This window comes from Ictidomys tridecemlineatus, chromosome 1 (genome assembly GCF_052094955.1).
Source record: "Ictidomys tridecemlineatus isolate mIctTri1 chromosome 1, mIctTri1.hap1, whole genome shotgun sequence".
NCBI classification, from domain to species: Eukaryota; Metazoa; Chordata; class Mammalia; order Rodentia; family Sciuridae; genus Ictidomys; species Ictidomys tridecemlineatus.
This window is the reverse complement of record NC_135477.1, coordinates 31,143,569-31,194,276: the sequence shown is the minus strand read 5'-3', so window position 1 is coordinate 31,194,276 and position 50,708 is coordinate 31,143,569. Positions and strand designations below refer to the sequence as shown.

At 35.6% G+C, this 50,708-nt stretch overlaps 1 protein-coding gene across 1 annotated transcript; it reads right to left on the bottom strand.

The window, feature by feature from the left end:
* Positions 1-17,438: 17,438 nt before the first annotated feature.
* On the bottom strand, positions 17,439-50,367 carry LOC101976849 (cytochrome P450 2C18). The gene is made up of 9 exons (XM_005335299.4): positions 50,155-50,367; positions 43,984-44,146; positions 43,674-43,823; positions 39,667-39,827; positions 36,481-36,657; positions 28,303-28,444; positions 25,962-26,149; positions 20,360-20,501; positions 17,439-18,621 (listed from the first exon to the last, which is right to left on the bottom strand). Exons 1-9 carry the CDS (start codon positions 50,320-50,322, stop codon positions 18,440-18,442), a joined length of 1,473 nt encoding a protein of 490 aa, XP_005335356.2. The 5' UTR covers positions 50,323-50,367; the 3' UTR covers positions 17,439-18,439.
* Between the last annotated feature and the right edge of the window lie 341 nt (positions 50,368-50,708).

Genomic DNA, 50,708 nt, shown 5'->3' with positions numbered 1-50,708 from the left:
GGTGTGCTATGAATTATAACAGAGAGGCAAATGTAAAGCAAACACTACACTGTCTTGGTTCATAGACCATCAAATTTCCCCTCAAATCAATACCCATTATTTCACTACAAGGATAACTGGGTCATTCATTGATTCTACAAAAGGAAGAGAAACAAAAGGCCTTCTCCCCACTCCATCAGTATAGAGGTGAAACTTATTCAGCAGAACTGTGGAAGAGACAATCTCAGAGAATTTTAAACTATGGCTCTGCCAATCTCTCACCTCTTCTAGATGGGACTACATCTATTGCTCTTTAGTATGTCCTTGTCAGAGGTAATGGAATGAAAAATATTGGACCATAAGCAATAATATTAGTAACAGAAAAACAGGCATATGATTTAGAGGTAAATAGGACACAGCAAGTATACCAAACAGATTCCCAGCACAGAAGAAACAACATGCAAATTGGAATATGAGACTTTATTTGGTAGTATGGAATTGAACATTACTGGATTGATGTTCACTAACGGTAGTGCTGTACAAAGGTGCAACCTTTGTATTTGTTTTTAATTGGCAAGCATTGTTGTTTACAATCAATTTAGTAAGAAAATTGCTGTCAAGACCCCAGTTACATAATGTTTAATGGTCATGTGTACTGGTATTCTTAAAATTAACATGCAATTTCCTACATATATTACTTTTTATTTTTTTTAATTACTTTTAGTTAAAGTAAAATTATTCCCATTTTAAAAATGAGGAAGCTGGGTCTTAGAGAGGCAATGCCTTAGTCGAGGGCACACAGATGGAATGAGGTAAAACTGCGGCTGGAACTCATATGCAGTTAGTCTCAAATTTTTCCCTAAATCAAAACATACAGTCCAAGCAAGTGCAATATTTATTGAGTATATATTATTTAACAGTCTTCCATGATTATACTAACCAGTGACATGTGAAATAGTCACTGACTTAATAATTGCAACTTTCATTGGCTAAAGTAGTCAGTCATAAAACTTTTTATTTTTTAACTCAAGTTTTGATGAACTCATTATCCATGGAAAAGGGAAGCAGCAATTTATTGTGTGACTCACAGTGATGTGACATGTAATCCCACATGGCTATCAGGTTCTAAATACTGATAGAACCACACCTACTTATTTTGGACAAAGTTAATTTGATGAGTTTTTTCAGATCATTAGCTTTATTGTCTATGAGATAAACTTTTCTATTCTCTTTCTTCATTCCATAATTTTCCTGCCTGACCTTTTCAATTTTTGTAGAAAGAAAGAATCACACAACATATCAAAATTATGGGATATAGCAAAAACAATACTAAGAATGAAGATCATAGCAATGAATTTCTATGCTAAAAACAATCAATTTCAAATGTCTATCTAATTATTTACCTAAGGGACCATAAAATCAATAGGTAAATAGACTCAAAATTAATAGGAGAAAAGAAATATCAAAGATCAGAGCAGAAATAAATCCAAGATTTAAAAACTACAAAGATAAATGAAAGATTTTTAAGAAAAGAAATTTAAAAATCACTAGCTAGGCTATAAATAAAATAAAGAAAACACAAGTAAATAAAATTAGAGATAAAAATAGACATTGTAATTGATATCACAGAAATACAAAGATTATTAATATTATAAAAAATTATAAATCAATCAATGGAAAACTAATAGAAATGGTTACGTTTATGAACACATATAATATACAAAAAGGATCTGTGAGATATGAAAACCATAAACAGAACAACAATGGGTAGCAATATTAAATCAGTAATAAAATAATTTTTAAATAAATATGCTAAGTATAGAATGGCTTCACAGCTGAGTTCTGTCAAACTATCATAGAATAGCTGACAACATTTTTTGGACAAACAATTACAAATAATTGAATGGGAAGGTACTTTTCCAAACTCATTCTAAAAGACCAGCATCATAGCGGTTAAAATGCGGGTCAGAAAAGTTTGATTTTTTAACCTTTAGAATTTGCATAAACCCAGGACACAATGAACTCTTTTTCCAGGGCAAGCAGAAACTAACTTGTTTTCTGACTCACAGAGATCTGAAGTCCAAATTAATCAAGTCAGGCTCTAATCTCTGAGAGAACCACACTGGCTTATTTCAAATAAAAGAAAACCTAATAAAAGAAATCTTTGCATCATGAACTTTATTCCTTATGACATGAGTGTTTCTACTCTCCTTTTGTAGAGGCTCTTGCATGAACTTTTCTCTTTCATAGAAAGAAAGAATTACACAGCATATTGTCCCCACAAGAAGACAGAAACTGGGCAGCACACTCAGAGGGGGAAAATGTGGGGACAATTTCATGGAGTACTGCATACATGGCATACATTAAGGGCATTTGAGTGGCAAACCACTCCCCCTTGCAAAGCATGTGAGTGGCAAACCGCTTATCCTGTAGGCAAAGCCCTGGGTGTGAGGCTGCCTGTTACAGTCCCTGTTCTTACTCCAGGGCCCACTCCTCGATTGGTCACTGCAGGGATAGTTGGCCAGAAATTGTATTGGTGGCTGCCTGTAATAAGCTTAGCTCTTGCCTGAGTAGATATACATGGTAACTGTGCAATAAAATCAGACCTGCTTCCTGCTTGGTCTCTGGAGGTCTTGATTACCGACTCACAGCCACACCCTCTTCTACCCTATTTCATGGACCTCCTCGCTGGACAGGAAAGAGCCCATGCAGCTGGCACCCAAGCAGGGGTCTGAGGTAAGCCTATAATACAGGGTGTAGCCCCCCCCAGAGCAGTGAGAGAGGGGAAATGGGGAACCTATCAAGTTCCACTAAATACTCGGTCGATGCAAGTGCTGCGCACTCTCTTAGATACTAGAGATTTATTTAACTCTGAATAAGAGAGAAGCCCAGAGGTTCTGGGACATGGCAATTGATACCAGTCCATGGATAAGTGCTGCTGATGTTTTTGATCCTAGGATACGGGACAAGATAATGGCAAATGCGCAACAAGCTGAAGTGACACAGGGGTATACTTTACCATTACATTCTTTTTCCTATTGTGACAGCCATTCAGCAAAGTATAGGGGGCCCTTCTATGGACTCTTGTCATATAATGATGGCCCTGAGGGAAGATGAGGCTGTGAAAGACAGACAGGGGTAGGAGGGGGGGCGGAGGCAAGGGCAGCATCCTACCTCAAAGCAAGCAACTGCAGCAGGCACAGGAAAGTGGGGGGTGAGAATCTACCTACTTCAAAGCAAGCAACCACAATAGCTGCAAGAGGGAGACTGACAGAAAATGGTACCTCTAGCCTTTATGGTGCAGGAAGGGATCACCACAAATGGTGCAGGTGTGCATTCTACTGAGAGGCAAAGATTATATCTCTCATTGAGTCAATGGAAACTGCCTACTTATGAGGCAATGCAAAGCCAGTAAAGACTATGACAATTTGGAAATGACCAGGCTACCAGACAGGCCCAAGCCATGGTCTCCCAGAAACCCACTTCAGGAGGCCAGAGATCCTTTTGATGATCTATGTAAGATAAGAGATGAGAATTGGGGTAAGGGAATACAAGCCTTCCCAGTCAACACGGGCCCCACACCACAGTGCCCTGCCACTTGGTATCCACATGCATTGGGTACCCTGAAGGAGTGAAATAAGGCAGCAAAAGAGGATGGGCCCAGGGAGCCATTTGCAGAGCAAATACTCAAATCACTCAGTCTTGAACTTAATTGCCCTTAAGACTGGAAGGACCTAGCCAGAGCAGCTCTGGAGCTTGCAACATTTTTGAAGTGGAAGGCATTCTTCTATGATGAATGTGAACAGCAGGGGGATTCTAAAAAAGATTTTGTACTGAATCCTTGGTGACATTTGACCTTGCTATGTTACCAATATCCTATTACTAATCATAAATTAACATATTAGTCCAGTGGATCTCTGAAATTAGTTCTGCGTCTGTTTAAATTCTGTTTATAAATTTTAGCATGCATTAATTCTACATATTAGCATGGCTCAGGTGATATTTCATCACTTGTATATATCATATATTAATCAAATCCAACTTTCATTTATTACTATTTTTCCTTCCCATTGTAACTCAACCTTTAGTAGTCACTATTGTAAATTCAAATTGACTTTTTTAGATTCAATATACGATAGTACTTATTTTTCTGTGTTTGGCTTATTTCACTTAAAACAATGTCTTGTGGTCACATCCATTTTGCTGCAATCAAAGAATTTCTTTTCTCTTTAAGAATGAATAGTATTCTATTGTGTACATATACCATATTGTCTCTATCCACTCATTTGTTTATGTGCACCTAAATTGATTCCGTATCCTAGCTGTTGTGAATAATAAACATGAGAATGCAGGAATTTTTTTGGTATGCTGGTATAATTTCCTTTGGCTATATATAGAGAGAGACCTGATACCTGTTGTTATGGTTTGAATATGGGATGTTCTCCCTCTAAAAGTTCCTGTATTAATATCAGCATGTGAAATGATTAGATCATGAGAGTTTTAATTTAATTGGTCCATCAAGTTTAAATGAACTGGGTAGTAATTGTAGGCAGGTGTAGGCAGCTAGGGCATGGATGGAGGAGATGCTTCACTGGGTGTGTGCCTTGGAAGGGTATCTGTTCTCTGTGGCATCTCTCTATTTAATCCTCCCTCCCCCACCCTCTTCCTTTATTGCTACCATGAAAGGAGCATCTTCCCTTCATCACACACTTTTCCAAGCCTAGGCGGATCAATCAATAAATAAAATATATATGTTGTATATACACATGGAGTTTTATTCAGCCATAAAGAAAAGTGAAATTAAGTCACTTGCAGGAAAATGGATGGAACCTGAAAACACTGTGTTAGTAAATTAAGCCAAACTCAGAAGATCGATGATTACCTGTTTTCTCTCATATGTGGAAGCCAGAGAGGAAAAAGGCAAAGGAAATTAGGAGGAATATCATGAAAATCAAAGGTAGATCAGTAGAGAAAAGGGATTAGGGAGAAGGAGAAGATGGTGGAAAGAGGAAAATCTAGTGAATGATATTGGCAAAATTATACTGTTCTATTGTGTGCATGTACACATATGTAACAAATTTCACATTATGTACAGCTATAAAACACCAATAAAATATGAAAAAAAATCAGAAAATATTTTAAAGATCATTTGACCATTCTTTAATTGGATCACTTTGCTTTTTAGAATTTTATTTTTGAGCTTTTATATATTTTGGATGTTAAGCTTTTGTCACATGGATATATGGCAAATGTTTTATCCCAACCTATATGCTGACTCTTCACTCTGTTGATTGTATCCTTTACTGTGTAGATCATTATAATGTAATATATTTGTGATTTTTTTGCCTTTTTTTCTGTGCTTTGGGATCATATGCAAAAAAATGGCATTGCCTCTATCAGTTTCATGCAGAATTTTCCTTGTATTTTCTTCCAGCAGTTTTAAGCTTCCTGTCTTAGTTTTATATCTTTGACACAAAAAAATTGAATTAATTCTGTGCAGAAGAGAGAGAGAGTCAACTTTCGATCCTTTGCATGTGGATTTATAATTCTCAGAGCTGTACTAAAAAGGGTGACTTTCTCCCATGTATGTTTTTGGTTCCATTTTTCAGAACAATTTTCCAAAGATTCATTAGTTCATTTGGGGGACCAATATTTTTTCCGTTGGTCAATGTGTCTGTTTTTATGCCAGCACCATGCTAATGTGCTCACTATGCCTCTGTCATGTGTCTGGAAATTAGGCATCAGAATGCTTTCAGTTTTGTTCTTTTTGTTCAAGATGATATTGGCTATTTGGTATTTTTTATGCTTCCATATAAATTTTAGGATTATTCTTCTCCATAATATAAAAAATTGTGTTTTCATGGAGATATTATTTAATATGTAAATTTCTTTGAATTTTATAACCCTTCGAACAGTAGTAATTCTCCCAATGAATGAACATGATACAGGGATCTTTACATTTTCTCTCTCACACACACACTGTTCTCTGTGGCATCTGTGTGTGTTTGTGTGTGTGTGTGTATGTGTGTGTGTGTGTGTGTGTTCTTTATTTCTTTAATCAATGCTTTGTAAAGATGTAGAGATCTTTCACTTTCTTGGTTAAATTTTTTCCTAGATATTTAATTTTTTGTTGTAACTTTTATGAATGGGATTCATTTTCTGATTTCTTTCTTGGAAATCCTGTTATTACTATGTAAGTTTCTCCTGATTTTAGCATTGATGGGGTATTCTGCAAATTTCTTAATCAATTCTAGTAGTCTTTTGGAGGAGTCTTTAAATTTTTTGAGTTTGAGAATCATGTAATCTGCAAACTGGAGAAATGTGAAGTCTCTTTTTCCTATTTACAACTTTTATTTCTTTCTCTAATTTATTGCTCTGGCTAAGACTTCTATTTCTATATTTAATAAAAGCTGTGATAGTGTCTACCTTTGTCTTATTCAAGATTTATGGGAAATGTTTTAAGGTTTTCCCCCTTTATTTTATGGTGAGTGTGTTTTTGCCATGCATAGCTTTAATTATGTTAGGGTACAATCCTTCAATAGCTATTTTGTTCAGGGTTTTTATCATGAAGTGAAGTTGAATTTTATGAAATGTTTCTTTCTCCTTCACTGTGTTTATGTGATGTGTTATGTTAATTGATTTGCCTGCATCAAGCCATCTATACATCCCTTGGAAAAATCTAACTTCATCATGGTGAATGATCTTATGGATGTAGTATTGGATTTTATATGCTATACTTCGGGAAAAGTTTTGCTATATATCAGATATTGATCTATAGTTTTTTGTTGTGTTCTTCTATGGTTTTTGTATCAAAATTATGCTGGATTTGGAAGAATGAGTCTGAGTTTCCTCCCTTACAATTGTTTGGAATTGTTTGACAAAACATAATATTGTTAGTTCTTCTTTCTTTTAGTAGAATTTACCAGTGAAGCCATTGTATCCTGGACCTTTGTTTGTTGGGAAATATTTGATTACTTTTTCAATTTTCCTATCCACTAAGGTCTGTTTGTATTTTTTTCTTCATATATGTCAATCTTGGTAGTTTATATGTCCAGAAACATGTATTTCTTCTAAGTTTTCACCTATTTTAAGACATAGTCTCTCTAAAAATTTCTAACATTCTATTTTACTCTTCTAGTATCAGTTGTAATGTATTTTGTATTATCTCTAATTTTACTTATTTGTTTTCTTTCTTTTTTTTCTTAGTCTAGCTAAAGGTTTGTTAATTTTGACTATTTTTTCAAAAATCAATCTTTGTTTCATTGATTTTTCTTATTGTTTCATCTTCTTCCAATGAAAAAAATTAATTTTCTAATGCTTTACTATGTCTTTGAGATGCATCTTTAGGTTACTTAATTGATTCTTTAATTTTTTGATGGCAAGCATTTATTGTTACTCCTTCTTAGTGTTACCTTTTATTCCATAACTTTTGATAGGTTGTGTGATTATTTCTTCCTAGAAAAAGAAAAAAAGTTCAGGCAAGGACCTCAGTGGAGGGGAAGTAGAAAGACTCATATAGAATAAAATGAATGATGCAAAGAGATCAATCAGATTTTTTTTTAATTTAAAATAAGTCAATGTGGATCTATCAGAGATTAGAGCCTGACTTGGTTGATTTGAACTTCAGATGTCAGTGATTCAGGAAGCAAGTTAGTTTCTGCTTGTCCTGGAAAAAGAGTTCATTCTGTCCTTGTTTATGCAAATTCTAAAGGTTAAAAAAATCGAACTTTTCTGACCCCTATTTTAACTAGTATGATTTTGGCCTTGTAGAATGACTTTAATGATTACCATCACTTTAAATTGCTTGACCAAAAAAAAAAAAGTTTTTAGATCTTCTGTGAGAGTCTAATAGAATTCCGAAGTAAATTTTTATTTGACAAATGTGAAACAGAGATTTTGTGAGCATGGGAGACTTAGCTTGGACTTCTATTTATTGGGAAATGTTTTATTACTTGAAGTTCACTGCCAATTATTGATCTGTTTGTGTTTTTAATGTCTCATAGTTCAATTTGTGTAGTCAATATATGTTCAGAAATTTAACCATTTCCATTGAATTTTCCATTTATCATCTTATACTGTTTATAACACTCTCGAATGAGCTTTGTATTTCTGTGATATAAATTGTAATGTCTACATTTTTCATGTTTAACTTTATCTATTCATATCTTCTCCTTTTTATTATTCGTCTAGCTAAGGGTTTGTTGATTTTTACCTTCAACATTTTTCATTGAACTTTTTGTATTTTTGTATCTCTACTTCATTTATTTCTACTCTGGTCTTTGTTATTTGTTTCCTTCAATTAATTTTGAGTTTAGTTTCATCTTGCTTTATTAGGTCCCTGAGATTCATCATTAAGTTAGATATTTGAAACTGATTTCTTTATGGAGGCACTCATTGCTATAACCTTCCTTCTCAGTACTGCTTTTGCTATGTCCCATAATTTTGATATGGTATGTAATTATCTCTATAAAAAGAGAATGGGTAATGCAGGAGTTTCATGGAATTAAGGAGAGGAGAGAAACTGATCTCATAGAAAATGAAGCTAATGATCTAAAGAGAGTCATCAAGTTTATTTTATCAAAATTTTTTTTAAATGTGGTTTTCTCAGTTTTCAGGGCCCAAGAAGTTTAGTTTAGAGGTCATAGTTCTGGTAGTCATGCAGCAAATTAATGCTTCACCTTCACATGGATAAAAAGTTCATCAAGACCTGAGGTAAGGCTAATTCTAGAGATAAAAAACTCAAAACTCTTCTGACCCCCTTTTAAGCAATGAATGTTGCAATTATTGTCAATGACTGTTTCAAAAATCAATGATAAGTGTAATCAGGCAGTACTGCAAAATAGGGCACCTTCAGGAAACACTGAACTTGTTTAAACTATGTTTCTACTTTAAGGAAATTCTGTGATACTAGGGCATGTTTTCCAGTCTCACCTCTACCAGGTACAGTGTGTATGCTCTTGGACAAGGCATTTGACCTCTGAGGCCCATCTTCCTCATTTCTAAAATGAGAATTATTTCACTTTAGCTAAATGTAATTAAGAAAATAAAAAATGATATAATATGTGAGAAATTGCATGTTGATTTTGAGAATACCGGTACATGTGAGCATTAAACATTATGTAACTGTGGTCTTGACAGTAATTTTCTCACAAAAATAGATTGCAAATAACAATGCTTGCCAATTAATGATAAATAAAATGGTATCTTTACAGGGCACGTCTTTGTACAGCATTACCTTAGTGATCTAGTAGTGTACATCAATCCAATGACATACTAATTCATGAGTGAAAGATAAAGTCTCATATTCCAATTTGGACATATATTGTTTCTTCTGTGCTGGGAGTCTGGTGTAGTCCCTGCCTCCCATCTACCCCTAAAGTGCAAGCCTGTATTTCTGTCCATGATATCATTGTTTGTGGTTCAATATTTTTCATTCTATTACATCTGACAAGGATATATTAAACAGCAACAGAAGAAGTCCCATCTGGAAGAGGTGTGAGGTTTGTAGAGCCATTGTTTCTCAAGCCTCCTTCAATATTCTGAAGTTGTCTCTTACTCAGTTCTGCTGAATAAGTTTCACTTCTGTACTAATGAAGAGGGAGAAGATCTTCTGTGCCTCTTCCTTTTGAAGAATCTATGACCCAGTTATCCTTGCAGTGAAATAATGGGTACTGATTAGAGGAGAAGCTTGTTGGTCTAGGAACAGAGTCAGTGTGGTGTTTGCTTTACTCTTCTAAGGTGACTTTGGAGGCAGCTCTGATGTAAGCCATAGCACACCATTATGGGCATTGGAGCTCATTCAAATTCCAGTTCTGACTCCTGTGAATGATGGTCTCCCATGCTCACAGAATCTCTGTTTCACATTTGTCAAATAAAAAATATTAATCTCTGCCCTCTACTTTCCAGGATTTGGGGGTTGGGGTGCTAAGTAGCAAATTCTATGTACATTTACTTAGTTACATGAAGATGTATGTTTTTTATTTCAAAATGTTTAAGTTGTAAAGTTGTACTACCTAGTTTATGCTCAGCTACTTGTGATGTTAGTTCAGCATTTTAAAATATTTGAAAGTTTTGATATTCAAAAACAAAATATTTTATTGTTTGATGAAGTATCACAAGTTCAATATTTTTATATAAAACTCAAAATACACTGATTTCCCCCAACTCATAAATTTCCAACCAGTCTCAATCTGAGAATCCAGCATGTTGAACAATGTTTTGGACCAAAGGCTTCATTTTTTTTCTTAATTCTAACTACACTCTGGTACTGTTGTAGGGACAAAGGAGGCAAGGCACCGAAGATAGAAGGAAACAGTTTTATTTGGCTGCAGCCAGGTTCAGAGGGCACAGCTTTTGCTGCAATCAATTAATCCTCTGAACCCCAAGTTCAGGGCGTTTCAGAGTTTTATACCCAGCGTGTAAGGGGAGGGTCTCAGAAGTTCACAGTCTGCAGAAGTTCACATAAAAGCAGCTTTTTCTTTCATTGTTCTGTGCAACTTAACCCTTCAAGGACAACACCTGAGAAGGGGAGAGCTTCGTCTCCCCTTTCTTTTCTCCCTCTGCCAGCTGTTACCATGGAGCCCATTTGTAACTTATCTTTAAAATGTAGACATCTCTGTGAAGCCCCAGCTCTAGGCCAGAGGCCTTGTTTGCACATTTCTTCAAAGTACTTTACTGGATATGTTTGTGAAAAACTAGTAAGGGGATGTCCAGTACCTGGAGTGCTGGTATCTTCTCAGCCAGTGGCCAAGTAAACAGGGCAACACGAAAATAGAAAGTTTATCTACATTGGACTCTTTCGCAAAGACTCTTTTGCTGACAGTCCTAAAATCAGCCATGGTGAAGAGGGCTTTTCTGGGGAGAAAGGGGGTGCCACTTCAGTACCATTAGAGGTCATATGCTTGTTTATTTGTTTGTTTGTTTATTTGTTTTAGAATGTCTACTCCTTTAATCTATCCCAAAGTGGCTGAACTAGATTGTTATGGATAGTGGTTTGAAAAGGAGCAAAACACTAAACCATAGTTTAATTTTATCCTTACCAGGTGACCAATGTACACTTCAAGGTTGTTGGAATTTATCTAGTTGATTGGCTTCACATTTAATGTTGATAGGACACATTCTGAACTAGCAGGGAATGCCATAAAAGTTTTCATTGATTGCCAAGCTCATAGTTATCTCATTTAAAAAAAAAAAGAGGGTTCAGTGGATCCAGTTGTGGTCCTGGTAATCAGTCTCTCCTGTACATTTCTCCTCTTATTATGGGAAAAGAGATCTGGGAGAGGGAAACTCCACAATGCCTCTCCAAAAATTCTTGAACATGTTCAAAACATCAGCAAATCCTTAACTAATGTGAGTATGTCAATGCTCATGGCTTGCTAGGGGTTAATATAATTGATGGTGGCTTGTAAGGCTAAATATATTAATCATTAATTTTTAATTAAATTTACGAATGAGGCAAGTTATTAAGATTATTAAACAGAAAATAGGTGAATTTTGATGTTTCTATTGTATTTTATAGTTTTTCATTGTTAGAAGTTGTGTAACAAGGCATTCACCTGGGATAAAAGAAATATTTAAGTTTAATATTTGTCACAATTTTTTTTAAAAAATCAAAAGTCTGGAGTACCCCTGCCCTTTTTTGCTTCATGGTAATTTGCTTTTATTTTCTGTTTTCTGCACAATCTAATCTGTTTGTGATGCTTTGAGTGAATTTTTGTTTGTTTGTTTCAGTGTGTCTTTCATTTCTAGAAGTTCTGACTAGCTTCTTTTCAATATCACTAATTCTTAATTAAAATAGTCTTTCAACACCTCAGTTTTCTCTCTTAATTCATCCTTCGGTCCTCTTTAACTTTATTGGACATTTTAATCGAAAGTATTTTTTAATAATTTTTCTCTGGAATTTCACCCACTTTCATATCAGTGGGATTCTTTGTTGGGGGAGTGTGAATTTGGGAGAAAGATCCGTTTCCTCATTTTCAGAGGTCTTTATCTTGCACATCAATTGAGATGGATTCCCCTTTCTGTTTTTTACCTATGCTCTTTTTGTGTGTAGTTATCTCCTTTGTTTGGGGATCTCTCTGTTTTTTTTTTTTTTTTTTTTTTTTGATATATGAGTAGGTCCAAGAGTATGACCTGAGGTCCCCCCCTGGTTGATCCACCTTGGAGCCTGGTTGCTGGTTTTAGGTTTATGTCTCCTGAAGTCTATGTGTTGAAGTAATATTAAGGATGAGGTGGGGCTACAATATGTGTTTGGCGAGATTCACTGTTACTGAGCTGTTGTGAGTATTGCTTGGGAGCAAGATGTCTGTGAACCTAAAGTGATCCACTCACTTTCCAACCACACTTTGAGGAAGTGGTGAGCCAGGAATAGCACTATTGTTATCAACAGATGTACAGACTTAAGTCAAAATGTTCAAATCACTTATTAGACTGCAGGGGCCTCCATTGCCAGCTGTGTTAATAGTCATTACAACCTGAATGAGGTACAATTTGCATAAACTGCATTATTCTTTATTTAATGAAATTACAATTTCTTATATGCAGAGAAAATAATGTATAAAGGCAAGAGAAATTTTTTAATGTTTTAAAAATTGAAGACAGGAGAGGCAGAAGATAGATCACAAATGTGGACTCTAAAGAAAGAGGAATAAAAACTTAACTGTAAGTAGTTTACAAATTGAAAAGAGGAAGAGGGAACTGGAAAATTGAACAGTTATTGGGAGAAAAGAGTGATGAAGAGGCAATAAGAGGGACAAAATATATAGAAAAGCAAGAAGAGACAGATTTAAAGTGCAGAGGCAAAGTAAAAGTGCTGTTTGTCTGAGCTGCCAGATTTACTTGTATCCATAGATTTCATTAGGTCATTGGCATCATTAGTACATATTGTTCATTGTATAAAGTTATTGTTATATGGGCAGGTTTAGGCACAGTGACACATTGCTGTTGTCTAAAAGAGTTCCTTTATTCCCAGATCTGAATGTCTGAGATTAAACTCAAGGCTGATAAGATCCTAACACAGAGCCTCCTCACAAAGGACTTTGCCATAGCAGCTAGGCATTGAGCATGTATTAATGCTCATTTGAAAACACCTTCACAGAGATACCCAGAAATTATGCTATTGGTTATCACTTAATCCAGTCAAGTGGAAGTCTAAAGTTAATTACATCTCCTTTTTTTTTTTTTTGAGAAGGGTGTTCTTATAAACAAGAGAGAAAAACGAGACAAAGGAGAAGCTGAAAGCAGGCACATACTATAGTATGTTGGTCAAAGGGAAAATCTCAGAGAATATTAAAAGTTGGTTCTAAGAGGAGAGAGATGGGCTCTAGGTTTCCAGACCAAGTAGAGAGAGAAGGAGAGAATTTTTTGTGTTGCTTTTTGTGTTTCTTACTGATCTACCAGATGGAGTGCCTTAAAACTGAAGCTGTTGAGGTAGACTTCAACTCCCTTTTATTTTTAAAATTTTTTGTAAATTACTTTAATGTTTTAATTTACTAATGAATTAATTTTAATTAGGTATATATGACCTCAGAATGCATTTTAATTTATTGTATACAATTGCACCACAACTTTTCATTTCTGTGGTTGTACATGATGAACCATCATACCATATGTACAGTCTTACATGTACCTAGGATAATTATGTCCATCACATTCCACCATCCTTCCTGCCCCCATTCCCCCTCCAGACTCCTCCCTCCCCTTCGTCCCATCAAATTTCCTCCATTTTTCCCATTCCCCCCTCCCTGCCCCATTATGGATCAGCATCCATTTATCAGCAAGAGCATTTGGCCTTTGGTTTTTGAGTATAGCTTACTTTGCTTAGCACAATATTCTCCAACTCCATCCATTTACCTGCAAATGCCATGATTTTTTTTTCTTTTAATGCTGAGTAATATTCCATTGTGTATATATACCACAGTTTATTTATCCATTCATCTATTGAAGGGCATCTAGGTTGCTTCCACAGTTTTGCTACTCTGAATTGAGCTGCTAAAAATATTGGTGGAGCTGTGTTACTATAGTATGCTGATTTTAAGCCCTTTGGGTGTAGACCAAGGAACGGTATAAAAAGATCAAAAGATGGTTCCATTCTAAGTTTTTTTTTTTTTAAGAAATCTCCATACTGTTTTCCAGATTGGTTGCATCAATTTGCAGTCCACCTAGAAATGTATGAGTGTGCCTTTCCCCCCGATCCTTGCCAACATTTATTTTTGTCTGTATTCTTGATAACTTCCATTCTGACTGGCATGAGATGAAATCTTGGAGTAGTTTTGATTTGCATTTCTCTAATTACTAAAGATGTTGAACATTTTTTCATATATTTGTTGATTGAAAGTATATCTTCTTCTGAGAAGTGTGTGTTCAGCACCTTAGTTCATTTATTTATTAGGGTGTTTGGGTTTTTGGTGTTAAGTTTTTTTTTTAGTTCTTTATGTATCCTGGAGATTAGTGCTCTATCTGAGGTGCATGTGGCAAAATGCAGGCTCTCTCATCACTTCATTGATTGTTTCTTTTGCTGAGACAAAGCTTTTTAGTTTGGGTTCATCCCATTTATTAATTCTTGATATTTTTTTCTTGTGCTTTAGGAGTCTTGTTAATGAAGTCAGGGCCTAATCCAATGTGATAACGATTTGGGCCTACTTTTTCCTCTATTACACAAAGGGTCTCTGGTTTAATTCCTAGGTCTTTGATTCACTTTGAGTTGAGTTTTGCGAATGGTGAGAGATAGGGGTTCATTTTCATTGTGCTGCCTATGGATTTCAAGTTTTCCCAGCACCATTTGTTGACGAGGCTATCTTTTCTCCAATGTATTTTTTTTTTTTGGTAACTTTGTCTAGTATGAGATAACTGTGTTTATGTGGTTTTTCTCTCTGTCTTCTATTCTGTCCCATTGGTCTACATGTCATGTCTATTTTGGTGCCAATACTGTGCTGTTTTTGTTACTATAGCTTTGTAGTATAGTTTAAAGTCTAGAATAGTGAAGCCTCCTGCTTCAATTTTCTTACTAAGGATTGCTTTGGCTATTCTGAGTCTCTTATTTTTCCAGTTGAATTTCAATATTGCTTTTTCTATTTCTACAAGAAATGATGATAGGATTTTAATTGGAATCACATTGAATCTGTATAGTGCTTTGGGTAGTATGGCAATTTTGACAATATTAATTTTTCCTATTCAAGAACATGGGAGATATTTTCATCTTCTAAGGTCTTCTTCAATTCTTTTCTTTAGTGTTCTGTAGTTTTCATTGTAGAGATCTTTCACTTGTTTTGTTAAGTTTATTCCCAAGCATTTCTTTTTTTCTTCTTTCTTTCTTTCTTTCTTTTTTTTTTTTTTTGAGGCTATTGTGAATGAGGTAGTTTTTCTAATTTCTCTTTCAGAGGATTCATCACTGATGTACAGAAGTGCATTTGATTTATGAATATTGATTTTATATCCTGCTACTTTGATAAATTCATTAATTAATTCTAGAAGTTTTCTGGTGGAATTTTTTGGATCCTCTAAGAATATAATCATGTTGTCAGCAAATAATAAGAGTTTGAGTTCTTCTTTTCCTATTTGTACCCCTTTAATTTCTTTCTTCTGTCTAAATGCACTGGCTATAGTTTCAAGGACTATGTTGAATAGAAGTGGTGAAAGAGAGCATCCCTGTCTTGTTCCAGTTTTTAGAGGGAATGCTTCCATTTTTTCTACATTTAGAATGATGTTAGCCTTCGGTTTAGCATAGCTAGCTTTTACAATGTTGAGGTATGTTCTTATTATCCCTAGTTTTTCTAGTTTTTTAAACATGAAAAGGTGCTATACTTAGTCAAATGATTTCTCTGCATCAATTGATATAACCACATAATTTTTATCTTTAAGTATATTGATGTAATAATTCTATTTATTGATTTCTGTATGTTGAACCAACCTTGCATCCCTGGACTGAATTCCACTTGATCATGGTGCACTACTTTTTTAAAATATGCTTTTGTATGTGATTTGACGGAATTTTATTGAGAATTTTTGCATCTTTGTTCATCAGGGATATTGGTCTGTAATTTTCTTTCCTTTATGTGTCTCTGCCTGGTTTTGTTATCAGGATGATGCTAACTTCACAGAATGAGTTTTTCTCTCTTATTTACAAGAACATCCTTCTCAAAAAAAAAGTGCAAAGGAGATATAATCAACTTTAGACTTCCACTTGACTGGATTAAGTGATAACCAATAGCATAATTTCTGGGTTTCTCTGTGAAGGTGTTTTCAAATGAGCATTACTCTACCAATGCTCATGCCCACAGACTTTAACTGAGTCACATCACTGGTTTTCTTTGTTCTACAGAGTTCAGATCACCTAGCAAAATTTTTCAGTTGCCACAACCATGTGAGCCAATTCCTTTAATAAATTCCTTGTCTTCTATTTACCATATATCTATAATTAGTGTTGCTGAAATCTCAATCTTTGTTCCTGATGCCAATCTAATAACGAGGACATGATTTAGAGAAAAAGGAAAAAGAAGGTTTATTACATTGTGATCCAAAAAAGAAGCCCAGGGCACTCCTATCCCAGTGGTTGATTCTGCCCATCAACAGGACATGGGAGCATTTAAAGAGGTGACTCAAAGACTAAATTCCATGTGGTCTCTGTTGGTGTTGTAATTCACTTTTTAATTTGGGAGACAGTCATTTCTGAGATGTTCTGGGACCATCCCCAAAGTCTGAATTACTTTATTCCTTTGGTGGATGTGTACCCAGGAACAGATAACTCTTGTTTCCCCTGAGATTAGGGAAAGGGAGAGATTAAGGAGCAGGGAGAGAAGAAGAGAAAGAAACATGTCCATTTCAACAATAAGTTGCAGAGGCAGAGCAGCAAGGATTATACTCAAAGCACAAAGTGGACCATGGTTACACTATCACTTTGATTCTCATTCTATCTATCTATCTATCTCTCCTCCTAATATAGGAAATCAATTTCCTGATATTTTGTTATCAATTAGTTGAATGTTGGCTGAATTTAGGTTCCTAGGTTTAAATTCTCAGTTTCTCTGAGAATCCTTAAGGCAGCCTGGTGCAGTGGAGCACAGCCTATAATCCCAGTCCCTTGGGAGGCTAAGGCAGGAGGACCACGAGTTCAAAGCCAGCTTCAGCAACTTACTGATGCCCTAAGCAACTCAGCAAGACCCTGTCTCTAAATAAAATATTAAAAATGGCTGTGGATATGGCTCAGTGATTAAGCACCCCTAAGTTCAATACCAGGTACCCCCAAAAAAATTCTCAAGGCCTATTTCCAGTAATTTCTAGTGTTCTGTGCTGCTTTTGAGAAATTACTGTCCTTCCTGAATCTTGATCCTTGTTATGAAGTCTTTCTTTTTCTTTGAAATCTGAAAATTTGTTCTCTCCATTAAATATTAACATATATTAACTGTATGTCAATTACCTGCCAATAAAGTTATAAAACAAAAAGATACTGAACCCAATAATAATTAAAATAAACTGATTAGAAACCTTTATTCTAAAGCCAGATGACTCTGAGGTTCATCTCCTTGTGAGCCTGAACAAGATACTTAATAAAGCCTTCTCTCAATCATCTTGTTAGTAATAGGATATAAAAATAATTTCATATGCTGAATAATGACTTCATATCCCAAAACACCTATATCTTAATCCTTGAAACCTATTAACCCATGAATGTGTTAAGTTACGTGATAAAAGGGACATTATGGATATATTTATGTCAAGGATCATGACATGGATAGATTCTACTGTATTACTGCAGGTATGTTCAATGCAATCACCAAGGTTTTTTTTTGGGGGGGGGTTGTGTTTTGTTTTGTTGATACCAGTGATTTGTTGATACCAAGGGTGTTTAACCACTGAGCCACATCTCCAGCACTTGTTATATAGAATTTTAAGACAGGATCACTCTTAGATGTTAGGACCTACCTAAATTGCTGAGGCTGGCTATCATTGTAATCATTCCACCTCAGACTGCCCAGTCAATGGGATTACATGCATGGACCACTTTATCACGCTTTATTTAACTAACTTCTTTCCCCATCCACTCACATTGTCACCCCTTCCCAAATTCTTATAACAATTACTTATCACTAAGAGTGTGACTTTTTTTAAAATTACACATAAAAGTGAAACGTGTGGCTTGATCTTGCTATGCCTGACTCATTTCACTTCACATGATTACCCCCAGGCTTTCATTGGTTTAACAGTGATGCCATAGTAAAAACTCACAAGACTGTTCAAATATAGAGTGGCTAATGCAAGTGTTACCGTATGTGAATAGGAAGCATGCATTTGTGGAAACTTAGGAAACTCTCTCCAGTGGGGTTGGATGGTCACTGAAATTCAAAGAAATAGAGTGGTGAGAAGCAGGTCAGAGAAGACAAGCCTGTAGAGGAGGAGGAGGAAGAACCCCAAAGAGAAGATTTCCAGATGACAGCACAGCAGCAGCCAGACAGACTGCACTTCTTCAGACAGGAATGAAGCAGATTCGGTATGCAGGTGGCACAGAGACAAATCCATTGAAAACTGGGGTGGTATCAAGATCCTTTGGGTCAACCACAGATTTCAGGCGAAAGTTCTGTAAAATGGTGGTCAAGAATATAAACAGTTCCATGCGGGCCAGACCTTCTCCTGCACAAATCCGTTTTCCTGAAATAATCAAAAGAGAGGGTAAATATTCTGTGCAGTTTATTTCTGATTGACACATGAAGAATACAGATGGATAGACAAAGAGTAAATATAGGGTTGGGTTGTAGCTTAGTGGTAGAACACTTGCCTAGCATATGTGAGGCACTGGATTTGATCCTCAGTGTGACATCAAATTAAATAAATAAAATAAAGATATTGTGTTCATCTAAAACTAAGTATTTTTAAGAGAGTAAATATAAAGGATGGCTCATTAGACAAATGGATGGAAACATCTGATATCCACCTAATAATTAATTTACCAACACTCTTCATTCCATCAATATTTATTGACCATCAGCTCTACACTAAGAACTTCTTAACCATGTCCAAATTAAGACTGTTCTTTTGACATTTTATGTTTCCATCAATCTTTTCCCAGAAACACATGCTGATTAATTGTATTCCTTGTTCCCAGTCTGAAGTAACATGATCATTCCTCCATTTGTCACATCTATCTAGTCTCATCAGCCTTAAACATACAATGTAATTTCAAGCTTTATCTCATGCTGTTCTTTTGACTAGGATGCACTTCATACTTCTCTCAAATCCTAGACCATTTTTCTTTTACATTTTTCATTTTTCTTTTACACGCTTTGTGATTCCTGTAAGCTGCAGATTCCTGTCCTCTTTGGTTTTACTCAGCACTGAAGCACAGTTAGTTTGAATCATTATTCTCTATTTTTCTAGCCTCCTGAAACAGGAGTTCCATTAAGGTAGGGCTCAGTTCTTCTCATATTAGTATCTATAGTACCAGACCTAAAAGCAAGCCTGAAGAGTCAAAGAATAAATTCAGGCAATGATATGCCAGAGACTCAGCACACACTTCAGATATGAAAGGTCCTGTATTCCAAGGAGGATCTAGATGTAGGGAGATAAAGGTGGTCTGGTGTTCTTAAAGGATAATCTGCACTATTCCCAAGGTTTGCTGACCCTCATTTACCAGTCATGAGGCTCTGGTATCCTTGATCAAGAGCAAATATCCTAGTCTCTGGTTTTTGTCTCTTAAAATGCCTTTACCTCTCTTCAGTCCTTTTTCTTGGCCTCTTATGAAGCAGCTCTAATGTTCTTTCTTCTATTTGAACGGTAGTCAATTCATTTTATGCTTCACTGTGTGGTATGAGAGAAAAGGCAGGCGGCATTTTCTCCCTCTGCAATTATGAACAGTCAATCCTTTCTTCTCTCCCACAGGATTAGTCATATTGTATTACAACAATGTATCTCCTCATCTACTTGACTAACTGGGTGGTGGGATGTTTTGGGTGGCCCATTCTGTGCTGTAGATACTTACCATGCCTAGAGATCAGCAGAGGAATGAGACGGGCCACATGGAAGATACTCACTAAAATTGTGTAGTTAGATATCTTTCAGAGGGCAAATGAGGACAGTGGAGATGAGTTTAATCTTCTAAGAAAAGTTCTGGGAGTACAGTGTTGTATTTTGAGGCATGACTCAATCTACTTTCTCTGTAGCTTTCTGACTTTGGAAGAACGAGGTCAATTTTCCCAACACCCCAGTAATTAGACCCAGTTATGACTTTGTAGCCTGATCTTGGACAGTGCATGGGCACTGGAAGTGTTGCTCCTGACATGTGCAAAGAACATTTCTACCAGCCCCCAAATAAGCATTGTCAAGATTAAGTGATCCCAAGTTTTTCTCCCCTGAGTGGGAATAAAAACCAATGGAAATAAATTTCTATTACCTGTCGAGAAAGGCATGAAGTAGTCACTCTTCTTGAATTTGCCACTCTTATCCAGGAAATGGCCAGGGTCAAACTTCTCTGGGTTGGGGAATTCTTTGCTGTCATGCAGCACAGATGTCAGTGACGTCATTATGGTTGTACCCTGCAATGAACAGACACAGATAAACCAAGTTGTAAAGAAGTCATGGAGCTAGAGGAAATGTTGGACTTTACTTAGTCCAAATATTATGATAAGAAACCCTTGTCCAAAGAAGAGCAGTGATATTTCCAATTAGGCAACCAAGTAATAAATACATGAGTTTAATTCCAGTGGCTACCACCTTGCTGAAGTGCCTCCAAAGCATTTGAAGTAGTGAGAACTTGAGTACTTAAGTACCAAACCTTCTGTTCTCTTTATCATCAAACTTGGATGCTAGTGTCTGCCCCTACTCAATACTTATTTTATCACTTCAGTTTTCACACATCTTGTATAGGATTCTGCTTTAAAATGGGTCTTTGTCAGCTCTTGAAATGTCCAGGATATTGTTTATAAGACCTTTCTGGAAAAATAAAATGTACATCAAAAACTAACTGAATATTTATCATTATCACAAAATTTGATTCTCCATAGAAATGTGAAATGTTGAAGATCACAAATTAATGCTAAATTTTTTTAATATTCCATTTTTGTTTTAAATAAGAATGTGAAAAATGTCTATTTTTCACATTTTTGGTACATTACAATTATACATAATGGTAGGATTTTTTGTTTTACATTCATGCTTGCATATAATATAACATTATAATTTGGTCAGTATCATTCCCTAATCACCTTCTTCTTTCCTCACCTCCTAAGTCCCCCTGGTCCCTTATGTCTTCTCCACTGATCATTCTTTATGAATTTTTTCTAACTTCTACATGTAACAGTAAAAATATGTCCCTTGACTTTCTGAGTTTGACTAATTTGCCTAACATAACGCTCTCATCCTGCATTATGCATATAACTATGTCATATCCAGGAAAAGTCTATCTCTTTTCCTGGATATGACATAGTTTCATTTTTTATGGTTGAACAAAACTCCGTTGTATATATATGTATACCACATTTTCTTTATTAATTTATCTGTTGATTGATATTCAAGATGGTTCCATATATAGACTGTAACAAATTATGCTGCTATGATCATGGCCAGGGCAATGCATGCATCACATTAGTATGCTCACTTTAAGTCTTTAGGATAAATGCAGAGGAGTGGTATATTGGATCATGTAATGGTTCCTGAAGATACAAATATTTCTTGAAGATAGAAAGATATATTTTCAAAAAATTGTACTAGAGTGACTGGACACTTTTGAGAAACACATAGGCTTGGCATGATGGCATATACTTGTAGCCTCAACTGCAAAGGAGGCTAAGGCATCAGGATTGCTTTGAACCCAGGACTTTGGAGCCAGCTTGTGAAACATAGAGAAATCTTGACTCAAGAAAAGGAAAGGAAAGGAATGAATTGCATGACCATTATTTCATACCACAAATAATTAACTTGAAATGAATCACCAATTTAAATGTAGGAGTTAAAACTATTAAAATTCTAGAAAAATATAAAGACAAATTATGCAATCTTGTACTAGCAAATATTTTTACATAGGAAATAAAGCACAAATTATAAAATAAAATATTGAATTGAGTCTGTTGATTTAGTATAAACTTAAGAAATTATGCAATAATCTCGGTCTTAGGTATTTACTTAATAGAAAAGTAAATATAGTCCACCTCAACATTTTTATACAAATGTTCATATTACTTATATTTTAAAAGCCAAAATCAAGAAAAAAACAAAAATTTCCATCTCACTCGGAGTAGAGAATAAATTCATGGTATTCTTTTTAATGGAAGGAATACTATTCAGTAATAAAGGGGAATGAACTACTAATACATGTAAATGAAAATGAATCTAAAACAGGTCCTGCTGCATTAAAAAAAGAGAGAGATACATTAAAATTAAAAAGAGAGATATATTAAAAAGACACATTAAAGGGAGACCAGTAGAGTCTAGTGAGAAGATTAAGAGGAGGAATAATACAGAAGGACAAAAGAAGATACTGGGGAATGAAATTGATCAAATTATGTTATGTGCATTATGAATTGGCCACAATGAAATGTACTATTATTCTGTGTAATTATTATAGGCCAATAAAAAATTTTAAAAAGAAACTTGGACCTATATAAAGAAGAGTGTTAGAGAAAGAATGAATGAAGGTAAAATGGACAGAGATGAAAGACTTGATTCTGTCATATTCAATGCATTTTTTTGTTGTTTTCTTATTCTGTCATATTGTTCTGTCATATTCTAGTGTATTTCTAGGGTAGTACTCTTTCATACAAGTGACACTTCTTTCACCCTCTTCCCTATGTATGCAACTGTGATCCAGTTTCTGTATTTTGCTCACTAAGAAATAAGAACTCTTCAATTAAAAAAAGATGAATATTTTTGATGCAGTCATTATCATTGACTCTTCTACATCTCAGAGGAAGTCATCCTTCTCAGAATTGTTTCATCAACCATTTTATAATTGTGTGTGTGTGTGTGTGTGTGTGTGTGTGTGTGTGTTGAGGGGGGCAGTTTTACTGTGCCCACATTTCTGATTCAGTCCGTAAGTATGAATTGCAATTGCTCCATTGTCAGACTGATTAACATTTTAGAAAGGCATTATGATGTGTGCACTCTAGATATTTATGATACTTCCAATAGGGTAATGTAGGATAATATCATAGAATCAAATACATGGGTATTTTTAGAAAAATAAATGAATATTTCAAACAAATATAAGGAGAATATAATAAAAGAGAATATAAATGATTCGTCCAAATTTAATTTAATTTTGTCCACTTAGTGAGACAGCACTAAAATGCATTCTTTTGTTTTCAGGGCTTTTGGTGGTGAACAATTTCTTTTTAAATATGTACTTACTTGTGGTGCCTACATGTGTAATGACCAAATCAGGGTAAGTAGCATTTTCATCCCCTTATATTTTTCTTTGGTAACATTTGAACTGCTGCCTTCTGATATTTCAAAAAATACATAGTAAATGGCTATAAACAAATTAAATTAATTTAAATTTCTTATTTGCCCTAATCATATTATAAGCACTGAACAGGCATGAGTAGCTAATAACTACTGTATTGAGCAACAGAGACATAGAACATTTCTGTCATTCAGCAAGTTCTTTGGACAAGGCACAGACCAGTAATTAGTAAATCACAAACCATCCAAATCTAGTCTGTCATCTGTTCATGTATAGCCTTTTATCTAGTAACTTTTAAATTGAAAAATATATGTATTTTGTGACGTGCAAATTCTAAAAATCACTATCCATCCATATTGGAATACACATTTTTCATTCACTTACATATAATATATGAGGGCTTTTGTGTAACTATGGCAGAGACAAGAAGTGACAAGAGAGACCCTATTGCCGAAAAGACTAAAATATTTACTATCTAGACCATTACAGAAGAAGTTTGCAAAGTTATCTTAGACCATATGTCCACCTTGCTGAGTGGCTCAATCCTGTGATAGCAGAACTTATTTTTATAATTCACATGGGAGTCATTAAAATAAGCTATGCAGCATCGCAACTTCTGATTGTACCATGCAGAAAGGAGTAGCTTATTCCCTTTAGCACTGGGCCCTCTACATTCAACAGAGGCCAAGTATTCTTTGCTGAAAACAGAGTGAACTGGAAAAACCAGGTCAAGGCCCATTACTTCTCTCTAGAAGATCCTCCGTTCCTTTTTCTCCAGAAGACGAAAAAAGTATTTCTAACCTACTAAAATCATAATTCTTTTTTGACCATTTAACACAATTTTAGTTTTACAATATGTAAATTTCATTATAATATTAGTAATATTAAGTGAAATGGAGTAGTTTGGAGCCATACTGACCAAAAAGTCTAAATAAATATAGAAACTTTATATTAGACTCATTGGAAAAGCTGCTGAGGTAAAAAATTGGTCCAAGAATGCACAGCTGGAGGAACCTCAGAAGTTGGTTGAGAGCTTTGGTCAATTTTCAACTGTGTTAGTCAACAATTCTGAGTCAGGGTAAGAGGTGTTGTAGCATACTGACTATCTAGTGGAGTGGGGGTAGAAATCTTTCTCAAAGAAGAGGAACATCATCTGAAACTGCAGCTTTTCTTATATGACTGTACTTAGAAAAATATTGTTAGGCATTCCAAAGACACAACTAAGAAGCCACAAAAACAAGAGGGTGGGGGATAGAAAGGCAATAAAAATAGTCACAAAGTAGGAAATATGATCTCCCTTATCTATGACACCAAGCTTCTCTTTAACAGAAATACAACAAAGAAATTTCAAGAAGAAAAATTGGAGACTAATCTGTCAAAAATGTGAATTAAAATGCTCGGAAGTGATATTGGTGAAATTATATTGTTATATCATGTGCAGGCCTGAATATGTAACAACAAATCCCATCAATATGGACAAAAATAATGCAATAATAAAAATATGGGAAGAAACAAAAGTCTTTAACAAACTGAAACAGAAGATTAAGTCCTGCTATGTGTCTGTACATAAAATATGAATATTTAGTGGAGAAAGACCAAAAAATATGACCATCAACACATGATCAATGTTTGCAGAGAATCCATTTGATAAACTTGTACATTACTGTCAACCATAAATGATATAAGAAAACACCAAACACAAATAAAAAATGGGAAACTTCTGCCAAAATGTGCATAAAACATTACACTCAGTAATATGATGTTAAATCTTCACCTCCTGCTAGAGTCCAGAATAATTAAAAGTTTGTTCAACACACCACTTCTATTCAACCCTGTGCTAGAAATTTCAGCCAGTACAATTACGTAAGAAAAATTAAGCTCACTAGAATTGGAAATAGTAATAAAACTAATACTAACCAGATAGCAAGGAAATGTACATAAGACATTGAAAATGAATTTAAACACAAATTCTTATCAATGATTAACAAAGTTAATAAGGATTCTAGATATAAAGTCATCAAAATAAAACTATAACAATATGTTCTTATGTCAAGAACAGCAAAATGGAAAAGGCATTAAATTGTACAATTCATATTAGCTTTCAAAATGTTAATTACTTAATTAAAAATTCTTTCAAAAAGTGTGGAAACCACTCCATTGAAAATAAAACATTATTGAAAAAAAATAAACAAAATCCAAATGAGAACATACACAATGTGCAATAACTGAAATATTCTACATATCAAGATGTCAATTCTTTCCAAGCTGATCTATCGATTTCATATTATGCCGAAAAATATCCCAGGAGAGTTTTTTGGAAAATTAACAGACTGATTCTGAAATTTGTTTGGAAATGTAAACAGCTGAGAGTAGACAAAACAAACTGGAAGGAGCAGAAGAAATTGCGAGAGTTCACCCTGCTGGATGTCAGGAACAGTTAGGGAGCTTCATAACCTAGTCTTGGCCCAGCAGTGAGTCTAGGTGCTACATGGGTGAGTTTTGTACTTCTCTCATCTTGTTCTGGCAGAGGATTGGGACCATTCTGCTAAGTTGGGAACTTCAAGAGCACTGAAGTGCAATATGGGAGAAATAATACCTTGGGAATTAAATAGTTTCTGAATTTAATGTCACAGGTCACTGCATGGGGAAGATTGGTTGGCAGGAGGTCAATGTATCTCTGGATCTCATGCAGGACAGCCTCTGTATAAGGCATACTGCTCTTGTCCTGCATGCAGGGGCTGCGGTGTCTGCCAATCACATGGTCAATCTCTTCCTGGATTTTAGCTGATAAGATACAAATGAGAAATAATGAAAAAGAGAAAAATAGTATAATTCTTAAATATTTTAGGATTATATGAAGCATTAATGAGTATCCAGGAGGTACTAGAAACATGACTTATATGCAATAAATACTTCTGTATGTAAGAAATGATCACCATGATACTATCTATATCTACTTATCAATATCTATCAAGAAATACTGTTAAACATAGATAAATACATACATACATATACTATTAGTCATATGCATTTAAGACTCTCCTATAAGCTAGGTATTAAAATATATCTACAAACTTATATAAGCCTCATATATTAGCATACATATCAAATATAATTATAAATGATAAATGTTTCAAAATATCAAGTCATCACATAACTAATTAAAGAATTATCACTTCAGAAAGAAAAACAGAAAAAATATTAATTTTATACCAAAATAACATGACATTATAAAATTAAATTCTACTAATGGATCTATATGATTACATGTCTATGCGTGAACATGTGTTTTTTTGTGTATGAGTGCATGTATGGTTTCCAGTGAAACCCTTTCCAATGTCTCATTTCTTAGAGATAGCCATTTTGAATCATTCTAGAAATCTTCTGAGTATTCCTATTCCTAAATAATTATCTATTTTCATTTCTTAATTTATCCAATTTTAGAAAATTTCTAATGATTTCCTGGTAAGGAAGATTAGGATCCATTCCTACTCCCTGTAAAATACACACTACAAATAAATGTGCACACCCACATGCCTGAAATTCTTACCCTCTCCACTGCTATATATCTTAATCACAATTTTTGATCTTATCAATATACTGTGTTTACACCATTATGACCACATAAATAATGTTTAATGTTTCATTCATTGCATATGTTTAACTTATATTTGAACAACTTATGCCAATTCCTAATTTTCTGGTTATTATCTTATATATAAATGCTTACATTGATGTTTCAAACTTCTAGAAATAATTTTCTAAACGTTTAAACTTTAGATTCTCTCTTTTATTTTCTTTATCTTTGATTACCCCTGCTTTATACTTAATGTGGACAATTGGTTGTTTCCTAGGCCTAGTGTTCAGGACACTCCCTCACTCCCTTAAACTCCCATCTTTATACATAAATTCTCTTGATTCCTGAAGCCCCTGACTGGCTCTGCCTTGATTGCGATATTTGGATGGAGCATATGCTCAGTATCTTCCTGTGAAAATGAAAAAGGAGAATAAATTTGTACCAAAGATGGATTTAAAAACATGGGTTTTTGTTGTTGTTGTTGTTGTTGTTCTTTTGTGTTAGTATGGATTTTTCTTTTGGGTGGTGTTTTTTGGTTTGGTTTGGTTTGGTTTGTCCTGGGGATTGATCCAGAGGCCCTCTACATCTGAGCCATACCTAAAGCCTTTTGGTTTTATTTTGAGACAGACTGGCTCAGGCTAGTCTTGACTTCCACTCAGCTTCCTGCTTCAACCTCCCAATAGTTGGAATATAGTCTTGTGCCACCACACCCGGCTCTTACATTTTCTATTAACACGCAAAATAATCAATGCTCTTTGGAACCCTGATGCCCTTCTGATTCATTCTTCTTAACATAAGACCTGGTATATTTCTAAAAGTTAATGTGATTTTTTTAAACTTTATTTTGATGTTCTAAAATTGATTACAGGACCCCTTAGTTTCAGTTTTTCTAAAGAGTAAACCTCTGTTCCTATGAGAGGAAAACAGTTAACTGCTCAAAGGGGATGCACAGGGTACCTGCACATAGAGGGACTCCTATTTTCTGCCTCAGTTTTCTCTAATTTGTTTGATATATGGTGCTTCTAAATGCTGAACCTTATGGATATTTTTAGGTACACAGATTGGCTTTTCCACAGTATTACAACTTCTTCTTCTGACATACAGGCTACAGTTTGAAACTCTCTGCCAAGTTGTATTCCTTTCTTCTGCCCTCTATGCTTCAGAAAATTGTTGAAGGTTTGTTGCCTGTTTCCTCTATTCCTCTTCTCACACTTTAGAAGAAGTAATTTGCATTTGTACTCTGGTGACACAGCACATTCAATAAGGAAACTTCTTTAAGAGAAATAAGGTGGAGGGCACTAGCAGTGTCTTGCCAAGTTTCTATTGTAAAATTCACCCTGCTCACCATCTGCAGTCATACCTGTGACCTCTGGGTGCTTCAGAAGGAGCATGAGTCCATATCTCAGAGTAGTGCTTGTTGTCTCTGTTCCAGCTCCAAACAGATCATTAACAGTGCTTATTAAGGCTTCAGTGGTAAATTCAGTCTGTGGATTGCCCTTTTCCTATAAATAATTCAATGCATTTATTTCACAATTAATTTATTTATAATAATTTACAATCATACGGTTATAAAATTAGGCCAACAGAGAATCAAAAGACTACAATATTATTAAAAGCTACTGTGTGATGGTAAACTACAGATAAATTGACTAAATGTCTGTTTGCACCTTGTTGCCTAAAGATTCTATTCACCATCCTTTTTGCAACTAGGAAGGACATGCATCATATTTCTTATCAATAAAATACAAGGGAAAGTCTGTTGATGCCATTTCTCTTTCCTTCTTCCTACATAATATATATATATATATATACATAAAATGATAGACCCATAGTGTAGGCCAGACAGAAATCATTTTGAGATTGCAAGATTTAATCATGAAGATAAAAGCTAGTATATTAAGTACAATGTGTGATTTCATTTTCTATTGCTATAACAGATTGCCAGAAACTGTGTGATTTACAAAGAAAAGAGATTTATTCTGTCCTGGCACCTCTCAACACTGTTTCATTGGGAAACAACTTTCAACATAAGTTTTGGAGGGGACAAACCACATGCAACACATAACATATGATGCAGGAAAATGGAAGGCACCTGAGTCTCTGATGTTTCTTGGCTATGGTACTAAACCTAGTCTAGCCCACCACAAGTCTTCCTTATATGTTAGATGACTAAATACAATTTTTAAATTTCTGGTAATTGGTTTTCCTTTATTTGTACATAAAGATGATAACAATTGATACAAGTAGGTAAATTACGGCCACATCATGGTAGATAAAATTATATAAATCAAAAACATGCAATTTTCTTCTTCTGATAAAGAATTTACTTGGAATTAGGTTTTCCCACACACTCATTAGGAACTGGAAAATATGCAAAAGATAATATGGCAGCACAGTCTAAAATAAACAAAAGAGAATGAATTGGAAAGAGAATATATTTCATATGTGAGGCAACAGATAACTTAGGAAAAAATTATAAGAATAAGCTCACCAGGAAATTCACCCTGTTCTTAAGATACAAATTGAAAAATACACCACAAACACAAAGACAGAGAGTTTAGGTATTAACTGTTCATTGAGAATTAAGGGAAAGAGTAGAGATAATGCAGATTCTGAGGATAAGAGGCTGACTCCATAGAGCTCTCATACATTGGAAATTGAGAAATAGAAAGTACTCGATAAGAACAACTAATTTTGATTTTGGACTGAGGGTATTACTTGCCACAGAGTTGACATCAACAAAGGTTAACTTTAAATATTGACTAAAGATTTGAAAATATAAAGTAACTCTAACACATGAATTATATATATAAAATATGTATTTTTATAACAAGTTCATAGGTGAGAATTTATTTAATGGGGCTTATATAAGCTCCAGATGAACTATAGGATGTTCACTAATATGTAAGCAACATTTAGAGAGACAGCTATCTCAACAGGCATATTTCCTGGATAATGTAATATTGACTTTACCTAGTTTTCTAAGATTGTCCAATCAAAATTTCAAAGAAGACTCAAATAGGAATATATTGTGCAATAGGCAGTGAAACATTTGATGTCATTAAAATAGAAGTACTGCAATTAAGGAAAATGGAAGACCAAAGGAACCCACAATAGAGTAGCAGCTCCCCAAGTATGAATTAAAACATCAGTTCTACAGAGAAAAACTGAGGTCAGAAGACTGTGGGAAATTTTCATTAAGGCAGCAGACAGATGAATCCCAAAAATATCAGGTGCTACAGTAGAAAGAGAATTAATAAAACAACAGACAGCCATACCATTCAGTGAGTGGTGGCTCAGTAGGGAAGATGAAGCTCCTTTCCCATAGATACATGAATATCTGCTACTAAGTTTAAGAAAAGCAGACATAATTGTCCAACAAAGTCACATTTGAACAGAAAATAAACTCAGATGACATGATCCTATACTTAGAAGTACCCCTCCCCAAGGCCAGGCATGGTGCTGCTGAACACCTGTAATCCCAGCAGCTCTGCAGGCTGAGGCAGGAGGGTCACCAGTTCAAAGCCAGCCTCAGCAAAAGCAAGGCACTAAGCAACTCAGTGAGACCTTATCTCTATCTGAAATACAAAATGTGGCTTAGTGGTCAACTTCCGCTAAATTCAATCCCAGATATATAGAACTAATTTTTTTAAAAAATCATGAATATAGCAAGATACAAGATCAACATACAAAAATCAATTGCTTTCCTGTATTCCAATAATGAATCTTCTGAGAAAGCATTCAGGAAAACAATTCCATTCAAAATAGCCTCAAAATGGCAACATTACTAGGAATGAATCTAACCAAGAAAGTGCAGATATCTACACTGAAAATCATAGAATACCAAAGAAAGAAATAGAAGAGAATCAAAGAAGATGGGAAAATCAAAACCCATGTGTCTGATTAGGCACAATTAATAATATTATAATGGCGATAATACCAAAATCACCTATAGATTTAATGCAATCCTGATCAAAATACAAATGATACTCTTCGCAGAAATAGGAAAATCAGCCCTAAAAATTTATACAGAGAAACCAAAGACCCAGAATATCTAAAGCAAAACTGAGGAATAAGAACAATTCTGGAAGCATCTCAATACCTGATCTCAAATTATACTACAGAGTTTTAGTAATGAAATAGCATAGTGTTGGCAAAAAAAATAACAGAATAAACAAGATGTTTTGCCTCACTTTGTGTCCAGGGATGTGGAATCAGGAAACACAGATTGAACCTCTGAAACAATGAGCCAAAATAAATGTTTCCTCTTCTGTGTTGTTCTTGTCAGATCTGGGGTCACAACAAAGAAAAAGTTGACTAAAAGAAAAAAAATGGTATTGGAATTGGGGCCACTGCTGTGTCTAACCTTTCCATGTGGTTAATAAATCTTTGGGATTCATTTGATGGAGGAGGAATTTTGAAGTTTAGAGATGCAAGCTGCAAAAGCGTTAGAATGTTGTAAGTGGAGCTTAAAGAGTGATTCTGGTGAGCACTCAGAAAACCAGAAGGCTGACATAACTGTGGACAGTTAAGACTGGGCTCACTTGGTTTCAAACAAGGGGACTCTTGGAAATTGAACTGGAGGGCATTCATGTTATGTTCCAGTATGTTCTACATTTTTCCAGTACCCTGAGGCTATCTGTGAGGCTGAATTTAATAGTCCTAAACTAATTAACCTGGCAGAAGAAATTTCAAGGCAATACAGCATTCAGCCTGTGTCATAGATCTTTCTAGTGACTTTTAGCCAACTGTACTGTGATAACCAGAGGCAGAAATAAAAGCAGAAAGATTTGAAAAATTGATGTTTGGCCATAAAAATCCAAGTAAAACTGGGATACAGAATTTGTGGTTGTTAAAAACATTACAGCTACTGAATAATATTATTTTAAAAAGAGACAATAGGAAAGATGGTTTGAGGGCCTCTCAGGAATTGGCAAGACCACATCCATTTGAGAGGAGACCATGGCAGCACCATGCTTGCATAAAGATATTTTATGGAATATCTAGAAAGATGTTTCAATGTGCAGAATGATGCAGATAGAGAGACTGCTGTATCCATGGTCACTGGAAGCTTGGCTGCTGCTCCAGATGTTGGCATATCCTGGTGTCAACCAGTAGAGATGCAACATGCCAGAATCTCTGGAACCCTAGGAAGGCAGTTCTTAGACAAGAGTTTATAAACCATGAATGAATACATTAAAAAATCTGAAATAGCCCAAATACCTAATAATGCATCTCCAAGATTTAGAAAATTTAGAACAACATAATCTCAAATATTATAGAAAGAATGAAATAATTAAGATGCAAGATGAAATTAATAAGAGAACAAAAAAGTACAAAAGATCAATGAAACAAAGACTTGGTTCTTTGAAAGGATCAAACAAGACTGATAAAACAGCCAAACTAAACAAAAGAGAGAAGATATAAATTAACAAAATTAGACATGAAAAAGGAGCTAGTTCCAGAGAATCTCTGAAATCAAGAGGATTATTTTGGACTGCCTTTAAAATTTCTATTCCAATAAATTGAAAAATCTAGATGAAATGGACAAATTTATATCCAGATGCTACCTGCAATAATTGAACCAAGACATAGAAAATTTAATCATACCAATTACAAACAAGACTGAAGCAGTACTAAAAAAATTTCCAGAAAAAAAAACAACAGAACAGATAGGTTCTCATCTGAATTCCATCGGGCCTTTAAAGAAGAACTAATGCAGCTCTTCCTCATGATTCCATGAAATAGAAAGTGTGAGTGGGAGGGGGGGTAAGTCCCACTTAATTTTATGAAATCTATATCACTGTGACCCCCCACCCCAAACAGGTAAAAACACATCATGGAAAGAAAACTAGAAACTAATAAATAAACACAAATGAATAGTAAAATATTGGCAAATCATGTTTGAAAGCACAATAAGATTATACATCTAAAAAAGAACAAATTCTAAAAATCGTACATGATGATCAAATTTGTTTCATTCCAGGGATTCAAGAATGGGTGGATCAATACCTACAAATCAGTAAACATAATCCATTACATAAGTAGAATCAAGGAATCATAATCACATGGCATTCTCAATAAATCCAGGAAAAGCCAGGGGCAAAATCTAGCACCTATTCATGTTAAAAAATGATGAAGAAAGTAAGAATAGTAAGAACTTCCCTGAATATCATAAGGGAAGTTGAAACTCAAGCCATCATATAGTGAATGGGAAAAAAAACCTGAAAACATTTTTCTCCACACTCAGGAAAAAGACAAAGATGTCCACTGTCACTTCTTCTACTTAAAAAAGTACTTGATATTTCAGTCAGAGCAATTAGGCAGGTGAAAAAAAAATAAACATGATACAAATAGGAAAGAAAGAAGTCAAATATCACTGTTTGCAAATGATATGAGTCTGTATTTGGAAAACCCAAAATAACTTCACCAGAAGATTTCCAGGGTTGTTTCAGAAAACCAGTTAAGAAGAGTGGCGGGCTATAAGATCAAAATATTAAAAATAATCAATAACTGTTACATAGAGCAATAATGAATCCACTAAAAAAACAAATCAGGACCACAGTTTCATTCATAATAGCCAAAAAAAAAAAACTCAAATCCTAAAATCTAACCGAGGAGATGAAAAATCTATGATTAAAATTACAGAACAATGAAGAAAGAAACTGAAGACGACCTAGGAGGGAAGGAAGAAGACTTCCCATGTTCTTGAATAGACAGAGTTATCTACTGAGTTATATAACCATAGAGATAACCATCTATATGGTTATCAAAATGACCTTATTACCACAGCAATCTATAGATTCAATGAAATCCCGATCAAGAAAACAATGCCATTCTTCACAGAACTGGAAGAAAAGGTCCTAAAATTCATTTGGAAAAATAAAAGACCCAGAATAGCTTAAGCAATATGGAGCAATAAGAGCAATGCCAGAGGCATCACAATACATCATCTCAAATTATATTATAGTGCTCTGGCAACAAAGACTACCTGATGCTTTCATGTAGACTAATGGGAATGAAATCATAAAGATAAACCCACATGGATACAGTGATCTAATCCTTGACAAGGGCACCAAACATATACATTGGAGAAAAGTCATATTTGTTCTGTTTTGTTTTGTTTAAAACTGGATGTCCATATGTAAATGAAGAAAACTACATTCCTCTCTCTCATCCTTCTCAAAATCAACTCAAAGTAGATCAAAGACCTAGGAATTAGATAAGAAACAGCAATTTCTGGGGGGGGGGGGAACAGAAGGGCAACACTCCAACTGATAGATATAAGCATTGGCTTCTACAATAAGACTCCTAAAAATCAAGAAATAAAATCAAAAATAAATAAATGGAAGGGCATCAAAGGAAATAAGTAAGAGTATGAAGAGACAACCAGCAAAATGGGAGAGAAAACTTTGCTAGCTATTCTTCTGGTAGAGGATTAATAAGCAGAATACACAAAGACCTCAAAAAACAACACCAAAAAAAACACAAAAATAACTTAAATAATAAGTGCACAAATGAACTATAAACACACACTTCTCAAAAGAAGAAATATGAACAGTCAACAAGTATATGAAAAAATAGTCAGCAGTGTTAGCAATTAGGGAAATTCAAAACAATGAGATTTCATCTTATTCCAATTAGCATGGCGGTCATCAAGAACACAAATTATAATTCATGCCTGAAATGATGTGGAGAAAAAAAAAACCACTTTTACACTGTTGGTGGAGTTGAAAATTAGTACAAGCACTATGTAAATAATTATGAAGGTTCCTCAAATACTAATACTGGGACCATTGTATGACCCAACTATACCAACCCTCAGTAATTATCCTGAAGTATTAAGTAAGGAAAAGAAAGTTGGGGAAATCACAAAAGATCAATGGTAAATCAGTAGAGTAGAAGAAAGGGAACAGGAAAAATGAGGAGATGAGAGGAAAGGAGAAATACTGGAAAATAATATTGGCTAAATCACATTGTTATATTGTGTGCATGCATGAATTATGTAACAACAAATCCTGAAATTGTGTACTACTACAATGCAGCAATTAAAAATATATGGAAAAAACAATAATTAGAAGGAAAAACACTTTATACTGTTGGTACGATTCTAAATCAGTACAATCACTATAAAAATTAGTCTGAAGATTCCTTAAAAAAGTAAAAATGGAACCACAAAATGACCAAGTTATACCACTCCTGGTTATTTATCCAAAAGAATTAAAGTCACATAATCTAGTAACATATGCAGAACAGTTCACAATAGCCAAATTATGAAACCCACGTAGGAATCCTTCAACAGATAGAGAGATTACAACAACATGGTATGTGACATACAGTGAAGTTTTACTTAATCTTAAAAATAAAATGTCATTTCTAAGGAAACTGATGAAACTGGAGGAGATAATTCTAAGTGTGATAAACCAGACTCAGAAACAAGGGTCATGGGTTGGGGATATGCCTCAGTTGGTAAAGTGCTTGTCTCACATGCACAATATCCCGGGTTCAATCCCCAGTGCCACAAAAAAAAAAAGAAAAAGAAAGTCAAGGGTCACATGTTTTCTCTCATATGTGGCATCTAAAGAAAAAATAACGTAAAGGGACCACATCAAAATGGAAAAACAACAAGAACAATAGAGAAGGGGAATAGGGAAGGGAGAAAAGGAAGGAAATGGGAATTTTGGGGAAAAGAACTGGCAAATTTGTTCTGTGTGCATATAGAACTATATCACAATTATTCCACTATTATGAATAATTTTAACATATTAATAAAAACCTTTAAAAAAAAGATGACCATACAGGAGTAATGACTCAAAAAGATAGTGGAGTAGGAAGTTCCAGGTATAAGTTCTTTCAGAGAAAACCCTATTGACCTAATATAAACTCTCTGAAGCAACTGTTTGGGAACTCTGGAATCTAGTTGAAAAAATAGTACCCAGGAAAATAATTGATAAAGAAAAGTTTTCATAAATCTCAGTGTTTTATGTACCAGCTACTATTCCCCATAAAGCAGAACCTACTGCAGGCAGTTGTGAGGACAGTGATCTACATTCCTGTTGCACTTCCTTGGTCTTAGAATGGGCAACAGGAATCCTGTCCTATAAAATCAGTGTTTGATGTTTTGGTTACTTGGTCTTGATCACTGAAGAACCATTACACATGCAGACCACTGGATAGTTGCCCATTCTCCTGAACACTGAGTACAAACAATGATTTCAATTTGCATTGTGTGGCTCCAATTTTATATTTTGCAGCTTGTTTATAATCATTCCCTTTTCATCTGAGATGTGAATTTTGTCTTTCCTCGGGTAGATTATGAGTATCTATAGAACAGGATCCATGTATTCCAGCTGTTTAACAATTCAATTTTAATTCTTCTATGATAATTCATGCAAAACCATAAAGGCAATATGTGCTTCAAAAGCCTGTAAAAAATGTCTTGCCTGACCACTTATCTATCACTAGTAATTACAGAATTAATCAGTGAATTGCAAAATGCTGATGCAATTAGATAAGTGAGTTGTCATTCATGTGCTACCTCTTCCATTTTAATCAGGAAGCAGTCGATGAAGTCCCGAGGATTGTTCATATCCAGGGATTCTTGATGTTCTTTTATTTTCTCCATAAAATACTGTTTCAAGTCAGTAATATTCTTAAAAAGTTTTTTATGACTTCCTGAGAAAATATTAAAGAGAACAGGAAAATTGTTGCAGACCTACAAAATAAAAATAGGTATTAACTAGAAGCCAGTAATAAAGACACATAAATATCATGCCTAGTCCATCATTGAAACTATAGCTTTAAAAACAAATGATGTCCACCTTAAAAGAGAAGGTTTTACTGTACATATATAATAATTCCCAAGCTTATAGAAAAATTTGATGGAGAGAACGATGACCAGAGGATTAGAAATAATAACCCTTTTCTATACTCAAACATCATCTTTAGAGATGAGATAAGGGTTCCACTGCAGCCTGGAATTCCGGGCAGAGCCCACCCACTCATCCCACACCTGCAGCATGGAGTTCAGGGGCAGAGCCACCCCCCCCCCAACACACACATACACAGAGCCACCCCGTACTGGAGTTCCTTATTCACCAAAGTGTGGCCCCACAGCCCAACATCAGGAAACATACAGGCTTGAGGCTGCCACCACCCCAAAGCTGGGATATTGCCACTTCTATCAAGAGACAACAATAAGGACCTGGTAAGACATCCCTGTGGCCTGGCTGCACCAGAGGTTTCTCTACTAGGGGTGCTAGCAGTTATTCTTTTGCTGAGGTAACGGGGAGACTTGCATAGGGTTGCCTACTCTTGTTTCTCCTACTAACAGCCAACTTCCTATTTATCCTCTCACTAGTCATATAATCTAATACACTCATATTCTCACATCCTACTTCATAAACATCTCAGCCAATCCCCCAGTACCCCTTCCACCATCAGAAACAGTAAACCATTATGCAAACCCATTGACTATATGGTTGAAGATAACCAAACTCATCATTTCTGTTTATAGTGACAAAACTGTAAATGTAAAAATAGGGGCTAACTGACATATGGCTGCACGTTGGGTACATTGAGTGCTATAATATTGATCTCTCCCTTAAAAGTGAAGTACTAGTAATCTGTAGGCACACTATAACACAGTAAGGCAGAAGTTGTAATACCTCAGATCTACACTGCAAGAGAGAAGGACACATAGACATCATGAAAAAACAAGGGAGAAAAGTGCCCCAAACAAACCAAGAAACGACAACAACAGAATCCATATATAGTCAAGTAAGTGAAATGTCAGAAAAGGAGTTCAGAATATACATAATTAAAATGATTTGGGAATTTAAAAACAACCTAAGTTAGCAGATACAGGCAAGAATCAATCCCTCCAATAAAGAGATAAGAGAACAAATTCAGGATGAAGGTAGTGTGTGTGTGTGTGTGTGTGTATGTGTGTGTGTGTGTGTGTGTGTGTGTGTGTGTGTCTGGGATTGATTTTTTATCAGTTCTTTTTAGTTAAACATGACATTAGTATTCATTTTGACATACTTATAAAAGAGTGGAATAAAATTTATTCTATTCCATCCCCAGCACTTCTACTCCTCACTTCCTCCCCCACTGTTCCCTTTCCTCACTATTCTGATCTTTCTACTGTTTACGTATACTTTCTTTTCGATTAGTGTCTTGTATGTGTACATGACGGTGAGATTCACTGTGGTATATTTATATTGCATTTGTAGGAATGTTAGGAAGATTCATCTCATCATCTTTCACTCTCCCTTCCTTTCATTCTCTTTTGTCTACTCCACTGATCTTTCTTCTATTCTCTTTTTTATCTTCCTCTCCTTATTTTGGATTAGCCTCTGTATATCAGAGAAAACATTTATCCTTTGGTTCTGTGGGACTGGCTTATTTCACTTAGTTTGATATTCTCCAGATCCATTCATTTACCAGAAAGTGCCATAATGACATTCTTGTTTATGCTGAGTAATGTTCCACTGTGTACATACACCACATTTTCTTTAATCATGTATCTGTTGAAGGGCACCTGGGTTGTCTCCACAGATTAGCTATTGTGAATTGTGCTGTAATAAACATTGAAGTGGCTGCATCACTGTAATATGCTGATTTAAAATCCTTTGGACGTATATATTGAGGAGTGAGATAATTGGGTCAAATGGTTGTTCCATTCATAGTTTTCTGAGTAATCTCTATACTGCTTTCCAGAGTAATTGCACCAATTTCCAGTCCCATCAATGATGTGTGAATATACATTTCCCCCACATCCTCACCAACATTTATTGTTATTTGTATTCTTGATCATTGCCATTCTGCCCGCAATGAGATGAAATCTCAGTGTAGTTTAAATTTGCCTTTCTCTAAATGCTAGGGATGTTAAACATTTTTCCATATATTTGTTGACCATTCATATTTCTTTCTTTCAGAAGTGTCTGTTTAGTTCCTTTGCCCATTTGTTGACTGGGTTATTTGGTATTTTGGTGTTAATTTTTATAAGTTCTTTGTATATCCTGGATATCAATGCCCTATCTAAAGAGCAGATGGCAAAGATTTTTATTTTCTTATTTGCACTTTAGGAGTCTTGTTAATGAAGTCCGTTCCTGAACTAACATGTTGAAGTGTGAGCCAACATTTTCTTCTAGCAGGTGCATTTTCTGGTCTAATTCCTAGGTCTTTGATCCACTTTGAGTTGAGTTTTGTGCAAGGTAAGCGATAGGGATTCAATTTCATTCCACCACATATAGATTTCTAGTTTCCCTGACACCATTTGTTAAAAAGGCAATTTTTTTTCTCCAATATATGTTTTTTGAAAACTTTGTCAAATATCAGATAACTATATTTCTGCCAATTAAAGTGATGAAATTTCTAAGTGGTGATTGGAGTGCAGCCCTTGTGACTGATGAGTCCTCCACTGGGGCCTGATAACCTTAATCTTGCTCAAATGCAGTTACCAAAGTCCTTTATAAAGATTAGGCTTTGGGGGATACTGGGAAACAAACTGGCCAGAGAGCCAGTGGGCTTGCCTGCCATCTCTACATGTGGGCATTTATTTTTCTGTGTATAAAGTAAAAGACTCAGACGTATTTTCCTGATACTCTGGTCAGACTGTTGTATCTAGGCTCACTTTACCGCTTGGAACACTAGAAATTTTGACTTGTCAGAATAAAGATCATATAATTTCTCAAGAAAAGGAGGTGGGATTTTGTCTTACCTGGATCCATGGGGAACTCAGAATCTGCACATTTTCATCTAATTTCCTCATAAACTTTAGAAAATGCTGATCTTTATAATTAAAGCGATTATTGAAAATAATGGAGCAGATCACATTGCAGGGAGCACAGCCCAGGAGAAAAGTAGGATCACAGGGTGAGGCTAAAGAAGTGGAAACATTAAAAATTAATATTAAAGTATACATACAAATGTATTTCTCTTTGAAATAACAGGGAAAGTTAAATGTAGAAAAGCTAAGCAATATCTGTCTATGAATTCCTTTGATATGAAAAATATTCACCATGCTAAAAATCATTCACTTTTACCTTAAACTCAAATTGACTTTTACCTGGTAGCCAGTTTAATAATGGTTTTCCTAATGCTCCAATCAATTCCACTGCCTTTTTAAGCCATCCTAACACAAAGTGACACTTATTTTGGAAAACATTTTTAAAAATCACTTAAAAACACTTGTTTATTCAATTTCAGTGCAGAATCATATTTGTCATCAAACCTGATTACAGTTTACTTGATAAAACAGGTAAGTTTTAGGGATGGGGTTGGGCTGAGTAATTATCAAACCTGTAGATAATTAGGAATTATATAAAAAGGAAAAGAAGTTAGGGATACTGATTTTATATCACTGAAAGATTCATGTGTAAAAACTGCAGAGTTAAAGACTAATAGATAGTAACTGTATAAATTTGTATATTTGTGGGAAAAAATGGATATAAGCAGAAAACCTTCATATTTTAAGAAGAAGAAAGGCAAACATACATAAACAATTTCTCAATAAAGGTAAGAAATTTTTATTTTAAAGTAAATTCAAGGTGACACAAAGGTTAAATTTATAAATGTAATCTGTTTATTTCTTCATTAGAGAGAGCGTAAGAGAGAAACACTAAAAGAAAATTTGCCACTTTAGGAAATATAGCCCATCATCTTTAAATGCCTCAAAATTTAATCTATTTGGCAATACTGCCCCCCTGTGAACTTCTGGAACATTTCTCTGAATCATATAGCCACCAGCATAATATATTTTAGTAAATTTGAATACTGGACATCACTTTAGTCAATGCTGCAATTTTATAGGTAAAGAAATTAACATACGACAAGATTTTCATTTTGGGGGGAATCTATAAAAATGAAAGGACAATTAGGTGATCAGTACATATCATTTGTTAAGGAAAAAAGTATACAAACTCACAACTATATTTTTAGTTACAGTTTACTTGATAAAACAGGTAAGTTTTAGGGATGGGGTTGGACTGAGTAAGAGCACTTGCCTAGCACATGTGAGGCACTGCATTCGATCCTCAGCAATACATAGAAGTAAATTAAATAAAGTTATTGTGTGCATCTACAACTAAAAATATCCCAAAAAAAGGTAAATTTTAGATTTAATTAATTTACTTGATAAAAAAAATTAACCAAGGAAGCAAAAGACATCTATAATGATAATTACAAAACACTATTGAAAGTAATTGAAGATGATACCAAAAAATGAAGACACCTCCCATGCTCAGAAACTGGAAGATTAACATTGTTAAAAGGATCATGCTATCCAAATCAATTTGCAGGCTTAATTCAATTCTCATGAGATAATACCAAAGATAGTCTTCACAGAACTAGAAAAAAAATACCTAAAATCCATGCAGAAGTACAAAAAGAAAAATCTAAATAGTCAAGACAATGTTGAGCAAAGGGGAAAAGCTGGAGGCAGGAGGATTCCTGATTTCAAGCCAAACTACAGAGCCACAGTAAGCAAAAGAGCATGGTACTGGCACAGAAACAGGCAAAAAGAACAATGGGAGAGAATGGAGATCTTGGGGCGATGGGGGATGTAGTAGCGGGGAACCAAGCATCCACAGTCCACTGATTCTCAACAAAATTCCAAAACTTATGGCAGAGAAAAAAGAGCCTCTTCAATAAATGGAGCATGAAGAAGATTCCAACTTGACCCTTATTTCTAACCTGTACAAAATTCAACTCAAAATGGCTCAGAGACCTTCCTGTAAGAACTGAAACTCTAAATGAACTAGAAGAAACATAGGGGAAACACCTCAAGATGGATACAAGTTATGATTTTTTTCTATATGGCCCTAAAAGCAAAAACAGGCAAGTAGATTACTTCAAAATGAAAAGCTCATACACAACAGTCAATAGAGTGAAGAGATAGTCTACAGAATGAGAGATAATATTTGCCACTTATTTGTGTCAAAAAGGATTAAAATCTACAATACCTAAGGAACAAAAAACAACAAATCCTAAGTAATACAGTTAAAAATGGGCAAATGATCTTAATAGGCACTTCTCAAAAGAAGAAATAAAACTGAGCAATAAATATATTTTTAAATGCCATTTTAATGAACCATTAGGCAAATGTAAATCAAAACTACCATAAGGAATTATTTTGTCACAATTAGAATGGCTGTTGTCAAAACACAAAAACAAAAATAGGAAACCCAAATTACCACCACCAACAACAACAAATAACAAATTTTGGAGAGGTATGCAGAAGAAGGACACCCTATGCCTCTTGGTGGGAATGTACATTAAGACACTCATGCTAAGGAAGACGGGATGCAATTTTCTCAAAACATAAAGACATCTTCCATATGATTCAGGTGTCCTGCTTCTGATACCCAGATGAAAGAAATGAAAACAATATACAACATAGATTCCTGCAATGTTCAGGAGGATAACTATGACACTATTCATAATAATTAAGATATCATATTAAATTATGTGCTTATCCACAGAATAGTGGATAAAGATGCTCTGTTACATACACAATGTAATATTGATCATAAAGAAGAATGAAATCTTGTCATTTTAATGCAAGAGAGACAGAAGAGGTCAGAAACAGTAAAGTATTGCAAGGTCTCTCTCATGTGTGGAAGCTAAAATGAATGTGAACCTGAAGGTAAAATTGCGATTACTGCAAATGGGGAACAGTGTGCGCTGGCAGTGAGGAGGATAGAGAGATGGAGAGGATGGCTTTTAACTGTACATGCTGTACGCTTGTGTATGAGTACCATAGGGACCTCATTAATATGGACTGATTAAATGTCAGTAAAAAATACAATAGGATAATTTAGAAATAAACAAATGAAAAACTGATGCATAGAGCATTGGGTAAAAGCAAAGCTTTGGAGTTATCTTCTCCTCCACCAGGCTCTGTAAATATTCTAGGGTTCTAAGCTTTCATAATAAACGTTTACATTATCTATGGAGTAAGAGGGTAATTAGGGAAGCCAGGGAGTTTCTAGGTGTGTGTCATTCATTGGTAATGTCTGATTCTTAGTCTTTCCTTTTTTTTTTTTTTTTTGTTAATTTGGAAGACAAGTTTAAAAACAGAGCAATCTGGACGCAAGATGAAAATCAAAGACACTGAAAAAAACATCTTGGGTCAGTAGAGATAAGTGATTCCCATAAGAATATTTGACACTTTCCAGGAGATATGCAAATCAATGAAAAACCATAGATTAGTATAGTTACTAGGTATGTCCTGGGAAGAAACCCTGAGAGAAGACAGATAACAAAAGTGACTGGACAACCACAGTCCAATTAAGTGAAAGTACACATCACTTGCTTCAGCTCTACAGAGTCTAAGGTGGATATTTCCATGGTGTCCAATAGACAATGGTGAAGGCCATGGAGTGGGAAACTCACAAATGTGCCACGGGGAAACCCTGCTCTTTAACTCTTGAAGAAAAAGGAACTCTACACCTTGTGTCTTCATGATGCAATGATTTGAAAACAGAAATAAAACTTGTCAGCATAGGATTATATTATCTTTTATATTATCTTTTACCATGCATACCCGGTCATGCCTGTGATTGGGCAGCACAGATACACAAACTCTGGCTCTCTGCTTCGAATCATACCTCCTCCATATAAGGACTAAAAGGACCCATAACTAAAGATCTGGCTGTTGCTGAAATGCATTCACTAGACACAGAAAAGAGCAGTCTATTAAGGACGATGATATAATGAATCACTCACACTTGGTTTTCCTCAACTCCTCCATAAGGCAGCGGGCTTCCTCTTGAACTCGGTCCTCAATGCTCCTCTTCCCCATCCCAAAATTCCGCAGAGTCATGATTGAGAAGCGCCTCATCACTTTCCATCTGCTTCCAGTAGAGAAAATGATTCCTAAATGAAGGAGAGCAGAATCTAGGAGGATATCCCAGCCAACGTACAGAAAGTTGATAAGTGAGCCACAGAGGTGGTTAAGCTCAATCTGACTTTCTATTTTTCATTCTTCTCCTCCCCATGACCATTGCACAGCCACCTCACATGCATGCCCACTTACCAAGTCCTTTAGTAACTCTATCACCCACAGGGAAACTGCCTCTTCCAGAAAATACTTCCCCATGATCAATTAGGGCTTCCTTCACAGCTTCATATCCATGCAACACCACAGTGGGTCTCAAACCCAAATACACAGTGAACACAGGGCCATAGACTTTTGACAACTAGAAATAGGAAAGAAAATGCAAACATTAGCTGAAGAAGATCAGCATTTGAACTATATGTTTGGAATGTTTCAGACTGTTACAGATTATTCTTATATTTGTTTTACTTTATTGTGCCATATTTGTTATACTTTATTGTGCCACAAGAATCTTCAAATATTTCTGATATTTGCTCACAAAAAATATTTTTGCTCACAAATGTGATGTCAACTATGGCTGTCATTATGGATGGTCTATGATCTGCCATGCCTGACTCAGACAATTGATATCTACACTATAATTAATCTTCACATCAACGCATTTAGGGAAATTGTATGTCCTATTTTACATGAAAGGAAATGAAGTCAGACATTTGCAGTGCACCATAACTAATAAACTTAAGACTCAAATTTGAATCTTTACTTGTTCAATTTCTGAAGTTTGAACAATTCGTCAGTCACCATTGCTTATCCACTTTGGCACCAAAATGCAGCTGATTTCTTCTGGGTCATTAGCAGTGCTTGTATTATAGAGATTTTGATTGAGTAAGCCCATGATAACTATGTATTGGAAGTCTATATTTTTAAAAGTGCCCCCAGATGATCTTAACACTCACAGGTTGAGGCCACAGGTATCACTAACACAGCAAGAGCATGAGTACCAGGGAGGCAGCATCAGGCCATCCAGCATAGCAATTTCTCTCACCCAGCAGCAATTCGTAAAGTACAGACTGCAGCTTTGTGCAAAATGCACAAGGATTCTGTTGCCATCCAGTGGACCAAGATTGCTTAATTCATTCCTTCTTTCCCTTATGCTATTTCTCAACCCATGGTTTTCTTTTTATTAATGGCCTTATTGGGGTACCATTGAAAAATAAAAGGTATGTATATTTAGAGTGTAAAATGTGGTATTTTGATTTATATAGACCTTGCAAATTGATTACCACAGCCAAGTTAATTAATTTATGCATCGCCTAAGTGTTAACATTTTCATATGTGTGTGATGAAAACACATTAGTAAACTTCAGGTGTAAAATGCATTATTATTTACTATAGTCACGACTATGTGAATAAGCCTTAGGTCTCCAGTGCTTATTCACATAGTAACTGAAGGTTTGTGAAGCCAGATTTAGATAGGCAGTCAGTTTAAACAGGTCAGATCAAGGAGACCAATTTGAGTGAGTCCAGGAGATTGGAGACTGTCCCCTGAGAGACTGAAATGCCTTCAGAGTCTTTCCAACACCCTGTCAAAGATAACCTGCCTCTGCTCCAATCTGTTGCTAGGGTAACCTCTCCCAAGAACTTCCACTCCCTATAGGGAGTCATAGAGTTGTTAATTAATGTGTCCTGGGCTGCTCTAGCCAGTCCTTCCCTGTACTTCTCACCTTTTGGCCATCCCACTGAGCATCTCCCCAGCCTAGTCACATACACAAGAAGGAGAGATAAGGGGAAGAGAGCCAGAGAACAAAGGAAGCCCAGGACATATAAAAAGGCAAAACACCCCTCACTTCTTGGGAGACCAGGATACCAACTATGGCCCCCTTCTCCCTCGCAGAAGAAGTCTATGTTACTTACTTCTTTTTAAATAAACCCTGCTTTATGTGCTTGCCTCTAATGTTATACTTCAACATATGGGGGAGCAGAACTGGTCACCGGCAGTATCATTTGTACCCTTGAACAAACATATCGCCTTTTCTGTCACATCCCAGCCCCCAATAACCACTTCTACTCTTACTCTGAGTTTGAGGTGTATGCTTTGTTTTCTAAGACTCCACATGTAAGTGAAATCATGTAGTGAAGGTCTTTCTGTGTGGCTACTTCCTTCCTCATAAAGTTCTCCAGGTTCATTCCATGTTGGGGTAAGTAGCACCACTTCCGCTACAGGAATTTACAATTTGTCAGCACTCCTCAGTGGATCCTACCCTACGCTGGAAGAACAGACGCTGAGAGCTACTACCACAAATGAGCCCCTAGCCACATTGTCTGGCAGTTGGATAAGTGAGGAATGCAAAGATGTTTGAGTTAACAATGCCCAAACCTTGACTCTGATGCCCTTGTCCAGTATCCAGTGAGAGCAACTGTACCAAAGTCACTCATGTGAAGTTGGGGTGACACAAAATACCATGCAGACACGGAATACCTTTTTATAAGCTTGAGGATGGCTTACCCAGATCCTGGCCTCAGGGTCCCACAGAGGGGCAAGAGAAAGTCACGAGAGGTTGAAGAGAGAGAGAGAGAGAGAGAGAGAGAGAGAGAGAGAGAGAAAGCGCTATTCTGGAGCTGGCTTTTCTTGGGGGAACACTGTTTCTTAGAACATTCTATCCAAAAAAGGGTAAGGGGTAGGATTACAAAGGAATAGGTAAGTGTAACTCAACCCCACCCACTGGGTAATACCTACTCCTAGGGCCAGGCCTCATTATCTGAACAGACATAAAGCTCAAGTTATTGCAGGAAGCAATAATTGTTTGGTATCTCTTACTCAGGACTTAAGGGCATGTATTTCCAGAGTAGCTCCTGACAAAGCAAAAAATAAATATAAAAAATAAAAATCCATCCCTACCAACAATTTAGACCCTCAGTGGAAAAAGGTCCTTTACTTCTCATTAATATTTTTCCTTTTTTTTCCCTCCATGTTCACCCCATTTAAAATATATTGTTTGTTTTATGTTTTAAAATTCAAGAACTCAAAAAAACTTAATAACCCAATCGGCAAATGAGCAAAAAAAACTGATTGGCTACTTCACAGAAGAAATACGAATGCTCAACAAATATATGAAAAAATGTTCAACAGCTCCAGCAATTAGAGAAATACAGATTAAAACTACACTGATATTCCATTTCTCTCCAGTCAGAATGGCAAATAATTAGAATACAAGTAACAATAAATGTTGGTGAGGATGTGGAGGAAAAGGTTCACTCTTACATTGCTGGTGTTACTACAAATTGGTGCATCCACTTTGGAAAGCAGTTTTCTTCAGAAAACCTGGAATGGAACCACCATTTAACTCAGTTATCACACTCCTCAGTTTATCCCCAAAGCACTTAAAATCAACATACTACAGTGACACAGCCATATCAATATGTAGAGCAGCTCAACTCACAATAGTCAACCTATGGAACCAACCTAGGTGTCCTTCAACAGATCACTGAGTAAACTGTGGTTTATATACACAATGATTCAAATATTACTCAGTCATAAAGAAAAATGACATTGTGGCATTTGCCAGTAAATGGATGGAACTAAAAAATATCATGCTATGTGATATTTCACAAAGGCCGAATGTTCTCTCTGATATGTGGATGCTAACCCACAACGAGGAAGGGTAGAGAGGGGAAGTATAGAAGTTCGATGGATTGGACAAAGGGGAATGAAGGGAAGGGAGGATGGATGGGAATAGAAAGGAGAGTAGAATGAACCAGACATAACTTTCCTTCGCTCATAAACGAATACACTACCCATGTAGCTCTACATAAAGTACAACCTCAAGAATGGGATCCTAGTCCAAATACACTCTACTCTCAGGTGTATTTAAAATAACAAATAAAAAACTTTAATTTTTTTTTTCCAAATATCATTTGTTGGGCCCATGAGTTGGAAAGCGGCCTACGTTGCCTATGTGAGGGACTTTCAGGATTCAGCACACTGAATCCGGAAGTTGTGATTAGCACACTAACCACACTCAGCCCCATCACCATGGAAACCTGGCCTCCCTCAGGTGCCCTCAGGTGCACAGCATGTCCTTTTCCTTCTGCTTCTCTGCCAATGACCTATTAGTCCGTTAGTCACCGCATGTAAGCCCTGCTAGCTTACTGGATCATTATGACCCTCAATGACCCTCATTCGCCCAGGAACAGGCTATGCACAAAAGTTTGCCTATGCAATAATAAAGTGGATCAAGTTCTCTGAAACTGTTCCCCAGAGGTCTCTCCTTGACTCCACAGCCACACCTTCCTCAGCTCTTTGATGAGCTACGGCTGGACCAACTGAGCCCACAATCATTTTATTGTATTTTATTATTTTTTACTTCTTTCCATTGTGCAAGATTTCTGTGTGTGTTTGTGTGTGCATGTGTGTGTACTCCACTGCAAGAATAGGTTCAATATTTGTATATATTCATATCAGTTTGCTTTCACCTGCTCCTGTTTATTATTGACCACTGGTTTCACACAGGAGGGATGTATGCATCCATGGTTTTGAATTGTTTTGCTCTCACATTTGCTTGTTTGCTGTACCTTGGTTTTTAGCCCTCTTGATGGCCCTTCTTCGCTCTCTTCTCCCAATAACACTCAAATTTTCCTGTTCCTCTTCCTCTTTCATTTGTAAACAACTTACAGTTAATTTTTTATTTCTCTTTCTTTAGAGTCTACGTTTGTGATCTATCTTCTGCCTCTCCTGCCTTCACTCTTGAAAACATTTTAAACATTCTCCTCCCTCTCTATCCTATTTTCTCTTCACATGAGAAACTGTAATTTCATTAAGTATATAATTATACGTTTTATGCCATTTGTCCCTCATTCATGTTGTTATGATTATTAACACAACTGACAAAGTAGTAGACCTCTGCTGTGTAATAGTGATCTCATTCACATTTTTTTCTTTTTATTTCTGATCCCATCATTTCTCTATAGGTGGTAATTAGTTTTACCAATGTCAAAATAGGTGCTGGACATTTGTCTCAAGGCTGTACATCTGTTGATAACAATAGTGCTGCTCCTGGCTCACCGCCTCCTCTAAGTGGGATCAGAAAGTGAGTGGGTCACTTCAGCTTCACAGAGTAGACATCCTGCTCCCAAGCCACACACACAACTCAGCTGAGTAACAAAGAATCTCACCCCACACGTGTTCAGCCTCAACATTACTTCAACATACAGAATTAAGGAAACGAAATGTCAAACCTACAACCAGGCCTCCAGGAGGATCAACCAGACAGCAAGCTCAGGTCACACCCCTAGATCTACTCATATATCAAAAACAGAAAGAGGTCCCAAAACAAAGGAGATAACTACACCCAAAAGGACATAAGTGATAATGTCCATCTCATTCTACAATCTTCCCCGCCTCATACAAACACCCTCCTCTCCCTCCCATCTGCTCAATCCAAAATTCCTCCCTTCTTCTCTTGCCTGCCCCCACCATTATGAATCAGCATCCACTTATCAGAGAAAACATTTGGCCTTTGGTTATTCTGGGATTGGCTTACTTCACTTAGCATGATATTCTCCAACTCTATTTACCCATAAATGCCATAATTTTATTCTTCTTTAAGGCTGGGTAACATTCCATTTTGTACACCCAGAGAAATGAAAAGTTGGGCTCTATTTGTGTAAAAACTAAAATTAAATTAATTTTTAAAAAGGATATATGTATAAAAGAGAAAGGGGAAGCCATCTCCATTGAAGTGCAAGTCCAAAACCTCTGACAACTTGATGAAACAGACAAAATATCTTCTTCCCAAATTCACAATCCCCCTCCAAAGGGTTCCACAGATAAGAAAGTGTGTGAAATTCTAGAGAATAATGATACAAAACTGATTATTAAAATGTTCAGTAAACCAGAGGAAGACCTAAGGAATGAATTAAGAGAGAAAACTAAGGGGTTGAAAGACCATTTCAATAAAGAAATAGAGATATTGAAAAGAAGCTAGTCAGAACTCCTGGAAATGAGAGACACACTTAAATGAATAAAAATTCACTCAAAAGCATCATGAACAAATTAAAATGTGCAGAAAATAGAAGATCACAGCAAATGACTATGAAATAATGAAGGGCAAGGGTTCTTCAGACTTTTGACATTAATAGTGCCTTCCAAATATTAAATGTAAGCATTTCTTTTAACCCTGATGCATTGTTTCATTACACTGCCTCTATCAGTGAAAAATATAAAAACAATGGAAACATTAATACCCAAAGAGAGTATTTTCTGCACAACAATATCTTCTAATAATTTGCCTTGTGCATATATTTAACTAAAAATTAAGGATTAATTTATTTATCCTTTACAAGCCACTGGAGAAGCCTCAACATACTTACATTGGTTAAGGACTTGCTGATGTTTTTAATATCTATCTGCAGGATATTCCCAAGAATTGGGAGAGGCATGGGACCTGGTGGGAGTTTCCCTCTTCCAGATCTCTGTCTCCATAATGTGAGGAGAAGCAAACAGGAGAAACACAGCACCAAGGCTACAACTGGATCCATTGAAGCCTTGTCCTTTTACTGAGACAGCTGTGAGTTTACAATCAAAGTAAAGTTTTTATAGTGCTCCCTATTAATCAGCAAGTGTTCTATTGACATAAAGTGCTGAGCCAATGAATTAGGTAAGCTCTAATTCTCTCTAAGTGTACACTGGTCACCTGATATGGGTTGAAACAAACTGTTTACTCTTGTCTTCTTTCAAAACTTCTATCTTCTGCCACTCTGGAACAGATCAGAGGAATAGGCATTTTAAAAACAGGCAAGAAAATAAACACACAATCACACAGTGCCTGGTGGTTCCAATGTGCTGCTGCAATTAAGAAAAGAGTATTTGATACAAAACACTGCTCAACATGCTGGATTCTCAGAATGACCGACTGTTTAGAAAT

What these genes read in the sequence shown, in the direction of transcription:
- LOC101976849 (XM_005335299.4), bottom strand. Translation starts at nt 50,322, where the DNA reads ATGGATCCAGTTGTAGCCTTGGTGCTGTGTTTCTCCTGTTTGCTTCTC. An exon ending in GGAGTTGAGGAAAACCAAGT is followed by an intron (nt 39,828 to 43,673) that starts GTGAGTGATTCA and finishes CCACTTCTTTAG; the next exon opens with CCTCACCCTGTGATCCTACT. An exon ending in GAAGCACCCAGAGGTCACAG is followed by an intron (nt 26,150 to 28,302) that starts GTATGACTGCAG and finishes GTATCTTATCAG; the next exon opens with CTAAAATCCAGGAAGAGATT.